General features: G+C 45.6%; 2 gene segments (V, D, J or C); one reads left to right on the top strand and one right to left on the bottom strand.

Moving 5' to 3' along the window:
• Positions 1-7,888: 7,888 nt before the first annotated feature.
• On the top strand, positions 7,889-19,478 carry LOC140472485 (Ig kappa chain V region Mem5-like). The segment is given in 4 exon segments: positions 7,889-7,957; positions 8,121-8,418; positions 9,093-9,127; positions 18,633-19,478. Coding segments are annotated over 4 exon segments (711 nt in total).
• An 18,593-nt stretch (positions 19,479-38,071) lies between these two features.
• On the bottom strand, positions 38,072-48,417 carry LOC140472487 (Ig kappa chain V region Mem5-like). The segment is given in 4 exon segments: positions 38,072-38,933; positions 47,344-47,379; positions 47,886-48,182; positions 48,369-48,417. Coding segments are annotated over 4 exon segments (711 nt in total).
• Positions 48,418-72,089: the final 23,672 nt, after the last annotated feature.

Raw genomic sequence — 72,089 nt, forward strand, 5'->3', positions numbered from 1 at the left:
CCAGAAAAAGCTATGCATAGTTCTTCGGATGAAAGGGATCAAAGGTTACGGGGAGAAAGCAGGAACATGCGACTGAGTTGGATGATCAGCCATGATCATATTGAAAATTGGAACAGGCTCGAAGGGCTGAATGGCCTACTCCCTGCTCCGAGTTTCACGGTTTGAGAGACTGTTCATCAACGTGGAAACATATTGAGTTAGAGAAAAGCATTTGCCTTTGGTCAGGAATTAATTTGGAAAAAGGAGACAGAGTGGCGGGATAACATATATGTCCTCCAATGAGCAAGAGGTGAATAGTGGTATCCCCAGGGATCTGTGCTGGGACCTCAGCATTTCACGATATTTCTCAATGACTTGGATGAAGAAACAGAGAGTCATCTGTCCAATATTGCTGACCACACTGAGTGAGGCAGCTAGGAGGAGGTTACAGAGATGGGGAGGGTGGATGGACAAGGAGGGACTTCAGAACAAGGACGAGAATTTGAAAATCGAGGTGTTGTTGGACCGTGAGCCAATGTTGCTCAGTGAGGATGGTGGGGTATGGGGATGGGACTTGGTGCGAGTTCGGATATAGGTAGCAGAGTTTGGGGTGAGCTGACGTTTACAGAGGGCAGTGGCGATGATGTGGCCCAGGATAACATTAGAATGATCATGTTTGGAGTCCCAAAGCAACGGCTGAGATTTTCAGTGAATGATCTCTTTGATTTGGAGGGTTTGACGGGCTCAGATCAGCCTCAATGATGATGCCAGGATTGGAAGGAATCTGATACAAAATAAAAGCTGAAAAAGCTGTGGTTGTTGTAAATGGGGAACAAAAACTGAAAATGCTGGAACGGTTCAGCAGGTCTGGCACCATCTGTGGAGAGAAAGCAGTTAACCTTTTGGGACAAGTGAACCTTCTTCAGAACTGTTCTGAGGAAAGGTCACGCCACCCGAAAGGGTAACTCTGATTTCTTTCCCCAGATGCAGCCAGGCCGGTTGAGGTATTCGGTTTTTGCAAAGAGTTTGGTTGAGCAGCAGACAGTGCTCAGGGAGAGGGATGGAGTTTGTACCGGGAGCTGAAGAGGATGGCTTTGATCTTCCCAATGTGTTTCCCAGTGAGCCTGGCTCCTCAGTCCTGACTGCTCTTAGCTGCTGTGATTGTCACTGATTGGACACGTACTATTAGAGATTCTGTCCACAGCAGAAAGCCCCAGTGTAAAAAATAACTGCAAAGACTGTCAGATGGCAAGGTTGAAACTTCACCAACAGAGGAAGTGAAAGAAGGAGCTCGGAGCAGCTGGATGTTTGTTACTGAGACGGGAGAAAACTGTGGACCATCAACACTCCCTGGAATCTGACAGCACATAAGAACATTAAAACCAGGAGCGGGAGCAGGCTCTCTGGCCTCTCGGGCTGCTCTGCCATTCAGTAAGATCATGGCTGATCTTTTCATGGCCGCAGCTCCCCCTTACCCACCTTTTCACCAAATCCTTGATTCATTTACTGTTCAAAAAATAACAGCCTTAGCTTTAAAAATATTTACTGAGGAAACCTCTACCATTTCACTGGGCGAGGAATTCTATTGATTCACAACCCTCTGGGTGAAGAAGTTCCTTCTCAATTCAGTCCTAAATCTGCTCCCCCTAGCACCGGGGGAGGCCATTCAGCCCATCGTGTCTGTGAGTGATCCAATTGTTCCCACTGCCCCCATCTCTCCCCATAACCCAGCAAATCTTTCCTTTTTAACTCGATCTCTAGTTGCCTCTTGTAGACCTGGGTCCACAGCAGAGACTGTCCCTAACCTGGGCTCCAAATTGGCATCTCATTCATTCACTGGGAGACAAACTGCCTGGGCTGGGAAATGGAGCTCAGGGCCCTGAACATTCTGTCCCCCCTCCTGAGGGACATTTGATGATGAGGGATAGTTCCAAGGAGCCCTACAATATACATTTCCCCATTCTGTGTGTAAAATGCTGGAGCCTGCAAGCAGGATATTCAACTGCAGAAGCTATCATCTGTTTGATCAATTCTGACCACCCCAACTCTCCATAACCTTTTTAATCATTATTGATGGACCATCTCGTCCTTGGTGTGAGACAGGGAAGGGAATCGTCTGTTGCAGACATTTTGGAATTTACAGAGCAAAGGTTGAGGAAGATCCAAAGGGACATTACAAATGTATTAAGGACAAAAGGGTAACTAGGGAGAGATTAGGGCCACTCAAAGATCATCTCGGTGGCCTTTGTTTGGAGCTGCAGGTGATGGGGGAGATACTGAGCACATTTTTTGTGGAAAAGGAAATGGGTGATATAGAATGGAGGGAAATAGATGGTGACGCCTTGAAAAATGTCCACACATCAATGGAGGAAGTGCTGGATGTCTTGAAACGCATAAAAATGGATAAATCCTCAGGATCTGATCAGGTGTCCCATAGCACTCTGTGGGATGCTAGGGAAGTGATTGCTGAGCCTCTTGCTGAGATATTTGTATCATCAAAAGTCACAGGTGAGGTGCTGGAAGTCTGGAAGTTGGGTAATGTCGTGCCACTCCTTAAGAAAGGTGGTAAGGACAAGCCAGGGAACTATAGACCAGTGAACCTGACGTCTTGGTGGGCAAGTTGTTGGAGGGAATTCTGAGGGACTGGATGTACCTGTATTTGGAAAGGCAAGGACTGATTAGGGATAGTCGACATGGCTTTCTGTCTGGGAAATCAAGTCTCACAAACTTGATTGAGTTTTTTGAAGAAATAACAAAGAGGTTTGATGATGGCAGATTGGTAGGCATGATCTATCTGTGCTTCAGTAAGGCGTTTAACAAGATTCCCCATGGGAGACAGGTTAGCAAGGTTAGATCTCACCGAATACAGGGAGAACTGGCCATTTGGATACAGAAATGGCTCAAAGGTAGAAGACGGAGGGTGGTGGTGGAGGGTTGTTTTGCAGATTGGAGGCCTGTGACCAGTGGAGTGCCACAAAGATCATTGCTGCTTTTCATCATTTATGGAAAAGATTTGGATGTGTTCTTAAGAGGTAGAGTTTGTACGTTTGCAGATGACACCAAAATTGGAGGTGTAGTGGACAGTGAAGAAGGTTACCTCAGATTACAATGGGATCTTGATCAGATGAGCCAATGGGCTGAGGAGTGGCAGATGGAGATTGATTTACATGAATGCTGCATTTTAAGAAAGCAAATCTTAGCAGGACTTATACACCTAATGGTAAGGACCAATGGTGTTTTGCTGAACAAAGAGACCTTGGAATGCAGGTTTATAGCTCCTTGAGAGTAGAATCGCAGGTAGATAGGATAGTGAAGAAGGCGTTTGGTATACTTTCCTTTATTGGTCAGAGTATTGAGTGCAGGAGTTGGGAGATCATTGCTGAACAGGACATTGCTTAGACCAATTTTGGAATATTCTCTGCAGTTCTGGTCTCCTTCCTTTCAGAAGGATGTTGTGAAACTTGAAAAGTTTCAGAAAAGATTTATAACGGTGTTGCCTGGGTTGGAGGATTTAAGCTATAGGGAGAGTTTGAATAGGCTAGGAGTGTTTTTCTTGGAAAAGTGTAGGCTGAGGAATGACCTTTTGTGCGTTTACAAAATCATGAGGGACATGGTTAGGGTAGATAGACAAAAACTGTTCCCTGGGGTAGGGGAGTCCAGAACTAGAGAGCATACGTTTAGGGTGAGAGGGGAAAGATATAAAAGAGGATTGAGGGGCAACTTTTTCAGGCACCGGGTGATATGTGTATGGAATGGGCTGCCAGAGGAAGTGGTGGAGGCTGGTACAATTACAACATTTAAAAGATATCTGGTTGGGCATATGAATAGGAAGGGTTTGGAGGGATATGGGCCAGGTGCTGGCAGGTGGGACGAGATTAGGTTGGGATAACTGGTCGGCATGGATGGGTTGGACCAAAGGGTTTGTTTCCGAGTTGTATATCGCTCTGATTCTATGAGTCTATGCTGGGAGAGTTGGGATGTGGGATGAGCAGAAATAAAGGTTTCTGTAGCCAAGGGGCTGATGTCGTGCATAGATGATCAATCTTGTGGAGATTGAAATAAAAGACCTCGTGATGGAGAGGATGTGGGGTTTGAAGTTCCAATATGGAGGGTCCAGTGGGAAAGAGGCCTGTGCTCACTGCTGTCCATTAGACATTCCAATGGGATAGAGGCCCATGGTTACTGATCTCCGTTGGATGGCCCAGTGGGAATGAGGTCTAGGTTTATTGGCGTCTGTTGGAGAGTCCAGATGGAAGGAGGCCCATATTTACTGATCTCTTTTGGAGGTTCCAATTGAGTCCCATGGAATTGGAATGTTGGTATTTATTGCAGCAGTTGGAATCTTGGTACTTATAATAAATGGACTGGATTACAGAAATAAAGAAATATTGTTACAATTCTGTGAGGTATTGGTGAGACCACATCTGAAGCATTGTCCAGTTTTGGTCTCCTTACTTGATGAAGGATATGATGGCACTGGATACAGTTCAGAGGATGTTCACCAGACTGATTCCTGGGATGAAAGGGCTATCTTATGAGGAATGATAGAATAGCTTGAGCTTTTACTCACTGGAATTCAGTCACATGAGGGGGGATCTAAGAGAGGTATATAAGATGCTAAAGGGGATTGATAAGTCAGACATGGAACAGTTGTTCCCTCCTGTGGGACAGTCGCGAAAAATAGGTCATAGAAAGAGAGTGGGTGAGGCAAGTTCAAACTGCGATGAGGATAAACTACAATGGCACGGTGGTGCAGTGTTAGCACTACTGGCTCACAGTTCATGGAGCTGGGTTTGATCCCACCCTTGGGCAGCTGTAGAGTTTGTCGAATCGCCCCCTATCTGTGCGGGTTTTATCTGGGTGCTGCTCTCACAGTCGAAGGCTGTATATACTGGGAGGATTGTCTATGCTAAATTTCCCATTGTGTTCAGGGGTGTGTAGGTTAGGTTCGTTAGTCATGGGAAATGTAGGGTCACAGGGAAAGGGTAAGGGGATGGGACTGGGTGAAATGCTCTTTGAAGGGCCGCTATGGACTTATTGGGCCAAATGACCTGTTTCCATACTGAATGGATTCTGTTCTATTGTAACTCCTTCTCTCAGAGAGTTGAGAATCTGTGGAAGTCACTGCCCCCAGACCGCAGTGGAGGCAGAATCAATCAACAGATTCAATGAAGAAACAGATATCTTTCTGATGAAAAGCAGGACAGGGGGCAATAGGGAGCAGTCTGGAAAGTGGAGATGAGGATAAGATCAGTCAAGATCAGGGCTCGAAGGACTGAATTATCTTCTCCTGCTCCTCATTCCAAAGTTGGAGGGAAGGAAGCTGACCGTGTGATCGGTAGATGGAGGTACTGGTAATGGTGATGGGTCAGAGAGGAGGGTAGAGAGGATAGGTGGGAAGGAAGATTGACAGATGGGACAGGTCATGAAGGGACAGATGGGACAGTGCCAAGTTGAAAGGTTGAAACTGGGATAAGATGGGGAGGGGGAAACGAGAAACCTGGTGAAATTCACATTGATGCCGTGGGGTTGGAAGGTCCTGAGGCGGAAGATGAAGCGTTCTTCCTCCAGGTGTCGGCTGGCTCGGAAGCGGTGATGTAGGAGGCCCATGACCGACATGTCCTTGGCAGAGTGGGAGGCAGAGCTGAAGTGTTTGGCCGGGTGTGGTGAGGTTGGTTGGTGCGCGTGTCCCAGAAATGTTCTCTGAAGCACTCTGCTAGTAGAAGTCCTGTCTCCTCAATGTAGAAGAGACTGCATTGGGAGCAACGGGTACAGTAAATGACATGTGTGGAAGTGAAGGCGAAACTTTGATGGATGTGGAAGGCTCCTTTGGAGTTTTGGACAGAGGTAAGGAGGGGTTGTGGGCTCACGTTCCTGTGATGGCAGGGGAAGTGCCGTCTGGGGACGGTGGATTGGTGGGGGGGTGTGGACCTGACGAGGGAGTCACGGAGGGAATGGCCTTAATGGAAAGCGGATAGGGATGGGAAGGGAAATATATACCTGTTGCTGGAGTCTATTTGTAGGTGGAGAATGATGCAATGTATACAAAGGTCATCGGGGTGGAAGGTGAGGACCAGGGGGGGTTCTGCCCTTGACATTAAAACTGGAGCTTGACCATGGAAGGGGAAGGAGATGAGAAGGGATTGTAACATGTTGTGAATGGACAGGATGGGTGAGTGGGTCAGAGCCTGTCCTGTCCCTCCAGCTCACACTGATGGCTGAAAGTCTCCACTCTCTGCTGGGCCTTCATGGAATGAGGTTGGTGTCCAAACCAGTCCTCAGTGAGAATAGGCCAACAGCAATGAACTGCCCTTCATTAGGCAAGAATATGTCTGTCTTCCTGAGAGATCCCAAAGCCTGGTCAATGTGGGAAAATGGACCTTCCTCCAGAAGAAGACATGCTTCTGGGGGCAAAGGTTAACATCTATTGGTGGGACAGAGCAGAGGGAGATTTACCCTGTATTTAACTGTTACCACCTGGGATGTTGTGGGAATGAAAGAGAGAGGGAAATAGAGTAAGACAGAGAGAGAAGGAGAGGAACAGTTGGAGAGAGAGAGAGAGAGAGAGAGAGAGAGAAAGAAGGACAAGGTGTGAATGAGAGAGAGAGGTAGAGTGAGTCTGAGGAAATGTAAGATATGCAAAGGTAGAGAAGGAGAGAGAGTTAGAGGGAGGTAGAGTTGGTGGGGTTGAACAATAGAGAGAGTGAGAAAGAGAGAGAGAGAATGAGATAGAGTGTGAAACAGTGTGACTGAGGGAGAGGAAAGAGCGAGAAAGATGCAGAGTAGGTGTGAGACTAGGAGTAAAGGGAATCTAGTAAAACAGAGAGAGTGGTAGACAGGTTCTGGTCACCACATTATGAGAAGGATATGACTGTACTGGAGGAGGTGCAGAGATTTCCCAGCTTGCTGCCTAGCCAGGAGAGTCTGAGCTATGTGGAAGGATTGGAAAGGCTGGGGTTGTTTACCTTGGAGAAGTGAAGGTTGAGAGGGGACCTAATAAAGGGCTATAAGATTATGAGGGGCATAGATAGAGTGGACAGGAAGGTATTTTTTCCATGAGTGGAGGAATCACTACCCAGGGGCAGAGATTGAAGATAACACAGGCATACAAAGATAGAAACAGGGAGCAGGAGTAATGTTCTGGTTAGGGTGCGGGTTCGGGTTAGTGTTCGGGTTAGGGTTAGGGTTTGGGTTTGGTCCTGTAAGGCTGCTCTGTGATTCACTATGATCCTGGCTGATCCTCTCCCTCAATGCCAAGGTGTGATTAGCGTTGATGACTTGTACAAGTCGATAAATGCTGTTCATGTCATTGAGCTTCTGATTGAGAGATAGATAGAAAACAAACAGAGAGAGAGAGAGAGAGAGAGAGAAAGAGAGAGAGAGAGAGAGAGAGAGAGAAAGGGAGGAAGTGCACGTTGTGAGATTGAGTGAGAGAGGGCCAGGCATTTAACTACTGCCCCAGGACTAGATGTTCCAATGTCCTGGAATAACGCCTGCTGTAGAGATAAGTTAGAGAGTGACTGGAGGGAGAGAGACGAAGATGGAGTGAGGCAATGAGAGATTGAGGGGACGAGTGAGGAAACAAGTTGTGATGGAGAGGAATGGATGATAAGAGAGAGAGAGAGAAAAACCAACACAGAAGAAAAGGGAGATCAAAAGAAAAAGAGGTAGTAATTCAATAAACAACAGGATTATATTCAAGCGAAAGGTGAAAAAGAGATAGAAGGGAACAGGGTGGGAGGAACCAGGGAAGGATAAGACAGAGAGACAAAAACAGGAAGTGTGAGGAACTGACATGTCTCTCTGCCTGATGCCATTTACATACTGAGGAACACCCAGTCAGACTCACACAGGCTTCAGCTTTATAAAGCAGAGCCCAGTGAAGGGAGAGTTTATCAGGAACTAGACACAGGGACAGGAGCACGCACCATGATCTCACACATCCAGTTGATATGGCCCCTGGCATTCTGGGTCGCAGGTACAAATCTCTCTCCTTCCACCTTGGATCTTTCGCTGCTCTCCAATTCCACTGACTTGTGATTGAAGGAAAATTGCTGAAACCAGAGAAATGCTCAGTGTTTCCAACAATCTCTCTTTCTGTGACAGTTCTGACTTCACTGTGTTTCTCTCTGACCCCTCAGGTATCAGTGGGGACATCACCATGACCCAGTCTCCCCCGGTGCTGTCAGTGGGACTGGGCCAGACTGCAACCATCACCTGTAAATCCAGTCAGCGTGCCAGTGCTGATGTTGAATGGTTCCAGCAGCGGGAAGGACAGAAACCCTCTCTCCTGATCTACAGTGCAACAAGTAGATTCACAGGATTCTCCAGCAGATTCACCGGGACACAAGTATCCAGCACACACTTCACCCTGACAATCAGCAACGTTCAGAATGAGGATGTCGCTGATTATTACTGTCAGCAAAGTAGGAGCTGGCCTTGGCACAGTGATACACAGCTATACAAAAACCTCAATACACATCGTCCCACTTCCTGTACTGATACATCCCACTGCTAGATATAATATATTATAATGGACACACAGTCCCACCTCCTGTACTGACACCTCCCACAATTGTATATATTTAATATATAATAGAGAACACACACACACACCACCTATATTGACAAGTCCACAGTTATAGATAAATGGAACTGAGGAAATTACCCCATGCAGGGTTGTCACTGTCCACTACACACTCCAGACCCTGTGGTGTCCACCGCTCACTGAAGGTCTCAAGTTTCCCTCTTACACTCCATGGTCACATGTGAAAAGCAACTGCAAGATTTGTCATCAAAATAAAAAGTTGAAAAACCTCCTGAATTCAGCTGGACTCAACCCACAGAGAGAGAGAGAGAGAGAGAGAGAGAGAGAGAGAGAGAGAGAGAGAGAGAGAGAGAGAGAGAGAGAGAGTGTATGAGTCTGTGCGAGAGAGAGGGGGAGAAAGAGATAGAGAAATAAAACAGAATGAGAAAAAACAGCAAACATGAATGACAAAGCGAAGATGAGAGAAAGTGAGAGACAGAGAGAGATAGGGAGAGGGTGAGAGTGACAGGGGGAAGCAGAGAGCAGAGGTTTTTGTACAGCCTCTGCACAGGGAGCTCTCACTGTGGTACATGTTCGGTAAAGGAACCAAGCTCAGACTGAGTAAGTAAAACCTTTCTATACAAAACTTGATATTAAACAAATACTGAATTTTGAAGGTGTTAGTGGGGAGCTGCAGTGAATGAAATGGTTGATTGAGGAGCACTGTGTCTAAAAGGGTGTCCAGCTGTATTTCTTTCGTTCCATTGCCCTCTTTAAGCAGCAAGATATAAGTCAGTCAGTTTTACTCACCGTGTGGAGGAGCTCTGTCCATTTGCAGCCTGTCGTCCCATTCCTGCAGCACGGAGTGAAATCAGTGAGTAGCCTCCTGTCAGTCTCAGTGTGACAGACACGGGCAGAGTTTGATGTGAGCTCTGGCTCCCTGTCCCAGTCTCTGATCTCACTGACCTCAGCAGCAGCAGCAGCAGCAGCACAGTGAGACACCGAGCTCCCACCTCCCCCAGCTATAACTCTGCTCAATCACACAATCACAGAATTGTTACAGTGCACAAGGAGGGCCATTATGCCATTCCTGACTGTACTGGCTCTCCGAATGAGCAATTCACTGAGTGTCATTCTCCTGCCTTCTCCCTGTCACCCTGCACATTGTTCCTTTTCAAATAACAGTCTCATTCCCTTTGGAATGTTTCAATTGAAGCTGCCTCCACCACACTCTCAGGCAGTGCATTCCATACTTTAACCACTCACTGGCTGAAAATGTTTTTCCTTGTCTCACTTCTGCTTCTTCTACCAATTACTTTCGATCTGTGGCTCTCGCTCTCGATCCTTTAATGAGTGGGAACATTTTCTCCTTATTTAATCTCTCCAAACCTCTCCTGATGTTGAATTTCTCAAACAAATCTCCTCCCAGCCTTCTCTTCTCCAAGAAAGATAGTCTGAACTTCTCCAATATATTTTCTTAACTGACGTTCCTCATCCCTGAACCTTTCATGGGAATTTTCTTTCACGACATCTGCAACATATTCACATCCTTTGTGAAATATAAACCTTTTCTATTCCCTGTAGTCCAATTTGCCTGCATTTGGCTCACTTCCTATCCTTTTTTCTCTTCCCATGTACCTGTTCAAATGTCTTTTAAATGTTTTAATCATTCTCGCCTCTCCGACTTCCTCTGGCAGTTCATTCAATACCACTCTCTGCCTGAAATACGGATACCTCAGGTCCTTTTGAATCTTTCCTCTTTCACTTTAAACCTCTACCCGCTAGGTTTGGACTAACCTATCCTGGGGAAAAGACCTTATGTAGACACCTTATCTATGCCCATTATGATTTTATAAATCTCTAAAATGTCACCCTGCAGCCTCTGAGCTTCCAAGGAAAGTAGCCCCGCCTAACCAGCCTGTCCTTATAACTCAAACACTCCAATCTCGGTGACATCTTTGTCATCCTTTTTACACTGTTTCCATTTGAATGCTAACCTTCCAATAGCAGGGTGATTGGAAACGTGGCCTGACCAATATCTTGGGGAGCTGTAACATAATGTCCCAACTCCCATACCCGGTGAAGGCAAGTGCACCAAATGCTTTCTTCACCACCCTGTCTACACGTGACACCAGGTTCAATCCTCGATGTGCCTCCACCCCTTGGTCTCCCTGTTTGACAACACTCCCCATGGCCCCATAATTAACTGTGTAAGCACTGGCCTGGTTTTTGTACCAAAATGCAACACCTCGCGATTATCTCAATACATAATGTAAATGTCCTCTCAAATAGCCTTATTCACTGACCATGAAACCGCCAATTTTGGTGTCATCTTCAAACTCACAAACTATACTTCCTATGTTCTCGTTCAATTTGTTTCTATGAATGACGAACAAAGATGAACCTGGAAGCAATCCTTTCGTTTGTCACAGACTTCCAGTCCGAACAACAATGCTCTACCACCACGCTCTGTCTCCAACCATTAAGCCAATTTTGTATCAATTAACCTGCTCTCCCTGGATCCCATTTGATCTAACTTACGAAACAGATGTCCATGCAGGAAATTGTCAAAGGCCTTGCTAAAGTCCATGTAGACAATGTCTACCCCTCTGCCCTCAGCTATCTTATTGGTCATGTCCTCAGAAAAATATGTAAGACACATTTTCCCACTGACAAAGCTATGTGGACTATCCCTAATCAATCCTTGTCTTTCCAAATGCATTTAGATCCTGTCTGTCAAAATCCCCTCCAACAACTTATCACTATCAGACTCACCGGTCTATAGTTCCCAGGGTATTCCTTGCAGACCTTATTAAATAACAGCTCAACATTACACACACTCCAGTCTTCCAGCCCAACACCCGTGGTTGTTGATGATACAAACATCTCCACAAGGGGCGTCACTGTCTCTTCCCAAGCTTCCCACAAAGTACTGGGATGGAGCTGATCAGGTCCTGGGTATTTATCTATCTTTATGAGTTTAAAGAGCAGATTACTGAACCTCTTCTTCTGTAGTATGGACTCTTCTCAAGGCATCAACATTTATTTCCCAAATTGCCTTCACTTCCATGTCCTTTTCAACTGTAAATGCTGCGGCAAAATATTAGATTGGTAACTCATTCACATTCTGCTTTAATATAAAATATGAAAAATTCTAAGAGTGAAACTTTGGAGGTGATCCATGGGATACGATCCATGATCATGACTTTATGCTGGATTGTCCATTGTCTTTTTCCACTGTCCCCCTAAACCTTATGATACAATGTTCATTCTTCCCTAAATGTCCTCTCACTGACACTTGATCCACTTGGATCTCCTCATTCCCAAGATCCAGTTACTGTCTCAGTTGATATTCTGACAATTGAAATACCCTAATGTTTGCACCTCTCTGTAAATTCCTTGCAGGTTTGTTCCCGTACATCCTTCCCACTCGTCAGTGACCGACAGACGGCACATAACAACTTGATTGCACCTTTTTGTTCCTTATCCCGAACCAAAGCGATTCTGTCCTTGACACCTTTGAGACATTTTCATTCTCCAGCTCTGTACCGATCTCCTTAATCAATCCCACACCTCTCACCCTTTCCCCCCTTTCCTATCTTTCCTGAACACCTTGTATCCAATAATATTTAACAACCAGTCCTGACCTCATTTCAACCTCATCTGTTAAAACAACAACATCAGTTTTCCACTTGGTAATCTGCGTCTGTAACTCGCCAATCTTATTCCCACACTCCGTGCAGTCCTATACATGCACAGTCAGCCAGATTTAGAATTTATTGCTGGCTTTCTCTCACTCTGACCCTGTCTAAGAAGTTACTATTCCTTACTCTAATGCTAATAATTTTTTCCAGGATTCTGTGATCCTTGATGTTCCTCCCTGATATTACTTCCTGGTTCCCACGGCCGTTCAATATTAATTTAAATCATCTCCAACAGCACCAGCAAATCACCCCAACAGGAGCTCAATTCCTGCTCTGTTCAGGAGCAACCCATCCAGCCTACAGAGGTCGCATCTCCCACCAAGTCATTCCCAAAGACCCAAGAATCTAAAGCCCTCCCTCCTGGACCACCTTTCCAGCCCCACATACACCTGTCTTATCCTCGTGTTCCTATCCTCACTTGCATTGGTCAATGGAGTAATCCAAAAATTCCTATTTTTGAGTTCCTGTTACGAATTGCCTCCCAAGATCCCTACATTCTGACAGCAGAAGCACATCCCTTTTCTCGCTCTGTCACTGGGACTGATGTGGACCATGACCGCTGCCTATTCCAACTCTCCCCTCAGGGTGCTCTGCAGCCACTCAGTGACATCCTTGACCCTGGCACCAGGGAGACAACACACCATCCTGGATTCCCATCTGCAGCTGCAGAAACACCTATCGATTGTCCTCACTCTTGAATCTCCTCTCACTATCACTCTTCCAGTCTTCCTTGCGCCCTCTTGTATAGCTGCCCCCCACCTTGGTGCCAGGGACTTGGCTCTGGCTGCATTCCCCAGATGAACCATCATTTTCATCAGGATTCTAAACTGAATTTTTGTTGGAGAGCACACAGGGTATTCCTGTACTAGCTGCCTGGTCCTTTTGGACTGTCTGCTTCTCCCCCATTCCCTCTCTCCCTGCATACTCTGAAGCTGCAGAGTGACCACATCTAGAAACGTGCTCTCCACGGAGCTGTCACCCTCAAGGACACTCCGCACTGACACCAGCTGCTGCTCAAGCTCCGAAACCCGGAGTTCCAACTGCTGTCACTGACCACACTTCCTGTACTTCATGGTATTCCAGGAGCTAGGAAGCATTCTGAAGTTCTCACAAGGAACAGGATGCACACTCTCTCCACTCTTTGATTATCTCTTGGCAAAGTTGTGATGAGAAACAGCTCCCGCAGGGCTCACAATCCAGGCCTTTCGGTATTCTGGGGTTTTGCAGAGTCTCTTCAAAAGACATCAGAATTAGGCGATTCGCCCCATCAAGTCTACTGCGCTTTTTGTTCATGTGTTTCTCAAGACTATTCTCCTGCCTTCTTCCCATTATGTTTGATCACCTTCCCAATCAGGAACCTATAAATTTCTGTCCTAAATACACTCAATGACGTCACCTCCACAGCAATGAGTTCCACAGATTAACCATCCTCTGGCAGAAGTAATTCCTCCTCATCTCAGTCCTAATGAGTTATCCTTTAACTCTGTGGCTGTGCCCATTGGTCCAAGTTTCTCTTCCTAGTGGAAACATCTTCTCCACGCCCACTCTATCCAGGCCTCTCAGTGTTCTTTAAGTGTCAATGTGATCCTCCCATGTCCTTCTGAACTCCATCAAGTAAACATCCAGAGTCCTCAAACTCTCCTCATCAGACCAGGCTGTCACCCCCTGGGTCATTCTTATAAACCTCCTCTGGATCTCCCCCAGTGCAAGCACATCCCTCCTTAGATACAGGTCCCAAAACTGTTCACAATATTCCAAATGCAGTCTTACCAGAGACTCATAAAGCCTCAGCTGTACACACCTGCTCTTGTATTCTAACTCAGTTGAAATGAATGCTCACATTGCATTTGTGTTCCTAATTGCCAACTGAACATTCATGCTAACTTTAAGAGAAACCTGAAAGTGGACTCCTAAGCCACTTTGCATTTCAAAATTACAAATTTCCTCGTTTAGAAAACAGTTTGAGCCTCTATTCTTCCAACCAAGTTGCATAACCTCACACATTCCCATATTGTATTTCATCTGCCACTCCGTTGCCCACTCTCTGAGCCTTTCCAAGTCCTTCTACAGCCTCCCTACTTCCTCAACTCTCCCTGTCCCTCACCTCACCTTTGTGTCATCAGCAAATTTAGGAATAATGCCCCCAATTCCTTTTCCCAGATCGTTAATATATAATTAATTGTTATATGAATCGCTGAAGTCCCAACACTGCCCCCTGCTGAACTGCACAGTGCACCAGCTGCCATCCTGCAAAAGATCCATTTGTTCCCACTCTCTATCCATGTCAGTACGGGGCCCCAAACCCTATGGGCTCTTATGTTAATTAGCAGCCTCCTGTGTGGCAACCTGTCAAAGGCCTTCTGGAAATGCAAATAGATCATGTCCATTGCCTCTCCTTTGTCTAACTTGCTCAGTAACTCCTCTTATTACTTAGAATTCCAGCTTCTCCCTCTCGAACTGCTGGGTGAATTCTATTATATTGTGGTCACTGTCCCCTCAGGGTTCACTCACCTTCAGCTCCCCAATCAGAGCTACCTCATTACACATTCACAAGTCCAGAATTACCTGTTTCCTCGTAGCTCTACTACAAGCTGATCCAAAACAAGCCTCTTGCAGACATTTCATGAATTCCTTTCCTTGAGATCCTTTCCCAACCTGACTTTCCCAGTCCACCTGCATATTGCAGTCCCCATGATTAATTTAATAATCCCTTTCTTACATGCCTTTTCTATCTCCTGATTTATTTTCTGATCCACATCCTGACTACTACGAGGAGGCTGGGTCATAACTCCCATCAGGGTGTTTGTTCCTTTGTGGTTTCTTAAGTTGACTCACTGCATTCTCTGCATTCCCACTCGATATTTCCTCTTGCTGCCGATGTAATTTCAGTTCTTCCTGACAGGGTAAACCATCTCCTCCCATGCCCCACCCTCATTCCCCTCACACATCTACCTATCATTAGAAACATAGAAACATAGAAAATAGCTGCAGGAACAGGCCATTCAGCCCTTTAAGCCTGCACCACCGTTCAATATGATCATGGCTGATTATGTAATCTCTGTTTCCCATTCCCACTCTCCCCCTATTCCCATAAATCCCTTCATCCGCAAGGACCACGTCCCTCTTGAAATATATCTAACAAACTGACCCCACCAGATTTCTGTGGTAGAGAATTCCACAGTTTCACAACATCTGAGTAACTTCACCCTTAATCTTAGACAGTGACCCCTGGTTCTGGACTTTCCTAATGTTGGAAACATTCTTCCAGCATCAACCCTGTCAAATACCATTCGGATCTAATATGTTTCTGTGAGATTCCTCTCATTCTTCTAAATCCCAGTGAGTACAAGCCCATTCGATCCAGTCTTTCCTCATATGTCAGTCTTGCCATCCCGGGAATCAGTCTGGTGAACCTTCGCTGGGCTCCCTCAATAGCAAAAATGTCCTTCCTCAGACTCTGAGACTAAAACTGCACACAATACTCAAGGTGAGGCCTCACCAAGGCCCTGTTTAATTCTGCAAGACATTCTTACTCCAACACACAAATCCTCTCACTGTGAAGGCCATCATGCCATTAGCTTTCCTCACTGCCTGCTGCACCTGCATGCCCCCTCTCAATGACACCCAGCTCTCAGTGCACCTCACCTTTTCCTAAAATTCCACCATTTATTCATAATCTGTTTACCACCAAAGTGGATCATCCCACATTTATCCACAATACGTTGCATTTGCCAAGTATATGTCCACTCAGTCAGCCTGTCCAAGTCACCCTGCAGCCTCTTAGCATCCTCCTCACAACATACATTGTCACCTAGCTTCATGTCATCTGCAAGTTTGTTGGGATTGCATTCAATTCCTTTGTCCATATCGTTTATGTATATTGTGAACAGCTGGTGTCCCAGCACTGAACACTGCGGTAACCCACTCATCACTGCCTGCCACTCTGAGAAGGACCCATTTATTCCAACTCTCTGCTTTTTATCTGGCAACGAGTTCTCTCTCCATGTCAATACATTATCTCCAATATCATGAGGTTTAATGTAACTCACTAATCTCTTGTATGGGACCTTGTCAAAAGCCTTTTTAAAGTTCAGACACACAACATCCACTGAATTCTGAGGGAGGGTCACTCAATCCGAAACGCGAACGTTGATTGCTCTCCACAGATACTGCAAGACCGGCTGAACTTTTTCATCAATTTTTGTTTTTGTTATCCACGAATTTAGCCTTGTCCACTCTCAACTGATCATATCCTCAAAACCTCCCAGAAGATGTATCAGGTCTTATTTCCCTTTAGTAAATCCATGCTGACTTGGACCAATCCTGTCACTGCTTTCCAAATGCTTGGTTATTGTATCTTTAATAACTGACTCCAGCATTTTCCTCATGTACAATTCCTCATTTTCATTTTCCCTCCTTTTATTAAAAAGTGGGGTCATATTGGATACTGTCCAATCCATTGGAACTCTGTCAGAATCGACAGAATGCCAGAATATGATCACCAATGTGTCCATTATTTCTACACCCACTTTCTTGAGGACTCTGAGTTGCAGAGCATCAGGCCCTGGGGACAGATTAAGTTTTGATACCATCAGCTTCTCCAAGAACATTTCCTGACGAACAAGGATTACCTTCAGTTCCTCCTTCACACTTGACCCTCTATCCCCTTGTATTTCTTTTCAATTGGATGTGCATCCCTGGATATTTAGTTCCCAGCCCTGATCCACTTGCAGCCACGTCCCTGCACTACAGGCTCATTTACCTTGTTTCATATACTTGATGCATCGAAGTACAACACCCTCAGTCATGAATTGACTGTCTCCTTCTCACAGTTATCTCCGTTAGAATTCATAGAAACCCTACAGTGTGGAAGTAGGCTATTCAGCCCAGACTGACCGTCTAAAAAGTATCACACCCATCCTACAATTCCCATGGATAATCCTCCTAACCGATACTACTTTGTGACAATGGGAGGAAACCAGTGGACACGGGGAGAATGTGTAAATCCCACACAGACAGCCAGTTGGAATTGGGTCTGTGTGTCCGGAGCTGTGAGACAGCAGTGCTAACCACTGATCCACCATTCCACCCTGCTAGGCATCAAGTTCACTTCCTGATCCTTTCCATACTCTCTATCCTATTACTTGGTCTGGATGCTTTAATAAAGCCTCCTGAGCCCCTACCTTCTTTAATTTGTTTAAATTCCTCGGAAGCTTCATTGACCTTGGTTTGTGTGGTACCACTTTGCCGACATTATTTTGAATCGGTCATGCATTAAGAGACAAAGCCTTTATGTTTGGTCAGTAATTGAGCTTCCCTGCACTTTTAGGTTTCCTCAGTACAATATGACATTCATAATATTCTGTCCATTCCATTTATTTCCTGGTAACAATCAATCCCATCACTACCCAGGAATCCTCCCTTCTCCTTTAACTTTGATTTTCTCATTTTCCATCCAACTGTTCCAGTTACTTTCTCTTTGAATCGTATGCAGGCTGATATTTATCCCTGATCAAACATCTCTCAAAATGTTCCTTGGCTCATTGTTACTTGCTGTGTACCATTTGGCTTGCACATTTCCTTCATTACAACAGGGACCACATTTCAAACAGGTCCCACACTGTCTGCAAATGTCTTTGGGACAGTATGAATCTTTCTTTTCTTTGAATGAACTGGGAGTCTTTCAGATGTGAAAGATGCCGTTCCGATCTTGCAAAGTTCTCCTCCTGAACTACAGTTACTGCTTTGTCCCTCTCTTTTGTGAAAACAGACCGGACGTTTTCTTGAGGAACCATTGCTCCATCTTCCACCATCGCACTCAAGTTCCCTTCCTGCTCTCGACTGGCCCTCATACATTCCTTATTTCTCTTGTTCTTTTTGTGACAATAAAACATCACTGGGATTTCCCGGACTTCATTTGGACACATTTCATTCTGTCAGCTCTTTGCTTTCCTCAGGTCCTGGTAAATTTCACCCCTGCATTTTGTCTTTCAGCCCACTTTTACCCAATCCCTGCCCAGTTTAGTAAAATGGTTTGTTCCCAAATGAAAACTTTTACACTTGTTCCGTGGTTCTCCATTTCCATCCCTCCTCTCAATCTCACTGAGTTCTGATCACTGTCACTGAAATGCTCCCCCATTGATAGCCCTTCCAGCTGCTCACATCCATTCCATAAATGATGGTCCAAAACTGTCCCTTCTTTTTCACCATCACCTTCTCAGGGGCAATTAGGGATGGGCAATAAATGCTCACCCTGCCAGTGACACTCACATCCCAAGAAGCAATTTTAAAAGTCCCTGTCCTTTTATGGAGTTTGTTAGGTATTGGATGAAAATTTTCAAATGGATTGTTTTGCCAGTGAATGTTCAGAGTTGAAATCCCTTTGAATGGCAGGGATTAAAATGGTTTCTCTTGTCTTTCAGTCCGTGAGAATACTCAGCCCAAGCTGACCCTGCTGCCCCCCTCCCCAGAGCAAGTCAATGCCAAGGGCACTGCCACCCTGGTGTGCCTTGCCAATCATTTCTATCCCGATGAGCTGGAGGTGCACTGGGAGAAGGATGGTGTAGTCATTTCGGACGGGGTTCAGACCAGCAACTACCTGCGAGCTTCGGACAGCACCTACAGTGTCAGCAGCCTGCTGACCCTCTCTGGGTCTGACTGGGAGTCCAACGCTCGCTTCTCCTGTGCCCTCACCCACGTGACCCTCCCCTCTCCCCTCAGCAAGAGCATCAGGAGATCAGAATGTGTGTAGAGTGTGTGAGACAGTCCACAGAGGAGACACAACTTTAAATAGAACAGGGCTGAGCTGGCAGGACAAAAGTCATTGTCAGCATTGAATTTCAACTCTCTTCCTGCTTGGGATTGGATCAGAGACACGTCTGAGGTTCAAGGGTTAAGGCAGGTCATTTGGATCATCAAAAACAAGCTTTACTCTGTATCAAACCCCATGCTAACCCTATTCTAGGAGTGTTCGATTGAACAGTAAAGACTCGTGATGCCAAGTAAAACCTCACGAAGATGTTGAAGACGGTCAGCTGTACAAAACAATGTGAACCTCAGATGTCTCTGCTTCAGTAAACCAGATCTCCTTCCTGCTCAGCCTTCAGTTCCAATTTATGGTTCTGTCACTGTTTAAAGGGACCGGATTCTTATGTCATTGAGAAAATCTCCACAAGTGTTTTCCTCAAGATCCATTGTGGCTGTGAATTTGTGCAGCTTCCTCTGTCTTGGCTGTTAATTGCAGTCTGTTTTCTGTTAATGTCAGTCTGGAAAAGGGAATAAACATGAAGAAGATTCAGTCTCTCTCTCATGTGTGCTTTGGGAATGGCCAGAGTTGAAACCTCAGGGAAAGGTGTGTGAAGTGTTAACCTCCACCTTCAAGGTCTGGAACAAGAAGGGGGAATCGAGCGGGTAATGAGGTCCCTGGAGCAGGAGGGCAATTCTACAACTGTGTCCAGAAGGGGTACTTTCAGATGGAATGCAGGGTCACAAGGAATTCTTTCCCAATAAATGGAGAAAAGAAGGAAGGCAGGAAAGGACACTGGGGAACACAATAATCTGATGGAAATTCCCTCACCCATCCCTTAGGCACAGCAAGATCCCAATCAAAGAAATTCAACTCAACTGTTTGTGAGCCAGTGCCATTGGGAACCCTCTATTTACGAATATGACCAGCAGGCTCTTGTTACTCAGAATAACAATTCTACAGGGTTTGAGAAATAAATATTCCATAAATTAGACCTGGTTTTTCTTTCCTCTTCAAATGGGACAGAATTTCCCCGTGTGTCCATAGGGTCAGATTGAGAATGTTCAGTCCGGGGGCATCTGGGAGTCATGGCTGGGGACGACCATCAAAGATAAACCTTCTGCTGTCATATTCTGTATCCCCTGGGCCATCTCAATGAGGATCATCCAGGGCTCAGGGTGGATTCTAGAGCAGTTCATTGTCCTGACTGTTGTGCTCCTCAGTCCACATGTGGCTCCAGCAATCTCAGTCCATGGCTCTAGTATCAGTGGGAACCATCGGGTTGAAATCTTATCCAAACGGACCCTTACTCAGCGGGGAGGCTGCTGGTGGCTCAGAAACCCCTTGTATTCAGTACCAGAATCCACCATGGCTCTTTCATTCAAACACAACATTTACACACTGACACCACATTCAGAGGACAATCCTGAGATGGGGCAAGTTTGATTCTTGATTCCAATGTGAGGAAATGGGGGCTGGGTGTGGAATGTCCAGTCTGAAACTGGTACTTTATAATGAAGAATAGAAAGTGTTGTTAGAATACAGACAGGTGTTGATGGGAGTGAGGAATATCTCCGTGATCTGCCTCCAGAATCCACAGATGGTACACATCCTTCTGTCAGACCCTGAAATCAGCTCCTCGACATCCTTTATTTCACTGTCTTTCCCAGAAAAGGTGAAGTATTCTCTGCCTTTCTGGGACATGACATTTTAAAAAGGGCTGTGGGAAGGCAACAGTTGACTCTCAATGACAAAGTCAATGGTTGGGTGTGGAGCTGGCACTGTGAAATGTTAGGGCACAGAGGATGACACCAGAAGCAATTCAATGTTGTTGCTCTCTCCTTTGCAATTACTAAACTGGTAACAATTACTTTTTGCTCATAATTTGCCCCCTTGTATTCGATCCACGTGCCGTTCAAACAGATAACAGATTACATTACAGTGTAGAAACAGGCCCTTCGGCCCAACAAGTCCACACCGACCCGCCGAAGCGCAACCCACCCATACCCCTACATTTACCCCTTACCTAACACGACGGCCAATTTAGCATGGCCAATTCACCTGACCTGCACCTCTTTGGACTGTGGGAGGAAACCGGAGCACCCGGAGGAAACCCACGCAGACACGGGGAGAACGTGCAAACTCCACACAGTCAGTCGCCTGAGGCGGGAATTGAACCCGGGTCTCTGGCGCTGTGAGGCAGCAGTGCTAACCAATCATTGCATTGAAATGATTCAGGGTAAATATATCTGCAGTGAATGTATAAAACTACAGAAACTCCCACTCAGGGAGTTTGGAATGAAGCGGAATTGAAAAAGCAGTGACACATCAGGGAGTGCTGGAGACACCTGGAGACTTAGTTCCAGAAGGAAATTATAGGCCTCAGGACTGCACAGTTCAATTCCACATGTACTAAGGGGCAGGAGGGTATGACCCGTGAGGGAGGCAGATAGGGAGTTGGAGAATACTGTGGGTCAGGAAAACCCCTCACTCTTCTAAACTCCAGTGAGAACAAGGCCAGCCTTTCCAATCCTTCCTCATCACACAGCCCCCTCATTCCAGCGATCAATTGGGTAAAACTCCTCTGAAACACCTCCAATGCATTTATATTCTTCCTTCAATAAGGAGACCAAAACTACGCACATTATTTGAGATGTGGTCACACCAATGTCCAGGAATAACTGAAACATCACAGTCTCACTTTCTGGTCCCATATGACACATACTCTTACTTTTACCAGCCTTTTTACTGTCCATCTTTAATTGTCCTGGACAAGATGGTGCTGTAGGTAGACCCAAAATGTCCTTACTAAGGGAATTCCAGAATTCTGACCCCGTGATGATATTTCCAATTCAAACTGGTGAATAACTTAGAGAGAACTTGCTGGGGTGATGTTCCCATTGTATCTGCTGCCCTTATCCATCGTGATTCAAGTAATCATGGGTTTAGAAGGTGTTGTCTCAGGACTTTTGATGAATTTATTGCAGTGCATCTTGTAACGAGTACACACAGATGTTACTGAGTGTTGACGTGGAGGGAATGGATGTGTGTGGAAGTGGTGCCAATCAAACGGGCTAAAATTTGATAAACAAAATAATATAAAACAACGTAAAATGGAATAAAATAAAATGCTGCTGCTTTTTTGATAAAACATCACTGAACCCCAAAAAGTTAATCCTCCTCTTCCCACAGAGGCTGCACCTGTTCCCTTTCTCCAGCATCGCACTTCTGTTAGAGATTTGCAGTATTTTGTTTCTGTATCTGTTTTAATGCCATTGGTTATAGGAGAAGTATTGGTCAGAACACTGGCGGGCATTTTGTCTGAGATGATCGGAAAGCCCGAACATTCACATTGTTCTGAAAGGGTAGTGGTTTAACCAATCATCCAGCAGATGGCATCTTTGCCTTTGCCAGCCAAGGATAGTGCTCCAGTCTCTGGAGTGGGGCTTGAAACCTGCAGGTTCAGGTGACGGCGTTACCACTGAGGCTGTCTCTTCTTTCCTGGGATGTGGGTGTCACTGGCAAGACTGGCAAACATTTGTTCCCCATCCCTAACTGTCCGGAAACTGAGTGGCTTGCTCGGCCTTTCAAATGGCAGGTAAGGGTCAGCCACATTGCTGGAGTCCTGGCAGAGTCAGACAGCTACAACAGGTCTACAAGGCCTAAGCCAGTCAAACATCCACCTCACTATTCTAATTCCATGTTCCAGCACTTGGCCTGTAACCCTATATGCCTTGGCATCACAGCTGCACATCGAAATACTTCAATGTTATGAGAGAGCTTCTGCCTCAACCACCCTTACAGGGAGTGAATCCCAACAGCCACCACCCTCTGGGTTAAAATGTGTTTCCTTACGTTCCCTCTTAATATTCGGCTATTTATCTTTAATCTGTACCCCTCCGGTCATTAATCATGACGTAACCCCATGTCACCAAGTCTCCCTTTATTGACACATGAACAGTCCGTGACTGTAATGCCTCAGAGAGAGTCAGGCACCGGAGGCTCTGGGTCTCTGACACTCAGCCTGTTTATGTCAGCGAGTATTCTCCCGGTTATATTCTAGTAACGATTTGAGTTTTCCATGTGAAACCCAGTTGGGAATTTTAATGGCACTGAATCTTCCACACAATCCCACCTCCCTTGATGCTCACCCTTGTCTGGTTAATTCTTCCCATTTCCTTCTCCTCTCTGAGTTCATTCCATTTCAGTAAAGTCTGTGATAATTCCATGGAGAATCTGCAGTAGAAACCGCCATAGAGAATCTCCCAGCCCTTCAATAGAAGGAAGGCCAATGTTAGCAGCAAACCTGGACTGTGCCCTTGTGTACCTTGCCTGAAGGATCCCATGTGATCTGTCAGCCTCCATCCCAGCCTGATAACCATCTCGGACATTGGAAGGAAATGCCCAAGGAGCAGGTTAATATGATGCAAAAAGCCTTTCAGCTGAAGCTTCAGTGTTTGCACTTAGTGTGCATTATCACTTGCTCATTGCTCCCCTTTAACATGATAATGAGGAAAGAACTCTTGTTGGTGCAGTTTTCTTTTAATCATCTCAGAATATTCAAAGATGTGAGCACAGAGCAGTCACGTTCACGGACAAGATGGTGAGGTCCCACAGACAGTAAACGAATGATGAAACACATCTGTTTTGTTGGCACAAGTTGAATAGTGAGCAGGACACCCGAGGGAATCTTTCAGAATGGGATCTTGTCGAGCTCCCTGAGGTGGGGGTGGGGGTGGTCAGGGTGTGGTAGGGATGGAGCCTCAAATGATGGAGCCAGAGACTGTGCAACTTTCAGCAGTGCACCACAGTCTCAGCCTGGATTCTGTGCTCTCATTTCTGAGGTGGCGTTCAATCCAATGACCATTTTGACAATGAGGCAGGAGCATTGCCCATGGAGCCACAGTCAGTAACAATGTAAACTGTGTTGCTCTGAAAGCCTGAGTCTGCACCTCAGCTCAGAAGGATATCAGCTCATTCATCAAATCTGTTTCGGACCCTCTGCAGGCTGACCAGGCTGCCGGTGCCTTCCAACACTCCCATGTTTCCTCTTGTGCCACAGGTCATTCTCCTGAGGGATAATTGTGCTCGGAGTCGAAAAGTGTGGCTCTGGAAAAGCACAGCAGGTCAGACAGTTGTGCTCAGGCTGAGGACATGACCTTGCCCCTCTGTCAGATCCTCTTCCAGAAACCCATGGCTCACCACCGCCCTCTCCAGGACAATTAGGGAAGAGCAACAAATAAGGATTGAGATGGGGACATGGAGCTTCAAATACTGATCTTTGCACTTTGGTGGCACGCTTGGATGTCTGTTTGTTAGATCTTTGCATATAATTAGTTTTTTGCTGATCCCACTGCTAATCCGAAGGACACTCCACCTTTCAGTCTGACAAACCAGGTTCAACCATTTCAAGGCTCTGTTTCTGGTCGAGGCTCCAGTCTTTGAAAGAGATGAATTCAAGCCTCACCAGTTTGTTCATTTGAATTGGAGGCCATTTATTTTGATTTCTCCTGCGATGGAGCGGGCGTTGACGTGTCGGTTATTTGTTGCTTTTCCCGAATTGTCCTGGAGATGGCGATGGTGAACCATGTAATATCTGGGAAGCAACTGACAGGTCAATCCCACTAAAATGACTGCGGTTTTTTTCGTGGCTAATGGAAGGAGGCGTTACCCATAATCCTCAGCAGTACGGCAAGTACTCTATAGTTACTGGAAGGCAGTTGTTTCACTGTGCCCGCACAATACAAAGTCAGAAAGCACACAACACCAGGCTCGAGCTCAAGAGGTTATTTTGAAATCACAAGTTTTCGAAGCGCTGCTCCTTCATTAGGTGTACCCCAGTATCCCCCACATTACTGAACAGTACAAATAAACTGGGGCTCTTCGAGGATCCAACCAGCTCAATCTTAGAGAGTATAGCTCTCGAATCGGGATACCACAATGAAAATGCACTGCATGGTATGATATATCAAAAAGAAATACATTGATGTGACTTTAGATTGTCTTCAGATTGTGCTTTTTTTTTCATTCTGTGATAAAAGTAGACATTGATGGCCGGAGTTCATGACCCCATACTGTGTGAAGGTTGGTGTGAAGTGAGGCCAGTGTGTTGGAGCTTGGGCTCCTGCCTCAGGATCAAGTTGCAGTAACGAGCTGGCAACAAGTTGTCTTGTCTACAATGTTGCCAGCATTGGGCACAGAACTAGGTTAGTCACAGGAGACAAAGGGTAGCGATGGAAGAACGGTTTTCAGAATGGAGGGCTGTGACTAGTGATGTTCCACAGGGATGAGTGGTGTTCATGATCTCCATAAATGATTTGGAGCAAAGAGTTGCTGATCCAATGAGTAAGTTTATGGTTGATACAAAGATTGGTAGAGTTGCAGATAATGAGAAGGATTGTCGGAGGATACAGCAGGATATTATATCAGGTGGATGCATGGACAGAAAAATGGCAGATGTAGTTTAATCCAGCCAAATGTGAGGTGATGCATTTTGAAAGGTGATGGACAGGTGGGAATTTTACAGTGAATGGCAGAATCCTCTGGAGTATTGATATGCAGAGGGATCTGGGTGTGTATGTTCACAGATCACTGAAGGTGGCAGCACAGGGAGGTAAGGCAGTAAAAAAAGGCTTATGGCCTGCTTGCCTTCATTGGAAGGGGCATTGGGTGTAAGGATAGACAAGTTATGCTGCAGCTTTATCGAACATGAGTTAGGCCATACTTGGAATATTGCATAGAGTTCTGGTCACCACACTACCAGACGGATGTGAATGTTTTGAAGATGGTGCATAAAATGTTTATCAGGATATTGTCTGGTATGGCGGATAGTAGTCCTGAAGAAAGTTTGGATAGACTGGGTTTGTTTTCACTGGAATGTGGAAAAATGAGGCGTGTCCTGATAGAAGTTTAGAAAGTAGTGAATGGGATACGTAGAGTGGAGAATACGAGGCTTTTTATCCCCAGGGTGGAGGGGTGAATTATTGGGGAACAGAGGTTCAAGTGCGGGGGAATTTAAAAGAGATGTGCGAGGCAAGTATTTCATACAAAGGGAGTTGAGTACCTGGAACACACTGCCAGAGGAGGGGGTGGAAGCAAACACAATAGAACCATTCAAGAAATACCTTCACTATTGCATGAATAGGAAGGGAATAGAGGGATATGAATCCTGTAGGTGAAGACAGTTTCAGTGAGGAAGGGCAAAATGTGTCAGCACAGGCTGGAGGGCCGAAGGGCCTGTTCCTGTGCTGTATTGTTCCTTGTTCTTTAATCCCTGCTGTTGAATTGGATTCTCGGGAGCCAGCTCCGTATGAAGAGCCTGTTCTCATTCTTTTGATGGAGTTCATGGGGCAGCTGCTGCTTTCTTGCTACGTCACAGATCAAACCAACAACGCAGAAAGCTTCTTGATATTTTAAACGCACTGTCTGCAGGAAAATGTTTGGCCGAAGTTTTAATATTGTTTAATAAGATAATGACATCAATATACCAGTGTTGTTTACAGCTGGGAACATTTAACATCATTGTCCTTGTTTTAAATTGACCCTAACTCGTGATAATACATTTTACAATGTTTCTCCCCCCTGACATGGTCTGAAGAGGTTTGCAAACGTGTTTTGATGAGGATACTGCATCTTCAACACCGTGTGACGGAGTGGGTGGCTGTTTGAATTCTCCCTTGTCATAATACAGTTTTAAATGTGTCAGTGTTACTTTCCCCACTCTCTGGGGGTGTCGCTGTGACTGTCTCTGTTAGAGCCACAGCATCAGATTTCCACTTGGCAATCTGTGTCTGTAACTCCCCAATACTGTATTATTGACCCATTTCAGTCTGTTTCCCATCAGTCAGCGTCCTTGATTGGCAAAGGCTGCATTTAACGAATCTCAACGATTATGGAGACCTGGTGAGGTTGGGAAAAATCAGAAGGATCAGTTGCACCATTTGCATTATGTACAGGGTCCGGGACGCAACAAGCGGTAACTGCGATGCCAGGGGGCCCGTTGTGCTCGGGTCTGGGACTGAGGAGCCTGTAATCTCTGGTCACTGTCCCTGATTTGTGGGTCCTCTCTGATGGAGACCATTGTGAAATTCATTGTCAAGATCGCCACCTCCTGGCCTGGAGAAGCAAGAACATGCAGTGCCCGTAGGAATAACCTGAATGTGATCAGAGGACAAGGTCAAAAATCATACGACACCAGATTATAGTCCAACAGGTTTATTAGAAAACATACACTTTCAGAACCTCGCCCTTTCTTCAGATGCTCAGAGGAGCAAGCAAGGTGAATTTAATCAACAGAGAAAACAAACTCTGCTGTTCATTTCCTTCTCGGTTGACTCCGTTCTCCTCAATGACATGAACAAGGGACAAGGCAAGAATAAAGAATATAAGGACTCCACCAGTGACCTCGTGAAATTCATAAGACACCTCACCCAGCACTTTGATGAAAAGTAAGAGTATGTGAACAATATTTAATTCTAATATTTTCCTGCTTTTTCCGTTTTTAGCATCGATTCAAAGCAGAAAGAGCCTTTCTTTCTCCTTCCCCCCTTGAAACTCTTACTGAGATGATCAAACCCAGCCACGGTTCATGTGACCGGCTGAGGGATTGTCTAATGATTGAGTGAGGGGACTGGGTCAGGATTCCCTAGAATTCAGAATTCTTGGATGAGATTTCGCTGAAACATTTCAAATTCTCCAGGACCCTGACAGGGTAGAGTTTGGAAGGATGAACCCCTACCTGGGGATTCTAAAGCAGAGTCCCAGTCTGGGAATAAGGGGTTAGACATTTAGATCAGAGATGAGGAATGGGTGGCACAGTGGCTGGCACCATTTCCTTACAGTGCCAGGGACCTGGGTTTGATTCCACCTTCAGGCAACTTTCTATGTGAATTTGAATGTTCTCCCTGTGTCTGAATGGGTTTCCTCTGGGTGCCTCAGTTTCCTCTCTTAGTCCAGAGATGTGCAGGTTAGGTGGATTGGCCATGGAAGTGTAAGGTTAGACAGGGGGCTGGTTTTGGGTGAGATGCTGCTTGTCCTTGATGGGCTTAATGACCTTCTTCCACACAGTAGGGATTTTATGATTCTATGTTGCTGTGGATCTGGAGTCATATGTCAGTCAGTATGGGCAAGGACAACAATCTGATGGACATTAGTGGGCCCGACAGGGTTCTCCCCCAACAATGGTTGTCATTGGACTCTTAACTCCAGAGTCTTTTTGAATTTAACTTCCACTCCATGTATTGCCAGGATTTAGATTAGATTCCCCAAAGTATGGAAACAGGCCCTTTGGCTCAACAAGTCCACACCGACACTCCAAAGAGTAACCCACCCAGACTCATTCCCCATATTCACCCCTGACCATGGGCAATTTAGCATGATCATTTCAGCCAGTACATCTTTGGATTATGGGAGGAGACCAGAGCATCCGGAGGAAACCCATGCAGACACAGGGAGAATGTGCAAACTCCATAAAAGGCAGTCACCTAGGATTCTGGTGCTGTGAGGCAGCAGTGCTAACCACTGTACCACCGTGCTGCCCTACGGTGATCCTAGATCCCCCAGAACATTACTTGGTTCTTGTGATTAAGAATCTCGTGATGATACCATTAACTTATTGCCTCCCCACATGTGTATTATCTCTATCTTGCATTTATTCAAATGCCTAAGTATCGATGAGTATCCCAAAGATTCAAAACCCTCTGAGTGAAGAAATTCATCGCATCCCTACAATGTGGAAACAGGACATTCAGCCCAAACCGCCTCTCCAAAGATCATCTCACCCAGACCCACTCCCCTATAACCTTGCATTTCCCATGGCCATTCCACCTAACCTGCACGTTTGTGGACTGTGGAAGGAAACCAGATCACCTGTAGGGAACCCAGGCAGACACAGGGAGAACGTGCAAACTCCACACAGTCAGTTGCCCGAGGGTGAAATTAAACCTTGCCCCAGTGCTGTGCCACCCCACTTGATTCTGGGCAATAAATGCTGACATAGCAAGTGATGCCCAATCCAGTAAATGAATTAAGAAAAGATCAGTCAAGTTTTGGGATAGGACTGTGATGGGTTACTTCCCACTTGCCTGGATGGGTGCAGCTCCAAAAACAATCAAGAAGCTTGATATCATCCAGTACAAAGCAGCCTGCTTGATTGGCACCACATCGATAAACATACACTCCCTCCACCACTGATGCTCAGTAACAGCCGTGTGCACCATCTACAAGATGCACTGCAGGAATTCATACCAAGTCTCTTGAGACAGCGCCTTCCAAATCCACAATCATTTCCATGTAGAAGGACACAGGATACTATCAAAAACAAGTTCCCCTCCAATCCACATAGAATCTTGATTTGAAAATATATGACTGCTCCTCCAGTGTCGCTGGATGAAAATCCTGAAATTCTCTCCCTAAGGGCATTGTGGGTTTATCTACAGCACATGGACTGCAGTGGTTCAAGAAGGCAGCTCACCATCACCATGCAAAAGGCAGAATTGTGGCTCAGTCGTTAGTGCTGCTACCTCACAGCACTAGGGACCTGGGTTCAATTTCACCGTGGAACAATTGTCTGTGTGGAGGATGCACATTTTCCCCATGTCTGTGTGGGTTTCCTCCACACAGTCCATAGATGTGTTGGTTCGGTGGATTCGCAATGCCAAATTGGAAATAGTGTCGAGGGATGTGTTGGCTGGGTGGGATGACCATAGGAAATGCTGCAGTACAGGAATGGGGTCAGTCCAGATGGGATGTTGTTCGGTGGGTTGGTGTGGATGTGATGGGCTGAATGGCATGCTTCTACACTGTATGATGATTCCATGAGTCACAAGGGCAACACAGAATGTGTTGCTAATACTGGCCTAGACAGCAACAACCATGGTTTTAGAGTGAGTTTTAAACAAAAAAGACCATCTGCACTGCTTACTATTCCATCAGTCTTTGTGTCAATTTGGAACTATGATTCTCATTAATACATACAGTAAGTAGTTAAGGCCTCACCACAGAATCCTTGTGGAACACCACTCGTCTCTTTCTTTCTCTGTCGTATATCACAAACCCAGCCTCATAACCAAGTCAAACATTCATTTTCAATCCCATTTTCAATCCAGACTGTATTGTGGGAAATTATCGAGTACTCGTGAAAGTTGATGAGACTTTTTGCCCAATCGACTATTTTGGTCAATGCATTTGGTTTGTTCGTCAGAATCTACCCGTCATAAATCTATGTGGGCTATTTCCAATTCTCCACATGTTCATTCTTTCTGCTGCTAATGATAGATTCAAATGAAACCCTCAAAAGAGATGTTAGATTGACCAGTATATAATTTCCTCGGTTCCCTCTCTCTTCTTTCTTGAACCCGTGGAGTTACAGCAAGACACTTTCCAAATTAAAGGAATGGTTGCTGCTTTGGAAGCTGATGGGAAAAGCTTCTGAAATTTCTCCCCCCTCCCCCTTCCTTTAAACCCCTGAGGTCCTGGAGATCTGTCAGCCTTTAGAGCTGCTCATTTTCCAATGCTGCTTTCTGGCATGTATCAAGTTTTGTGAATTCCAGTCTTCCATTCATTCCTAACCTCCCTGGAATGGAAGCTGCATTATCCCGTTCCTTGACTATGAAGACTGGCACGACTAATTATTGTACATATCGGCCATTCCCTTAGGCTCATTCATGGAATTCCCAGTTTGTTTTTAAAGGGCTCACATTGCACAGGCGCCCCCTTGAGTTTCTAATTTTCATGTAAAACATTTGTGTTATTCTTGTGACCCCTTGCAGGTATCTTTCTCAATACGTTTTCTGTAACTCTTGCTTCCTTTTTGTCTTCTTTTACAGTTCTTCATATCTTCCTTCAGTTGCCTGAATTTTCACTGATATTCCCACATTTGAGTGCTCTCACCTTTAGTTTTCTGTTTTCTCTCACTTATTTTGTCAGTGACAATTTGTAAACAAGTGGGAACCTGTTCCATACTGAGCGGAATTCATTTTTAACCATCTCCCCATCTCATTGAGAGTCTGATCTGACAATTTTGGCTGACACCAATCTCTGTTGCATTCTGTTTTCTGGGAGGTGGGTGTCACTGGCATAGATCAGTATTTGTTACCCAAGACTAATTGCCCTTGAACTGCTGGCCTTGCTGTGGCCTCTCAGAAAGCACCCAAGGGTTAACCAGATTGCTGTGGGGCTGGAGTCACATGAAGTCCAGACTGGGTAAGGCTGAGGCTGGACAGCAATCAGGGATCAATATCGTAGACACCATTAATGAGGCTTGCTTTGTGATTTGAATTTAAATTCCAGCACTTGTCACTGGGGGAGATAGTACAGTTCCATATATTGTGGCAGGACACTTGTTTTGTATCTCACTGAAAGACAACAGCTCCCTCAGTTTTGCAGTGTCAGCCTTGACTGTGTGTTCAACATAGGAATTAGGAGCAGGAGGAGGCAATTCAGCCCTTCGAGCCCGCTCTGCCATTTAACAGGACCAAGGCTGATCTTATCCTGCTCTCAACTCCACTCTCCTGCCTGCTCCCCATCGCTCTTTATCTCACTTTTCATCAGAAACACATCTTTCTTGAACCTGTGGATTGATTCTGCCTCCACTGCACTCTGGGGCATTGACTTTCACAGATTCACAACCCTCTGGGAGATGTCGTTTCTCCTCAGCTCAGTTTTGAACCGACCTCCTCTCACTCGATATCGATGATCTCTTGTTCCAGACTGTCCTACAAGGGGGAGCATCTATTCAACATCCACCTTCTCACTCCCCTTTCACATTTTCCATCCGTCAATCAGATCCCTCCTCATTCTTTTGTACTCCAGTGAGGACAAGCCCAAGCTCTTTAACTGCTCCTCATGGGACAGCCCTTTCATTCCTGGGATCAGTCAGGGGAACATCCCCTGAACAGCCTCCAGTGCTGAAGGACTCTATGATCAAAATAGAATCCCCGAAACTTCTGAGACAGAGGTGACAGTGCTCCCACTGAGCAGCTTCCAGTTTGTACAGGGCACTGCTCTCAGCTGGATGGTTGGGAGTTTGAGTTGATTTTAAGCTGTATTTTGGAGAGGAGTAAGCAGCCTTTTTGATCAAAGCCTCCAGAAATGTGAAGGTGACAATTATGAGTAATTCAGAGCAATGATCTACTCAGTTATTTTGACTCCTGGGGCCTGCTGAGTACTAAAACTCAGCATTTAGGAATTGCTGAGAAATATCTTCATTGACTTGGACATTAATTGTATTTTTCAGGTTCCACATTTTAATGAAGAGTCCAGAAGATTATAGCTTTAGGTTATTTCCCGATCTCATTGTTGCTGTCTACAAGGCTGTGAAGGACACAGAGTGGAAGAAGTACTTTCCTAAAGAATAGAGACTGCTCCTGTTTTCAAAGGGTTGCCATCTCTTGAGTGGATATGAGACAGAACCACATGCTTCAGGGCAAGAATGGAAAGAAGGAACTTGCATTTGTAACACAGAATCCCTATAGTGTGGCGGTGGGCCATTCAGCCTATTGACTCCATACCGCCCCTCCGAAGGTCATTCTATCTCGACCCCAATCCTATCTCTGTTTGTTCCAATGGCTACTCCACTGAGCCTGCACATCGCTGTACACTCTGGGCAATTTAGCATGGCCAACTTATCGAGCCTGCAGATCTTTAGACCGTGGGAGGAAGCCAATGCACCTGGGGAAAGCCCACGCAGACACAGGGAGAATGTGCATACTCCACACAGACCCACCTGAGGCTGTTCGCTGGCACGGTGAGGCAGCAGTGCGATACACTGAGCCATCGTGTTGCCTATTATTGCTTAGTGTAATGTCTGTTTCATGACTTGCAATTTATTTTATTGCTTTAAATAAACCAACTCATAAAGTTAATGGATTGATTATGGGACCATTATATTTAACCTCACAGTGAAAGGCTGGAGAAAACACTGTGCAGATGAGGCCTATTGCACAAGCAGCTTAATCTGCAGGTCGAAAATACGAGTGGCAGTCTTTGCTTGTGTGAAGGTGTGTGAGGCAACACATGGGCAAGGAACAAAACAAGGCCACTCGGCACTTTGAACCTGCTCCCCCATTCAATAAGATCGTGGTTGATCTGATTTTAACCTCAACTCTACATTGTCCAATAATGTTCCATCCCTTCAGTCATCAAGAATCTATCTCCCTCTTCCTAGGGTAAATATAGGGTTGGGAAATGGGTCTGGGTTAGTTACTCTTCGGAGGGTTTGTGTGGCCTTGTTGGGCTGAAGGGCCTGTTTCCACACTGGATGGATTCTAAATTCTGCATCCACTGCCTTTTAATGAGGGGAATTCCAAAGACTGACAATCTCCGAGAGAAAAACATGTTTCTGAATCTCTGTTTTGAATGGATTCTCCCTTAATTTTAAACAGTGATTCCTGGTTCTGGATTCTCCCACAAGAGGAAACATCCTTTCCACATCCACCTGGTCAAGGACCCTCAGGATCTTGCTTGTTTCAATGAAGTCTTGCATTCAGTTTCCCCTCACACTACACCATAATGTTCTATGAGCTTTCCTGATGACTTGCTGTACCTACATACTAACCTTCTGAGATTAATGCACTGAGACCCAGATATGGGTCTGGGGACACAGGCTCAAATCCCACCGTGGCAGATGGGGGAATTTAAATTCAATTAAAAAGTCTGCAATTAAGAGTCTAACAATGACCATTAATCCATGTGGATTGTCAGGAAAACCCATCTGGTTTATAAACGTCCTTTAGGGAAGGGAACTGCTATCCTTACCTGGTCTGGCCGACATGGAAATCCAATCCCACAGCAATGTGGATGACTGTTAACTGCCCTCTGGGGCAATTAGGGGTGGGTAGTAAATGCTGTCCTAGGCAGTGACACCCTCATCCTGTCAATGAATGAAAAAGAAAAAATTGACCATAAATAAACAACAAGGATAACAGTCATTTGTAATGAATGAGCAGCCTTTGTTCCAGGCCCTCATTATCTCCTGATTTATTCTCTTTCCCACCATAAAGCTACTGTTAGGAAGCATGGAGACTATTCCGATCAGCTCTTGGATCTCTCCCCTATTTGTGCTGCTTTCCAGAACCCAAGTGTCTTCCTGCTCCAGCCTCCACTCCTCACCCTCACACTGTTCTCCCTCTCTCCACTCCTGACCTCTCACACTGTTCTGCAGCCTCCGCTCCTCACCCAGACCTATTTAAGACCAGAGGTTATAAGATTAAGGTGGAAGTATTTTTTGACCCTGTGTGTGGTAGATATATGGAATATGCTGCCTGAGAGGGTGGTGCAAGCTGAAAATTACACAACCTTTAAAAACATTTGAATGAGCACTTATAATACCAGGGCATGGTAGGCTCCAGACGACTGCAGGTAAATGGGATTAGTGTAGTTGAGTGCTTGTTGGTCAGCATTGACATGGTGTGCCGAAGGGCCTATCTCTATGCTGTGTGACTCTCGAACCTGGGTCCCTGGCTCTGTGAGGCAGCAATGCTGTGTCACCCATATTGACGGAGGCACACAAAAAATTCAGCACAAAAGTTGATAAGAATTCAGCTCTTCCTGTTTTTGAAAACCCCACCATCACATCACTCAGTTAGCAAATTAAAACAAACGATGGGTTATTAGCACAGCTCCCTGCCGGGGTGGTGAAGGGGAGGTGTGGTCACTGGTTAGATAACAAAGACATAGGAAGAGAGGGAGTGGACCCAATTAAAATGGAAGGGGAGTGGTGTGGGTGGAATCTGTGAATGGATACTTACCCATCTGACAGAGTGCCCTCCACCTGGCAATCTATTTTACATGATGTGGAAACATAGAGGATAGAAGCAGGAGAAGGTCATTTGGCCCCACCAGCCTGCTATGCCATTCGATATTATTGAAGCTGGTCATGGAGCACATTACTGTAATCCATCCCTACCCCATATCCCTTGATTCTTTAACCACAAGACCTTTCTTGATAACATAATGTTTTGGCCTCAACCACTTTCTGTGACAGAGAATTCCACAGGCTCACCATTCTCTGGGTGAAAACATTTTTCCTCATCTCTGTCCTATAGAATTTACCCCTTAACCTTAAACCATGTGCCCTGGTTCTGGACTTCCCTACCATTGGGAACAGCCTTTCTCCATCTAACTTGTCTCGTCCTGTTCCAATTTTATAGCTTTGTCCAAGATTCCCTTCCTTCATTCTTCTAAACTCCAGTGAACACAATCCTCACCAACTCAACCTCTCCTTTCCATCACAGAAATCAAATACCATTCAGGAATTAATATTAATCAGCCCAATGTGGAACACAGACTTTGTAGGTCAGGGTTAGAAGACAATCATTGCCGGTTCTAAAATTCAGGCTTCAGGTGCAGTAATCTCAATGGAATCATTGGATACAATCGTACAACAGCAGAAAGATGGGAGGTGTAGATGGAGGGTGCAGACAGCGGTGTAGACAGTGGGTGTAGGTGGTGGGTGCAAACAGAGGGACGAGACAGTGGCTATGGATGCTGGGTTCAAACAGTGGGTACAGATGGTGGTGCAGACGGTGGTGTAAATGGTAGTGTAGACACAAGCAAGACCTTGCGTGGTGACCACATGGTGGCTGTGTGGAATCACACAGAGAGCAGCCAGTGAGCCTGACACAGTCAGGGACACCCCCTGGTGCTGAAGGTCATGCTCCTGCTGACAAAGGTTACATTTTAACTGAAACTGCACTCCCTCCCTACACGATCCCCTCTTGTCCCCACATGCCTCACTGCAACACAATGAGATGCCAGCCAGCACCCTGTGCCCTCGTTCAGTCTCCATTGACATTGTCTCCATTAGCCTTGACCCTCCTCCCAAGCACTTACTTGGGCCTTCACTGAAGCTTGAGCCATTTCCTCTGACCCTTGAGCATGTGTATGCCATCTTAGAACTGCCTCACCTAGTCACCGTTAACCTGCACTGCCCTCTCAACATGGAGCACAGATTGATACAGAGCAGAAATGGTCCTTTGTCCCATTGAGTCTGTACCAACATAACTACCACTAAAGGCACTCTCATCCCAATTTCCTGCACTTATCCCAGATCCTTGAATGTTATGATATTTAAAGGTTGTAAGTTTTCCACCCTGCACGACCTTCCCTGACAGAGGATTGCATGTTTATAGTTTATATCACGTCAGGCTCACGGAGCTTAACAAAAGCTCAACCCTTTAGGCATTTTTTAAAATTTGTGGCATGGTGGCTCAGTGGTTAGCATGGCTAACTCACAGCACCAGTGACCCAGGTTCGATTCCAGCCCCAGGTCTTTGTGGAATTTGCCCGCTCCCCCTGTGTCTGTGTGGATTTCCTCCATGTGCTCCAAGTTTCCTCCCACAATCCAAATATGTGCAGGTTAGGTGAATTGGCCATGTTACAATTGTCACAGTGTTCAGGAATGTATCGGTCAGGGGAAATGTCGAGTGATAGGGCAGGTGAATGAGTCTTAGGGAGTTTCTCTTCAGTGGGTCGGTGTGGACTTGTTGGACCAAATTGGTGATGTCTATAATGAAATCTTTCAAACCACTCATTTTGTCTAGTGTCGTTTAGTTCTTGAACTCCTTGTTTGATAAATGTTTCATTTTTTCTGATAATATGAGTTCCCTGATGAGCTGTTAACCGTGTCCAATCAGGGAGTCCTGGCTGACAGATAAAAAGGGGAGTGTCAGAAGGACTGATACTCTAGTATCTGACTCTGAATAACAACCTGCCAACCAACCCCCTCCTTCTGTCACCCTCAATCTCCCCAAGCTTACTCTTGTGGCCCCGTCGATCCAGCCTGACCTGCTGTGCTTTCCCAGCAACACACTCTCAACTCTGATCTCCAGCATCTTCATTCCTCACTTTCCCCTTCCCCCCACTCGCTCATTACAAACAGAAATGACTGGTGGTGAGTTTAACCCTGAGGGTCATCACAGCTGAGGCAGAGGGAGAGAAGGTCACACCTTCATGATGGTAGCACCCTTAATTAATCCACCGCAATCACTCTCAGGGCTGCAAGAATTCAACCTCCCTCACTCAGACAGCTCCCTCCCTGGAAGGTAATATTGCTGCACCTGGTTTAGGGATAATTGAGCTTGAAATACGACTATGGCTAGCCAGCACTGGCTGAGCAGACAACCACAACTGCAATGACCCCGGCTCCTTGTAATTGGGGAGCACATTAGGGAGCGAAGTGTGCACTGCCTCTGAAATCCCTCCCTCACTGAGAACACACTCTCAGTATTCACCTTTCTTAGCTGCCATTCCAATTTCAGGACAAAGTCTGTGTCCTATGATCCTACCCCACTCGCCACCTGATGAAGGAGCAGCACTCCGAAAGCTTGTACTTCCAAAGAAACCTGTTGGACTCTAATCTGGTGTTGTGTGATTTTTAACTTTGTCCACCTCAATGAGCTGCCATCTCAGGCTAAATTGTTTTTCATCTGAGATTTGAGAGGATAAAGGCCTAATCTTCAATCCCCATCACAAAGCCTATTCTCTATCCATCACTCAGAGACACCTGCAGGCAACACAGAGTAACACACTGACACTTAGTGAGATACCTACAGGCAGTGCAGAATAACACACACACACACACACACACACACACTCAGACACACACACACACACACACACACAACGGAGTCAGGCAGCACTGATTAACATGCACACAACCCGAGCTGCCTGTAGGTGTCTCTTTGAATAACACACCCACACTCAGAGTGACACCTACAGGCAGCATTATGTAGTACACTCACTCAGAGAGACACACAGCCTGCAGTGTCAGTGGTTGGCCTCAGATCATTTCAGGTGCAACACAGCATGCAGCAGAGAGTGCACAGTGCGATCCCAGCACCTGAGTTTAGACCAGAGAGTGAACATGGAATGCCTCAGATTGTAATTATTGAATCCCAACAGCTTTCAGTTTCTATTCTGTTTGGAATCTTGTAACCTCCACAGATTCCAGACCAACTAGATTATTTGAAACTGATTGCTGATTGGCTGTCAGTATCATCTACCATGGATTGACAGGCCACGTCGCCAGTTGTGACAATGTCATGCTGACATGCAGCTAATCAGCTGAATGGAGTGGTCTATTTCCAAAGCACGCAGAAACAGAGACCGAATCTTCATCATCTTTATTCCCTTTTCCAGACTGACATTGACAGAAAACAGACTGCAATTAACAGCCCAGACAGAGGAAGCTGCACAAATTCACAGCTACAATGGCTTTTGAGGAAAACACTTGTGGAGATTTTCTCAATAACATGAGAATCCTGCCCTTCAAATAGTGACAGAAACCTTAAATTGGAACTGACTGCTGAGCAGGAAGGAGATCTGATTTATTGAAGCAGAAATTTCGAAGGTTCACATTGTTTTGTACAGCTGACAGCCTTAAGCAACTTCAAGAGATTTTACTTGGCATCACAAATCAACCCTCTCCCAATCAAAAGTCCCAGAGCAGGGGAAAATGGGGTTTGACACAGTGTAAACTCTATCTACACTGTCCCAATGAACTACCTTTACTCCTGAACCTCAGAAGTGTCTCTGAGCCAGTCCTGAGAAGGAAGAGAGTTGAAATTCAGTGCTGACAATGACCTTTGTCCAGCCAGCTGAGCCCTGTTCTGTTTAAAGTTGTGTCTCCTCTGTGGACTGTCTCAAACACTCTACACACATTCTGATCTCCTGATGCTCTTGCTGAGGGGAGAGGAGAGTGTCACGTGGGTAAGGGCACAGGAGAAGCGAGCGTTGGACTCCCAGTCAGACCCAGAGAGGGTCAGCAGGCTGCTGACACTGGAGGTGCTGTCCGAAGCTCGCAGGTAGTTGCTGGTCTGAACCCCGTCCGAAATGACTGCACCGTCCTTCTTCCACTGCACCTCCAGCTCATCGGGATAGAAGTGATTGGCAAGGCAGACCAGGGTGGCAGTGCCCTTGGCCTCGACCTGCTCCGGGGAGGGGGGCAGCAGGGTCAGCTTTGGCTGAGCGTTGTCACGGCCTGAAAGACAAGAGAAACAATTTTAATCCCTGCCATTCAAAGGGATTTCAATTCTCAGAATATTCACTGATAAAATGTTTGAATATTTGTCTCCAATACCTAATAAACCATACAAAAGAATTTACATTTTTTAAATTGATTCTTGGGATATGAGTTAACTGGCAGGAGCAGAATTTTTTGTTCACCCTAATTGCCCCTGAGAAGGTGATGGTGAAAGAGAAGGGACAGTTTTGGACCATCGTTTGGGAAATGAATATGGGCAGCTGGGAGAACTAAAAGATGGCGATCATTTCAGTGACAGTGATCAGAACTAAGTGAGATTGAAATTAGGGATGGAATTGGAGAACCATGGAGCAAGTGTAAAAGTTTTCATTTTACTGAATGTTTTGGTAATTTAGTAAAAGTGGACTGTAACCAGTGACATGATGGGAAATCAGTGTCAGGGCAGTGGGAGCCCTCAAGTGACAAGACAGAGATCATTCAGAATCGGTTCCCACAATGAGTAAGGGTGGGAAACCCAAATCTAAACTCTTAGCCTGGGATGTCAAAAGGCAACCAGTGTAGGGAAGACCAAACAGGGAAGGTGATGTTAGTTATCTCGAGTTCAAACCTGCAAAAAGCTGATAGGAGGATAGAAAATGCAGGATTAAAATTGAACAGGACCTGAGGAAGGCAAAGAGCTGTAATGATGAAATATGTCCAAGTGAATCAGGGAAATCCTACCGAACAAGAGGATTAGGGTCATGTACTGACATGGATTGAGAACTGGTTGGGAGACAGGGCAAGAAGAACAAGTCTTTTTCTGAATGACAGGTAGTTACCAGTTGGGGTACCACAGGGGCCAGTCCTTGGTACCCAGTTATTCATAATATAATAGAGTCAAAGAGTCTGAGAGACCCAAAAGGCCCATCAGCCCATTGTGTCCACATTGGTCAAAAAACAACAACCCAATAATTCTCATCCATTTTTCCAGCATGAGGGAATTGGATGCAATATGTGTTCAAGAAGGAATGAGATATATTTCAACAATCAAAGAATGTGTGGAGAAAGCAAGAACGGAGACTATATGGGATGATTGGCCATGATCATATTGAATGGTGGAGCAGGCTTGAGGGGCTGAATGGCCTCCTATGTTGATGTTTCTATATGTTTCTCAGATATCGAAGGAATGTCTCTTGTCAATTTGAACCTGGAAGTCACATGTGAGTGGAGGTGGAAGATGTGGCCATGGTGATTAATGAATGCGGGTCAGTAAGGTGGTTAAGAAGACACATGGGAGAAACAGTTTTTCTTTTTCCCTTGATGGAATGAGGGCATTGCTGGATCGGCAGCATTTATTGCCCATCCATAATCGCCCAGAGGGCAGTTTAGAGTCAACCACATTGCTGTGGGTCTGGGGTCACATGGTAACTAAAGGTCATTAGTAAATCAGATGGCTTTTTCCTGACAATCAACGATGGTCATCATTGGACTCTTAATTCCAGATTTTTTTATTGAATTCACATTCCACCATCAGCTGTGGCAGGATTCTAACCCTGGTTCACAGAACATTATCTAGATCTCTGGATTAAGAGTTCAGTAATTATATCATGAGACCATTGCCTCCCTTATCTCATTATTGGTTGACAGTGAAAGCAAGGAGTTTGTTTATTCTGGAACTGTATAAAACCCCAGTTAGAGCACAGTGAGAGAACAGTGTACGGTTCCGGTCACCACATTACAGGAAGGATGTGATCCCACTTGTGATGGGGACAGAGGAGGATTTTGTCAAAAATGGGGAGTTTTAGCTTTGAGGAATGATTGGTTTGGCTGGGATTGTATTCTTTGGAACAAGGAGGCTGATGGGAGATTTGATCGAGGTGTGTAAAATGATGAGGGGCCTGGATAGAGTGGGTAGGAAGGACTGATTTCCATCAGCACAAAGGATGATAACCATGGGGAGAGATTGAAATTAATTGGACACAGAGTTCGAGGGGAATTGTGGAGTTATTGTTTTCAGCCAGAGGCTCGTGTGATCTGGGACCCACTGTCTGAAAGGGTTGGAGAGGCAGAAACCCTCATCATATCGAAAAAAAACACTTGGATATTCATTTGAAACAGTGAAGCCGCAGGCTTATGGAGCAAGAGCTGGAAAGTGGGATGGAGCTCGATATCTCTTTAACAAACCTCCAATTAAGCTAGTCCCATTTTCCAGCATTTTGCGCATATCCCTCTAAACCCTCCCTATTCATGTACCCATCCTCTTAAATGTTGTAATCATACCCTCCTCCACCTCTTCCTCCAGCAGCTCATTCTATACACACGCCACCCACCACGTGAAAAAGTTGCCCCTTCAGCCCATTTCAAATCTTTCCCCCGTCGCCTTCAACCTATGTCTCTAGAACTGGACTCCCCAACTCTGAAAATAGTACCTTCTCTACGCACCCTTTCAATGCCCCTCATGATTCTATAAACCACAAAATGGTCACCGCTCAGCCTCCAACAATCCAGGGAAATTAGATCCTATTCAACCTCTCCCAGTACCTGAAAACCTCCAACCTTGGCAAAATTCTTGTAAATCTTTTCTGAAGCATTTTAAGTTTCACATCATTTTTACTACAGCAGGGCAACCAGAACTACACACAGTTTTCCAAAAGTGGCTGAACCAATGTCCTATACAGCCGCAACAGCTCCCAGCCAGTCAGACAAAGGAGAGTCTGAAGATGTAATCTATTTGGATTTCCAGAAGGCCTTTGACATAAGGTACGAGCCCATAGAGTTAGGGGCAAGGTACTGGCATGGACTGAGGACTGGTAGGTTGATGTAAAGCAGAGGGTGAGGAAAAATGGCAGCTGGTGACTAACAGAGTTCTGCAGGTGTTAATGTTGGAACCATAACTATTCATGTCATGCGTTAACAATCTGAATGAAGGAAGTGAAGACATTGTTGCAAAGTTTGCAGACGATATGAGATAGGTGGAGGGACAGGTAGTGTTGAGGAAGTGGGAAGGCTATAAAAGGGCCTGGATAGGCTCAGAGAGTGGGCAAAGAAGTGGCAGATTGAATACAGTGTGTTACAGTGTGAGGGTATGCACTTTGGTAGGAAGAAGAGATGCAAAGGCTGTTTTCTAAATGAGGAAAGCCTTTGGAAATCTAAAGCAGACACCTCATTCAGGTTTCTCTGAAGGTGAACAGGCTGGTCCAGTTTATGCTTGGGAAGGTAAATGAAATTATAGCATTCATTTCAGTAGGGCGGGAATACAAGGGCAGAGATGTACTGCTGAGGCTGTGTAAGGTTCTGGTCAGACTGAATTTGGAATATTGTGAACAGATTTGGGACCCATATTCTAAGAAACAATGTGCTGGCATTGGAGGGATTTACAAGAATGATCCTGGGGATGAAGAGCTTGTCACATGAGGCGTGGTTGAGGACTCTGGGTCTGTACTCAATGGAGTTTAGAAGGATGAGGATGGACCTTATTGAATTTTATGGAATACTGATCAGCAAAAAAAGAGTGTATGCGGAGATGTTTCCGAAAACAGGAGAGACTAGGTAACCAAGGCACAGCCTCAGAATGAAGGGTCGACCCTTTCGAGCTGAGATGAGGAGGAATTTCTTCAGCCAGAGGGTGGTGAATATGTGCAACTTATTGCTACAGAGGGCAGTGAAGGACAAGTCACTGAGTGTATTTAAGACAGAGATAGACAGGTTTGTGATTATTAAGGGGATTGAACGTTCCTGTGGAATAGGAAGGAGAATGGGGGTGAGAAGCATATCTGCCAAGATCAAATGGCAGAGCAGATTCAATGGGCTGAATGGCTGATTTCTGCTCCTATTGCTTAAAGTCTTCTGGAGAGTTTCCCCAAAACCCTGGAACACTGAACCCACTGGACTGTGAGCCCTGCTGGACCTGTTTATCATCAGAACTTTGCCAAGAGATGACCAAAGAGTGGAGAGAATTTGCACCTATGTGGGAATTTTAGGATACTTCCCAGCTCCTGGAATACCATGAGTGTAGGAAGTGTGGTCAGTGACAGCAGTTGGAGCTCCGGGTTTCGGAGCTTGAGCAGCAGCTGGTGTCAGTGCGGAGAGTCCGTGAGGCTGAGAGTTCCATGGAGAGCATGTTTCTAGATGTGGTCACTCTGCAGCTTCAGAGTATGCAGGGAGAGAGGGAATGGGGGAGTAACAGACAGGCCAAAAGGACCAGACAGCTAGTACAGGAATCCCCGAGTGCATCCCACACGCCAACCAGGATTCAGTTCAGAATCCTGATGAGAATGATGGTTCATCTGGGGAGTGCAGCCAGAGCCAAGTCTATGGCACCATGGGGAGGGCTCAGCTGTATAGGGGGGCACAAGGAAGACTGGAAGAGCGATACTGAGAGGAGATTCGAGAGTGAGTGCAATCGGTAAGTGTCTCTGCAGCTGCAGATGGGAATCCAGGATGGTGTGTTGTCTCCCTGGTGCCAGGGTCAAGGATGTCACTGAGCGGCTGCAGAGCACCCTGAGGGGAGACGGGGAACTGGCAGCAGGCGGGGTCCACCCGGTCCAAGTGACAGAGGGAGAAAAGGGATGTGGTCCTGCAGTCAGAATTTAGTGACTTCGGGAGGGAGTTCAGAGCAGGAGCTGAAAAGTAGGCATGTGCACATTACTCCCAGTGTCCCAAATAAGTGAGAATAAAAACAGGAAGATAGGACAGAAGAATAAGAGGCTGGAAAGAGAGTCTAGCAGGGAGGGCTTTAGATTCTTAGGGCATTGGGACTGGCTGTGGGTGAGATGTTACCTGTAAAGACTGAATGGGATGCTCCTGAATAGAGCTGGGACTGAGTTCCTGATGGGGTGATTTGTTGCGACTGTTGGAGAGAGTTTAAACTGACTTGGTAGGGCTGTGGGAGCCAGGGGGGATTATCAGAGAGAAACACCAAGGTTCACAGAATCCTCAGTGCAGTCCAAAGATCACCATCAAGTGGAAAGTAGAAGAACAAATCTGCAAGAAATTTGCAGGGTCTGTCAAATCACGACAGAGAGTTGTTATAAATGGGGTGGCTGGGGATGGGGTGGTGGTGGGGGGTGGGGAGGGGAAGAGCTTTAATTATCCTCATAGACTGGGATAGTATCATTGTGAAGGGCAGAGAGGGGCCAGCGTTGTGAGAGGGTGCTCAGGTGAACTTTCTCTAGCCGTGTGTTTCCAGTCCAATGAGAAAGGAGGCTCGGTTACACCTGGATCTTGGGAATGAGGAGGCACAAGTAAATCAAGTGTCAGTGAGAGGACATTAAGGGAAGAGTGATCATTGTATCATAAGTTTGAGGGTGACCATGGAAAAGGAATCCAGTTTCGAAATGATTCACTTGGGAACACACAGACTTCCGTTGGGTAAGAACACATCAGAGTGAATGAAGTGGGGTTAAAGGTTGCAGCAAAGTCCTGAAGTGAATAATAAAGATCGTAGTTCAGGGACAGTCGATGTATATCCGAGGAATGGCACTCAATTCCTGGCTGTTTTGAGACAGAAGTGGTCGAAATATTGTAATAAGAAAAGGGCAAAAGTGTAACTAGGGAGTGAATAGGTCCCCTTAAAGATGGCTAATTCACTTAGCCTGCACATTCCTGTACACTTTGGGCAATTTAGCATGACCAATCCATCTAACTGAGACATCTTTGGACTGCGGGAGGAAACTGGAGTACATAAAGGGATAGTTAATGTGGTTTTGTGGATTGGAAATCATTTCTCACTAACTTGATTGAGTTTTTTTGAAGAGGAAACAAAGAAGATTGATGAAGGCAGAGCAATTGACATTGTCCACCTGGATTTGAACAAAGCATTTGACAAGGTTGGCCATGGTAGACTGAGTAGGAAGGTTCGATCACATGAGTTCCAGGGTGAGCTCGTCATTTGGATAAAAAAATGACTTGAGGTAGGAGACAAAGGGTGGTGGTAGAGGGCTGCTTTTTGGACTGGAAGTCTGTGACCAGCAATGTGCCATAAATATCAGTGCTGGATCTACTATTTTCATGATTTAAATAAATGATCTTGATGAGAATATTGTCGGTAAGTTTAGTAAGTTTTCAGATTACACCAAAATTGGTGGTGAAGTGGATAATGAAGAAGATTATCTCACAGTACAGCAGGACCTTGATCAGTTCGGCCAATGGCTGAGGAGTGACAGATGGTGTTCAATTTAGATAAGTGCAAGATGTTGCATTTTGGAAAGGCAGGACTTACACAGTTAATGGTAGGGCCTGGGGATTAATGGTAGGGCGTGGGGATTAATGGTAGGGCCTGGGGATTAATGGTAGGGCCCTGGGGATTAATGGTAGGGCCTGGGGATTAATGGTAGGACCCTGGGGATTAATGGTAGGGCCTGGGGATTAATGGTAGGGCCCTGGGGATTAATGGTAGGGCCTGGGGATTAATGGTAGGGCCCTGGGGATTAATGGTAGGGCCCTGGGGAATTAATGGTAGGACCCTGGGGATTAATGGTAGGACCCTGGGGATTAATGGTAGGGCCCTGGGGATTAATGGTAGGGCCTGGGGATTAATGGTAGAACCCTGGGGATTAATGGTAGGGCCCTGGGGATTAATGGTAGGGCCTGGGGATTAATGGTAGGGCCCTGGGGATTAATGGTAGGACCCTGGGGATTAATGGTAGGACCCTGGTGATTAATGGTAGGACTCTGGGGATTAATGGTAGGGCCCTGGGGATTAATGGTAGGGCCCTGGGGATTAATGGTAAGGCCTGGGGATTAATGGTAGGGCCCTGGGGATTAATGGTAGGGCCTGGGGATTAATGGTAGGACTCTGGGGATTCATAGTAGGGCCCTGGGGATTAATGGTAGGGCCCTGGGGATTCATGGTAGGGCCCTGGGGATTAATAGTAGCACCCTGGGGAGTGTTGTCGAACAGAGTCCTAGCAGTTCGGATGCACAGGAAGGATGTTCTTAAACAGGAAAAGGTGCAGAAAATATTTACAAGGAGTTTGCCAGGAGTGGAGGGTTTGAGCTAGAGGGAGAGACTGAATAGTCTGGGGCTCAGAGGTGACCTTACAGAGATTTAAAAAACCATGAGGGGCACAGATTTGGTAAACAGCTAAGGTCTTTTCCCTAAGATGGGCGAGTCCAAATCTGGAGGCATAGGTTTAACAGGAGAGCGGAAGATTCAAAAGGGATCCGAGGAGTACAGACGGCGGTGCATATATAGAACAAGCTGCCAGAGGAAGTGAATGTGGCGCATACAATTATAGCATTTAAAAGACATTTGGATGTACACATGAATAGAAAGCATTTTGAGGGATATGGGCCAAATACTGGCAAAGGGGACTCAATCAGTTTAGGATATCTGGTCGGCGCAGAGGAATTGGACCGAAGGGTGTATTTCAGTGCCATACAACTCAATGACTATGAGAGGCTGGACCCTGAAGTGCAGGAAACTGAGGGGTGACCAGATAGAGGTTTGTGAAATCCTGATGGGGTGAGATAATGTAAATAATTCAGGAGGATGTCAATGTTTTGTAGAGAGGGTAGAAAACACTCCCAAAGATTGTTCCCGGAATGAGAAACCACAGTTATGTGATAGACTGGAGAAGAGATGTCTGAGAGGGGATTTGTTCGAGGAATTCAAAATCAGGACGGGTTTGATCAGAGCAAACGGGAAAAAAAATGTTCCAACTTTTGAAAGGATTGAGAGCTAGAGGCCACAGATTGGAAGTGATTGGTAAAAGAAGCAAAAGTCAAATAAGAAAAAAACATGTTCAGCCAGTGAGTGGTTAGAGTATGGAATGCACTGCCTGAGAGTGTGGTGGAGGCAGCTTCAATTGAAACATTCTGAAGGGAATGAGACTGTTATTTGAAAAAGAACAATGTGCAGGGTGATAGGGAGAAGGCAGGAGAATGACACTCAGTGAATTGCTCATTCAGAGAGCCAGTATAGACAGGATGGACAGAATGGCCTCCGTGTGCGCAGTAACAATTCTGTGATTGTGTGATTGAGCAGAGTTAAAGCTAGGGGAGGTGGGAGCTCGGTGTCTCACTGTGCTGCTGCTGCTGCTGCTGCTGCTGCTGAGGTCAGTGAGATCAGAGACTGGGACAGGGAGCCAGAGCTCACATCAAACTCTGCCCGTGTCCATCACACTGAGACTGACAGGAGGCTACTCAATGAATTCACTCCATGCTGCAGGAATGGGACTACAGGCTGCAAATGGACAGAGCTCCTCCACACGGTGAGTAAAACTGACTGACTTATATCTTGCTGTTTAAAGGGGGCAATGTGACTAAAGAAATACAGCTGGACACCCTGTTCGACACAGTGCTCCTCAATCAACCATTTCATTCACCGCAGCTCCCCACTAACACCTTCAACAATTCAGCAACTATATTTTAGAAAGTGTATTTCAGTATTGACAGGGTTAATAATGGAGTATTGAGGTTTACTTACTCAGTCTGAGCTTGGTTCCTGGACCGAACGTAAGCCACAGTGCGAGTTCCCAGTGCAGAGGCTGTACAAAAACCTCTGCTCTCTGCTTCCCTCTTATCACTGTCAACCTCTGTCTGTCACTGGCTGTCTCTCACTAACTCTCACCGTCTCCCTCCCCCTCTCTGTCTCTCCATCATTCATGTGTCTTTCTCTCTCTGTCTCTCTGGGTTGTTTCCAGCTGGGCTCGGGAGGTTTGTGAAATTTATTTTTCGATGTGACATCTTGCAGCTGCACTTCACATGTGGCCATGGAGTGTAAGAGGGAAACTTGAGGCTTTCAGTTCGCGTTGAGACACCACGGGGACTGGAGTGTGTCGTGGACAGTAACAATCTTAGCATGGGGTAATTTGTTCAGTTTCATTTAGATCTAACTGTGGGTTATGTCAGTTCAGGCGGTGGGACTGTGTGTCCATTATTATGCATTTTATATAACCATGGATGTGTCAGTACAGGAGGTAGTGCTTTATGTGTTGAGGTTTATGTACAGCTCTGTGTCACTGTGTCGAGGGTTGCTGCTCCGCTGCTGACAATAATAGTCAGCGACATCCTCATTCTGAACGTTGCTGATTGTCAGGGTGAAACTGGTCCCTGATCCACTGCCGGTGAATCGATCGGAGACTCCTGTGAATCGAGTTGTTGCACCATAGATCAGGAGAGAGGGTTTCTGACCTTCTCGCTGCTGGTACCAAGCAAGGTAGCTGCTAATGCTTTGACTGGCCTTACAGGTGAGTGTTGCGGACTGGCCCAGTCCCACTGACAGCACTGGGGGAGACTGGGTCATGATGATGTCCCCATTGATACCTGAGGGGTCAGAGAGAAACACAGTGAAGTCAGAACTGTCACAGAAAGAGCCTGTCAAATGAGAGATTGTTGGAGACACTGAGCATTCCTCTGGTTTCAGCATTTTCCCTTCAATCACAAGTCAGTGGAATTGGAGTGAAATGGAGAGCAGCTAAAGATTCAAGGTGGAAGGAGAGAGATTTGTACCTGCGACACAGAATGCCAGGGGCCAGATCAGCTGGATGTGTGAAATCATGGTGTGTGTGCTCCTGTCCCTGTGCCTGGTTCCTGATAAACTCTCCCTTCACAGGGCTCTGCTTTATAAAGCTGCAGCCTGTGAGAATCTGACTGGGTGTTCCTCAGTATGTAAATTGCATCAGGCAGAGAGAGCCACATCAGCCCCTCACACTTCCTCTTCTCTCTCTCTGTCTGAGAGAATCATTGATGTGAACAGCACTGAATGAGGCCATTTGGCCAATTGTGTCTGTGCTGGTAAACAGCGATCTGATGACACTAATCCCATCCTCCAGCTCTTGGCCCATTCCCCTGGAGGCTGCAGCAACACAAGGGAATATCTAAATACTGCTCCAATGTCATGAGAGTTTGTGACTCAACCAGCCTTTCAGGCAGTGAGTTCCAGACTCCCACCACCCTCTGGGTGAAAACATTTCTCCTCAACTCTCCTCTCACTCTCTAACTCTCCAACTCACCTGGCCATGCACTCACTCGTGTTCAGAAGGATGAGAGGAGATCTGATTGGAACATATAAAATTGTAACAGGATGGGGCAGGGAGGAGGTTTCCCCTGGTTGGGGAGTCTGGAACCAGGGGTCACAATCTCAAGGGGATTGCGGGTAGACCATTTCGGACTGAGATGAGGAAATATTTCTTCACTCAGAGGGTGGTCAACCTGTGGAAGTCTCTACCACTGAAGACTGTGGAGGAAAGGAACTGAATATATTCAAGAAAAAGCGAGAGATAATTGTTTTGCATTTTGACAGCTTGAATAAAATGGGGAGAAGGCAGGAAAATGGCTTTGAGAGAGAGGATCAGCCATAGATCATAGAATGCCTACAGTGTGGAAACAGGCTATTTGGTCCGACAAGCCCACAGCGACCCTCGATGAAATGATGACATTCAAAAATTGATACAGCCATGATCATACTGAATGACAGAGCAGACTCAAAGGGCCGAATGGCCTACTGTTGCTACAAATTTCTATGTGTCCATGTCCGTATTACCTTCAATCTCTGTCCCAGGTTATTAAGTCCTTTACTCATATAAAAAGTGCCATCCTTCCCACCTGAATAATCTTATCCCTCTCTATCAGGTCCCTTTTAAGCCTTCACTGCTCCAAGGAAAACAACCCTAACCTTTCCAATCTTTTCTCAAAGCTCACAATCTGGCAGCATCCTGGGGAATCTCTGCCCCCTTTCAAGTACAATCACATTCTTCCCAGAAAGTGGTGACCAGGACTTGTCCCTCTCTCTCTCTGACCCACATCTGCCACTTCTTTCTCACTGCCTGTTTCTGTCTCTCCCACTGTTGATCTGTTTCATGTTCTCTCCTTCTCTCTCTCTCACTCACTTTGTCTCATCGTTGGAGAGACAAACTCTCCAACTCAGTGATGCTTTCTCTCTCCGTCTCATCATCTGTTTCTCCATCTCTCACTGTCTCTGTTACTCGCTCCCTCTCTCACTCCAATTAAAAGCCTCCAATTGTTATTTGTCCCTCTCTATTCCTCCCTCCTTCTCTCTCCTTCCCTCTCTACCTCCCAACTTAGTCTCTCTCCCTCTCTCTCTCTGTCATTCTAAATCTATCCATTCTCATGTCTCTCTCTCTCTCTCTCTCTTTCTCTCTCACTCAACCCTACCCTCCCTCTCAACTCTCTTCATGCTTAGTCTCACACCCATCCTGTCTCTTTCTGTCTCCCTCTCCTTGTCTCTTTGTCTGTCTCCATCCCTCTCAGTCACACTGTCTTGCATCTTATTTCTCTCTCTATCCCTCAAACTCACCATTTCTACCTCCCTCTACCTCTCTCTTGGTCCACTCACATACCTTACACCGTATCAGATGCTCGTCCCTCTATCTCTCTCTCTCTCACTTTCTTTCCCTCTCTCTCACACACACATACAAACTCTTTCTCCTTCCATCTCTCTCTCTGTCTCGCTTCTCTCTCTTTCTGACAGTATCCTAGGTGGTGACAGTTGAATGCAGGATAAATCTCCCCCTGCTCTGCCCCACTAATGGATGTTAACCTTTGACCCCTGTCTTCTCCTGGAGGAAGGCCCTATTTCCACGTCAACCAGGGTTTGGCCTCTCTCAAGAAGATGGACAGATTCTTATCAAATGAAGGACAGTTCTGTGCTGTTCTGTGCTGTTGGCCCATTCTCACTGAGGACTTGTTTGGACACAAACCTCATTCCATGAAGGCGCAGCAGAGAGAGGAGTTCCTCAGGCCATCAGTGTGAGCTGGAGGGACAGGACAGGTTCTGTCCCATTGACCTATCCTGTCCATTCACAAAATGTTCCAATCCTTTCCCCTGTCCTTCCCTATGCATGGTCAGTCTTTTCTGAAATGGAGTGGTCCCTCCCCTGTCTCACACCAAGGAGGAGATGGGACAGATTTTTAATGAGTAATGGGTTAAAGGAAAATGGAGAGTGAGCAGGAAAATGGAGTTGAGTCTGAGATGGGATCAACCATGATTGTATTAAATGGTGGAGCAGACTCGAGGGGCTGAATTCTGGATTAGTGGTGTTGGAAGAGCACAGCAGTTCAGGAAGCATCCAAATACCTTCGGAATCGACGTTTTGGGCAAAAGCCCTTCATCAGGAATAAAGGCAGTGAGCCTGAAGCATGGAGAGTGGGGGTGGGGAGAAAGTAGCATAGAGTACAATGGGTGAGTGGGGGAGGGGATGAAGGTGATAGGTCAGGGAGGAGAGGGTGGAGTGGATCGGTGGAAAAGGAGATAGGCAGGTAGGACAAGTCCGGAAAAGTCATGGGAGCCTTGCACATCCATCAAAGTTTTACTTGCACATCCACTAATATAATTTATTGTATCCGTTGCTCCCGATGCGGTCTCCTCTACATTGGAGAGACTGGGCGCCTCCGAGCAGAGCGCTTTAGGGAACAGCTCCGGGACACCTACACCAATCAACCACACCGCCCCGTGGCCCAACATTTCAACTCCCCCTCCCACTCTGCCGAGGACATGGAGGTCCTGGGCCTCCTTCACCGCCGCTCCCTCACCACCAGACGCCTGGAGGAAGAACGCCTCATCTTCCGCCTCGGAACACTTCAACCCCAGGGTATCAATGTGGACTTCAACAGTTTCCTCATTTCCCCTTCCCCCACCTCACCCGAGTTCTAAACTTCCAGCTCAGCACTGTCCCCATGACTTGTCCTGCATGCCTATCTTCTTTTCCACCTATCCACTCCACCCACTCCTCCTTGACCTATCACCTTCATCCCCTCCCCCACTCACCCATTGTACTCTATGCTACTTTCTCCCCACCCCCACCCTCCTCTAGCTTATCTCTCCAGGCTTCAGGCTCAATGCCTTTATTCCGGATGAAGGGCTTTTGCCCGAAACATCGATATCGAAAGTCCTTGGATGCTGCCTGAACTGTTGTACTCTTCCAGCACCACTAATCCAGAATCTGGTTTCCAGCATCTGCAGTCATTGTTTTTACCTCGAGGGGCTGAAGTGCCTGCTCCTGCTCTTAGTTCTTATGTTCCCCCGCCCCCTTCCCCATCCCTCTTACTGTAACTTTATGAACATTCTTGGAATGCTTTGCGCATTGAAGGCGCGATGTGAATTCAAGATTTGTGTGGATTTAATGTGGGGACAGAATTGCGCAGAATTGCTGTGATAGCTCCTGTGGTCGAATATCCTGCTGACAGGCTTCAGCCTTCCATATACAGAATGGGGAAGTGGGGGAGGTCGGAATGTACTGCGGGGGTACATGGCACTGTCCCCTAGCAATGTGGTTGACTCTCTATTGCCCTCTGAATTGGACGAGCAAGGCTCTCAGTTGTATCACTTCTGACAACGTTTCAACAAAGAAATGAGACCGGACAGACCACCGGCATCGATCTCGACACGGAAAAGACAATGACAGCTACAGTCCTGTCTACCCTGCTCCGTCCTCCTTACTGTCATCTGGGAGCTAGTGCCAAATTCAGGAGAGCTGTCTTACAGACTAATCACGCAACAGCCTGACACAGTCATACTCACAGAACCATACATTACGGACAATGCAGGACCCTGCATGTGGCCTGTCCCAACAGAAAGGCAGACCCAGCAGAGCTGATGACACAGTGGTCTACAGCCAGGAGGGAGTTACCTTGGGAAGCCTAAAAGTTGGCTCTGGACTCCATGAAGACTCATGACACCAGCTTAAACATGTGCGAGGAAACCTTTCTGGTGATTACAAGATATCTTGCTCCCTTGGCTGATGAATCAGTCTCTCCTGGATGTTGAACAACATTTGGAGAAAGGACTGAGGGTGATGACAGCAAAGAGTGTACTCTGGGTGTGGGGTTTCAATGTCCACCACTGAGATCGGCTCGGCAGCAGCATTACTGATCGAGCTGGTTGTTTCCCAATGGACGTAGCTGAGGGACTGGCTCTGCAGTTGGAACCAAAAAGATGGAAAAAGGTACTTGACCCTTTCCTACCAATCTTGTAGCTGTAGATGCATCTCTCCTTGACAGTATTGGTAAGAGTGACCATAATACAGTCCTTGTGGAAACAAAGTCTGATCTTCACATTGAGAATACCCTCCATTGTACTATCACTGTGCTCAATAGGACAGATATTGCAACTCAAGGCAAACTCGTAAATGGGGATGATTGCCAAAGATTGCACAATGCTCAGCACTATTCTCAACTCCTCAGATACTGAAGCAGTTCACGTGCAAATGCAACAGTATCTGGACAATATCCAGGTTTTGTCTGAGAAGTGACATTTCCCATTGGTGCCATGCAAATGCCAGCCAATCACCATCACCAAGAAGAGACAATCTAAACATCGCCCCTTGACAATCAATGCTATTACCATCACTGAATCCCCACTATCAACATTCTTGAGGTGCCATTGACCAGAAACACAACTGGATTGACAAAAGAAACACAGTGGTTACAAGAGCAAGTTAGAGGCTAGGAATACTGTATCGAGTAACTCAACTCCTGATCCCCCCAAAACCTGTCAACCAGGTCAGGAGTGTGATCGAATACTCCCCACTTGCTTGGACAGTTGCGGCCCGAACAACTTTCATAGATTGATAGCGTCACAGAGTCATACAGCACAGAAACAAACCCTTAAGCCAAACTTCTACATGCTGACCAAGGTTTTCTGAAGTGAACTCATCTTTTTTGCCTGCATTTCACAGATATCCCTTGAAACATTTCCTATCTATGTCTATTGTATCCTATGTCTTTCTTATCCACTCCAAAAGATTGATACCATCCAGAGCAAAGCAAACAACTTGATTGTCATCGCATTCTCAAAGCATCCAACTCACCATCACTGACGGTCCATAGCAGCAGTGTGTATTATCAATAAGTTGCACTGCAGAAATTCATCACAGATCGTCAGATAGCACCTTCCAAACCCATGGACAAAACTAGAAATTGCAGGAAAAGATCTGCAGGTCTGGCAGCATCTTGCAGAAAAATCAGAGTTAACATTTCGGGTTGAGCATGAAATATTAACTCTGATATCTCTTCACAGATGCTGCCAGACCTGCAGAGCTTTTCCAGCACTTTCTATTTTTGTCTCGGATTTACAGCATCTGCAGTTACTTTGGTTTCCTTCCAAACCCATGTTCACTTCCATTTAGAACAAGAGCAACAGATACATGGGAACACTGTGAGCTGCAAGTTCCCCTCGAAAAAGCTTAGCATCCTGACTTGGAAATATGTCGCTGATCCCTCAGCCTTGCTGGGCTAAAATGCTGGCATGCCCTCCCCAAAAGCATTGTGGGTCAACTTACAGCTTGTGGACAATAACAATTCAAGATGGCAGCTTCCCACCACCTACTCCAGGGCAACTGGGGACAGGTTAAAAAATGTTGGCCCAGCCTTTGAAGCCCACTTCCCACAAGTGAATATGCAAAACCAAATGAAGTATCCCTCAGGAGGGGAGAGGGAATGTTCAGGACCCTGAGCTCCATTTCCCAGCACAGACAGTTTGTCGCCCAATGAATGAATAAGATGCCAATTTGAAACCCAGGTTCAGGGCATTCTCACTCTGTGGACATGAGGTCTATAAGAGGGAATTGGAGATTGAGCTGTAAAGGAATGATTTGCTGGGTTATGGGGAGACAGAAGGGAGAAGTAGGACTAACTGGGTCATTCAAAGTCATGATGGGCTGAATGGCCTCCTCCTGTCCTGTCAGATTCCAGGGAGTGCAGACAGTTCACAGTTTTCTCCCGTCTCAGAAACAAACGTCCAGCTGCTCTGAGCTCCTTCTTTCACTTCCTCTATTGGTGAAGTTTCAACCTTGCGATCTGACAGTCTTTGCAGTTATTTTTCACACTGGGGCTTTCTGCTGTGGTCAGAATCTCTAATAATAAGTGTCCAATCATGACAATCAAAGCAGCTAAGAGCAGTCAGGACTGAGGAGCCAGGCTCACTGGGAAATACATTGGGAAGATCAAAGCCATTCTCTTCAGCTCCCGGTTACAAACTCCATCCCTCTCCCTGAGCATTGTCTGCTGTTCAACCAGACTCTTTACAAATTTGGCCTCTTCTTTGGGGCTGATTTGAGGCCCAAATCCTCTACATCACAATTATCAGCAACTGAAACTCTCAACCATGTCCTTGTGACTCCAAATGTGACCATTCCAATGTTTTCCAGGAGATCTCCGGCTGTTTCCTACTGTCCATTCTCTCCCCTGGCTACCTGCCTTCCTCACACTCTCCCAAGTTTTATTTTTCTCCCATTTCTGGGCCTGATGGGAATAAGGTTTCTGGATCAGTCTCCCATCAGGTGATTTCTCCGCCTCCTGATGCTGCTTGGCTTGTTGTCCTCTTCCAGCCTCCTGTTTGTCTACTTTGGATTCCAGCATCTACAGGGTTTTGGTTTTAACAAAGTCTATAATCATTAGCCATTTTAGCTGCTCGTCTGACTGTCGTTTCCCTTTGGTCTTCTACATGAATTCTGATTCTAAAAGGGATGGAAGTTTTAAGTTCTTCTCAAAGGATAACTTCTTTGAGAGCATTGTAACTATTCTCAGCTGTTAATGCTCTTTTCCACCTGTCAACATTATTTTGTTGGACTCTCTTAAACTCAGTAGAGGTTTGTCCAGGCTGTTTCTGTAAGTTCTGAAGCATCTGTCTGTATGATTCCGGGACCAACTCATGTGTGCTTAGAATAGCCATTTTCACCTTCTCGTAATCCTGAGAACATTCTTCTGACAGTGATGCAGAAACCTCTTGTGCTTCCCAATTTCATTTTTTCATGGACAAGGTCCAACCTCACTTGTGTTGTTATCCTCTGAAACAACATGAAAAATGCATCCACATCCAGCTCTTCATAGTTATAGAGTCATACAGCAAACAAACGGGCCCTTCTGTTTGTCGACATGTCGATGCCAATCAGTAATCACCAAACTCCATTTACCTGCACTTGGTCCATAGCCTTCCATGCCCTGGCATTTTATGTGCTCTTCTGGATTTTTGTTAAATGTTATGAGAGTAGCTGCCTACACCACCTTCTCAAGCAGTACATTCCATATTTCTACCACCCTCTGTGAAAAAATGCCCTCAAATCCCCTCGAAACCAATTTTTCACATGATATGCTTATTCCCTCTGATAATAGACATGTCTAACATGGGGAAAAGTGTCTCACAATTTACTTTGTCTATGCCTTTCATATTTTTGTACACCTCAATCAGAATACGCCAAGAGAAAACAAACCCTGGCTATCCAGTCTCTTATCATAACTAACACTTTCCATCCCAGGGAACATCTCCAGTTCAATCACGTTCTGCCAACAGTGTCACGACCAGAACTGTGCACAATATTCCAGAAAAGGCCTAACCAGTGCTCTGTCAGGTAACAATAAAACTTTCTTGCTGCTAAATTCTACACCCTGCCTAATGATGGCAAGCATCCCATATGCCTTCTTCACCACCCTGTCTCGCTGTGCTGATACCTTCCGGGATTGATGGAGTTGTGCACCAAGGTCCCTTTGTTCCTCACTACTCCCAAGGAACATAAGAACAGAAGAACTAGGAGCAGGAGTAGGCCATCTGGCCCTTCAACCCTGCTCTGCCATTTAATAAGATCATGGCTGATCTTTTTATGAACTGAGCTCCACATAAGACCGAAAGATATAGGAGTGGAAGTAAGGCCATTTGGCCCATCGAGTCCACTCCGCCATTCAATCATGGGTGATGGGCATTTAACGACAGTTACCCACATCTCCCTGTCACTCATAATTCATTGCAAGATTAAGAATTTATCAATCTCTCCCTTGATGACATTTAATATCTCAGCCACCACTGTGCTCTGTGGTAAGGGATTCCAAAGGCCCATCACTCTCTAGCTGAAGAAATGTCTCCTCAGTTCTGTTTTAAACTGATCCCCTCTAACTCTAAGGCTGTGCCCACAGGTCCTAGTATGCCCACCTAATGTAAACAATTTCCCAGCATCCACCCTTTCTAAGCCATGCATTATCTTGTAAGTTTCTATTAGATCTCCCCTTCTAAACTGAATGAATACAATCCCAGGATCCTCAGCCGTTCATCATATATTAGGCATACCATTCTGGGGCTCATACGCGTGGATCTCCACTGGACACGGTCCAGTGTCAATATATCCTTCCTGAGGTGTGGGGCCCAAAACTGGACTAAATGGGACCTAACCAGAGCTTTATAAAGTCTCAGTAGCACATCTCATTTTACATTCCAACCCTCTTGAGATAACTTAGGAGAAAGTGAGGACTGCAGATGCTGGAGATCAACTGAAAACTGTGTTGCTGGAAATGCGCAGCAGGTCAGGCAGCATCCAAGGAGCAGGAGAATCGATGTTTTGGGCATAAGCCCTTCTTCATTCCTGAAGAAGGGCTTATGCCCGAAACATCGATTCACCTGCTCCTTGGATGATGCCTGATCTGCCGCGCTTTTCCAGCAACACATTTTTCTGCACTCGAGATAAATGACAACATGACATTTGCTTTCTTAACCACAGATTCGACCTGTAAATAACCTTTAGAGAATCTGGGACTAGCATTCCCAGATCCCTTTGTACTTTGGCTTTATGACTTTTCTCACCGTTTAAAAAATAGGCCATGCTTGTAGTCTTTTTTCTAAAGTGCAAGACCTGGCATTTGCTCTCACTGTATCTCTTAATTCCTTTATTGTTAAAAAAATCTGTCTTACTGAAGTGGCATCAATTTCTTCATTAACAAGTAATTTCATAGATTTATGACCCTCTGGGTGAAGACGTTCCTTCTCAGTTCAGTCCTAAATCTGCTCCCCTTAATTTTGAGGCTATACCCTCTTGTTTTAATTTCACCTGCCAGTGGGAACATCCTCTCTTCTTCTGTCTTATCTATTCTCTTTATAATTTTGTTTGTTTCTATAATATTCCCCTCATTCTTCTAAGTTCCAATGAATATATCCCAGTCTCCGCAGTCTCCCTTCATAAGCCAACCCCCTCCACCCCAGAATCAGCCCAGTGAACTTACTCTGCACCCCTTCGAGTGCCAGTATAGTCTTTTTCAAGTAAGGAGACCATTGCTGCACACAACACTCCAGATATGGCCTCGCCAGCACCCTGTACAGCTGCAACATAACCTTCCTGCTTTTTAAACTCAATCCCTTTAGCAATGAAGGACAAAATTGCATTTGCCTTCCTAATTGCTTGTTGTACCTGCAGGCCAACCCTCTGTGATTCATGCATAAGGACACTCAAGGCACATACCTTTCATTGTGTATATCCTTCCCTTATTAGACCTCCCAAGTTGGATCACCTCAGAGGTATCAGGATTAAATTCCATCTGTCATTGCTCTGCCCAATTACCAGCTGACCAATATCAGACTGTAGCCTGAGACCGAGTAATCCAAGATGGAAGCAGAGTAGGACACTTCAGACTGAGTTCATCTGCTCCGTCTGTTTCCTTTTCTTCTTTCTATTCCACTTCTCTTTTCCTTTTCTTTTGTGTTTTTCTTTTGTCCTTCTCCCTTATTTCTTCTCCCAGGCACGGACCTCCAGACTCAGTCGCCAGGCCTCTGACCCAGTGCAGACCGAACGATGTGGTCTCTTGGCTTGGTGTGGCATTGTCCTGGCCTGGCAGGGAGACCTTCCAGCCCGACGAGACAGACACTTGCTCCAACATGGTGGCCTCTCAGTTCGATGTGCTGGACTGTCAGCCCAGCATGATGGTCACTCGGCCTAGTGTGGCGATCTCTGAGTGGCCCAGCGTGGTTATCTCTCAGCCCACATCGTGGTCCTTTCTGTATATGGTGGTCTCTCCACCCGGGAAGGCCTCAGCGCGGACTTCTGGTCTCCAGATGATTACTTAAAGTATGATCCCATGGTAGGTAAGTCCTTAAGACAGGCTTTAATGCTTGAACTTTCAGCTTTATTTCTTCATTTTCTACTTAAAACTAAAAAGATCTGCAACGTGTAACTTTGAACTTGATTCTTTCTTTCTACCTTGTTCTTACGATTCTGGACTGAGGTCGTTCTACCTAAGATGGCACCTTGTGAGGTGATGTTACATACTTTTCACTGTACTCCAATGCTTTTTTACTCGAGTACTTGTGACAATAAACTAAAATAAAAATCAAATCAATATCAATAACACCACCAATTTATGTGGCCTCTGAAAACTTTCTAATTATACAATCACAGTCAATTTGTTAATGTACATTACAAAGAGCAAGGGTCCCAGCCCCAATCCCTGTCTTACACCTCTGGTCACAGACTTCCAACCCTCCACCATCACTTTTTGCATGATATTTGGATCCAATTTGCCAAAATGCCTTGGATCCCATGGGCTCTTACCATAACTCCAGGAAAGTCAAGAGAGGTAGGCAAGTACTGTAGGAGTCTTCTGCGGCTATCCCTATATCAAACAAGTATACTGTTTTGGAAAATGTCGGGGATGATGGAAACTCAGGGGGACTTCACATGAGCAGCCAAGCTTCTGGTATTGACACTGGCTCGAATGTAATGAGAGGTATGTCGGGTTCCAAACGATCGATTGTTTAGGGGACTCTCTCTCCCGAGGTCCAGACAGACTTTTCTATGGCCATAGTGAAAAATCAGAATGGTGTGTTGCTTCCCTGGTGCCAGGATCAGGGATGTCTTTGAGAGGGTGCAGAATGTTCTCAAGGTGGAGAGGAACCAGCAAGAGTTCTTTGTACACATTGGAACCAACGATATAGGAAGGGAAAATGTTGAGATTCTAAAGGGGGTTTGCTGAGACTTCGGTAGGAATTTAAAAAGGAGATCCTCGAGAGTAGTAATATCTGAATTACTCCCGGTGCTATGAGCTAGTGAGGGCAGAAATAAGAGAGAGCAGATGAATGCATGGCTGAGGAGCTGGTGTTCAGGAGAAGGATTCACATTTTTGGACATTTGGAAGCTGTTTTGAGGTAGAATTGACCTGTACAAGAAGGACGGACTACACCTAAATTGGAAGTGGACTAATATACTGGCAGGAAAATTTGCTCGAGCTGCTCGTTAGGATTTAAACTAGTAAGATGCATGGGTGGGACCGAGGGAGATAGTGAGGAAAGATTTCATTCTGAGATTGGTACAGTTGAGAATAAAGGCAAGTCAAACAGTCAGGGCAGGCAGGGACAAAGCAGAGAACAAGGTTGGACTGATAAATTAAACTGCATTTATTTCAGTGCAAGAGGCCTAGCAGGGAAGGAAGATGAACTTAGGGCGTGGTTAGGAACATAGGACTGGGACATCATAACAATTACAGAAACATGGCTCAGGGATGGTCAGGACTGGCCTTTTAATGTTCTAGGATACAAATGCGACAGGAAGGACAGAAAGGGAGGCACAGGAGGAGGGAGAGTGGCATTTTTGATAAGGGATATCATTACAGCTGGACTTAGGGAGGATATTCCCGGAAATACATCCAGGGAAGTTATTTGGGTGGAACTGAGAAAAAAGAAGGGGATGATCACCTTGTTGGGATTATATTATAGCCCCCCTCCAGTAGTCAGCGGGAAATTGAGAAACAAGATTGTAAGGAGATTTCAGTTATCAGTAAGAATAATGGGGTGGTTATAGAAGGGGATAATAACTTTCCAAACATAGACTGGAACTCCTATAGTGTTAAGGGTTTAGATGGAGAGGAATTTGTTAAGTGAGTACAAGACAATTTTCTGATTCAGTATGTGGATGCACCTACTAGAGAAGGTGCAAAACTCGACCTACTCTTGGGAAATAAGACAGGGCAGGTGGCTGAGGTATCAGTGGAGGAGCACTTTTGGTCAGCGACCATAATTCTATTCATTTCAAAAGAGTTATGGAAAAGGATAGACCAGATCCAGAAGTTGAATTTCTAAACTGGAGGAAGGTTAATTTTGCCAGGATCAGGCACGGTGGCACAGTGGTTAGCACTGTTGCCTCACAGTACCAGAGACCTGGGTTCAATTCCCACTCCGCAACTGTCTGTGTGGAGTTTGCACATTATCCCCGTGTCTGTGTGGGTTTCCTCCGGGTGTACCGGTTTCCTCCCACAGTCCAAAAACGTGCAGGTTAGGTGAATTGGCCGTGCTAAATTGCCCATAGTGTTAGGTGAAGGGGTAAACGTAGAGGAATGGGTCTGGGTTGGTTGCTCTTCAAGATGGTCGATGTGGACTTGTTGGGCTGGAGGGCCTGTTTCCACACTTAGTAATCTAATCTAAAACTCTGAAAAGCTGATTGGGGGCAGTTGCTCGCGGGTAAAGGGATAGCTGGAAAATGGGAAGCCTTCAGAAATGAGATAACTTGAGTCCAGAGAAAGTATATATTAGTTAGGGTGAAAGGAAAGGCTGGCAGGTGTAGGGAACATTGGATGACAAGGGTTTGGTTAAGAAAAAGAATGAAGCATATGTCAGGTTTGGACAGGATAGATCGAGTGAATCCTGAGCGGTATACAAAGGCAGTAGGAGTATACTTAAGAGGGAAATCAGGAGGGCAACAACATGAGATAGCTTTGGCATATAGGGTTAAGGAGTATCCAGAGGGGTTTTATGAATACATGAAAGGCAAGAGGGTAACTAAGGAGAGAATAGGGCCGCTCAAAGATCAGCAAGGCGACCTTTGTGTGGAGCCGCAGGAGATGGGGCAGATAACAAACAAGTATTTTGCTTCAGTTTAACGGTGGAGAAGGGTATTGAAGATATAGAATGTACGGAAATAGATGGAGATGGTGACATCTTGAAAAATGTTCATATTACAGACGAGGAGTTGCTAGATGTCTTGAAATGCGTAAAAGTAGATAAATCCCCAGGACCTAGTTAGGTGTACCCGAGGACTCTGTGGGAAGCTAGGGAAGTGATTACTGGGCCTCTGACTGTGATATTTGTATCCTCAATAGTCACAGATGATGTGCCAGAAGACTGGAGGTTCACTAATTGGTGCCACTATTTAAGAAAGGTGGTAAGGGAACTGTAGACCATTGAGCCAGACGTCTGTTGTGAAGAAGTTGTTGGAAGGAATCCTGAGGGACAGATTGTTCATATATTTGGAAAGGCAAAGACTGATTAGGGATAGTCAGCATGGTTTTGTGCATGGGAAATCATGTCTCACAAACGTGATTGAGTTTTTTGAAGAAGTAACAGAAAGAATTGATGAGGGCAGAGCGTTAGACAGGAAGTGTATGGACTTCAGTAAGGCATTTGACAAGGTTCCCCATGGGAGACAGGTTAGCTTGGTTAGATCTCATGGAATACAGGAGGACTAAACATTTGGATACAGAACTGGCTCAAAGGTAGAAGACAGAGGGTGGTGGTGGAGGGATGTTTTTCAGACTGGAGGCCTGTGACCAGTGGAGTGTCATAAGGATTGGTGCTGGGTCAACTACTTTCTGTCATTTACATAAATGATTTGGATTTAAACATAGCAGTTAGAGATAGTAAGTTTGCAAATGACACCAAAATTGGTGGTGTAGTCGACAGCGAAGAAGGTTACCTCAGATTACAACAGGAACTTGATCCGATTGGCAATTGGGCTGAGAAGTGGCAGATGGAGTTTAATTTAGATAAATGCAAGGTGCTGCATTTGGGAAAGCAAATCTTAGCAGGACTTATACACTTAATGGTAAGGCCCTCGGGAGTGTTGCTGAACAAAGAGACCTTAGAGTGCAGGTTCATAGCTCCTTGAAAGTAGAGTCGTAAGTAGATAGGATAATGAAGAAGACATTCGGTATGCTTTCCTTTATTGGTCAGAGTATTGAGTATAGGAGTTGGGACGTCACCTAGGCCACTTTTGGAGTGTTGCGTTCAATTCCCGTCTCCTTCCTATCAGAAAGATGTTGTGAAACTTGAAATGGTTCAGGAAAGATTTAAAAGGATGTTACCAGGGTTGGAGGATTTAAGCTATAGGGAGAGGTTAAATAGGCTTGGGATGTTTTCCCTGGAGTGTCGGAGGCTGAGGAGTGACCTTACAGAGGTTTATAAAATCATGAGGGGCAAGGACAGGGCAAAGAGACCAAGTCTTTTCCCTGAGGTGGTGGAGCCAAATACTAGAGGGCATAGGTTTAGGGTGAGAGGGGAAAGATATAAAAGAGACTTGAGGAGAAATGTTTTCAAGCACAGGGTGGTGCAAGTGTGGAATGGGCTGCCAGAGGAAGTGATGGAGGCTGGTACAATTGCAAAATTTTAAAAGTATCTGGATGGGTATATGAATAGGAAGGGTTTGGAGGGATCTGGGACACGAGTTGGCAGGCGGGACTAGATTGGGTCGGGATGTCTGGTCGGCACTGGACCGAAGGGCTGTTTCCATGCTGTACATTTCTATGACTCTATGACTCTGGAGGAGGCTGTTTAGCCCCTCGTGTCAGTGTTTACTAACCTCACTCACAATAACACCTCTGTTGAATGTCTATTGTTGGGAAGTAATTGAATCTGGTTTTAGAGACAGAATGTCTGACAAATATGAACTGATCAGATTAAGTCAGCATGGAATTAAAAAGGGTCAGACATCTTTAACTAACCTGGTTACATCTCTTAACGAGGTCACTAATGTGTGAGCTAAGGGAATGTGTTGTTTATATGGACGTCCACATGAACTTCAAGGACATTCCACACATGTGTCATCATGTTATAGTTGGAACAAAGAGATGACAGATAAACATATTCTGGATCTTCCTGTACAAATGAATTCTCAAATAAATCTCAGACATGTTGGTGAACTTGGAGTTTTATCAGAGGAAGGAACTGAAGGAAAGCAGTTGTTGGAGGAAAATGGTTCTGGGAAAATTAAAGTGTGTTAAATCAGCAGGGCCAAATAATCTATTTTCAGGAGTGCTTCAGGAAGTGGTTGTAAAATATTAGAAACGTTGATGGTTATGTGTTTGTCGACTGTGGAATAGGTCCTACAGAGTGGAGGGAGCTGATTTAACATGTCTATTGAAAGAGAGAGAGAGAGAGAGAGAGAGAGAGAGAGAGAGAGAGAGAGAGAGAGAGAAAATAAGAAATTTTAGACCAATTAGCCGGAAATCAGCAGTGGAGAAAATGCTCAAGTTCGTTATAAAATATTTTATAGCTTAGCACTTTGAAAACAGTGATAGAACTGGACAGAGTCAGCATGGATTGTCGAAAAGGAAATCATGCTTAACAAATTGACTGGAATTGTTTGAGGATGTAGTGAGTGGAGCTGTTAAGGGGGGCCCGTGGATATGGTTTATTTGGACATTGTAAGGGGAGTAGATCGGCGGTTCTGTGGTCAAAAACGAGACTCACGAATAGCATGTTGCCTCCCAGTTGCACGGGTCAGGGATGTCACAGATCGGCTGCAGGACATTCTGAAGGGGTGAGTGAACAGCTAGCTGTGATGGTTCATGTAGGCACCAATGATATCGGTAATAAATGGAATGAGGTCCTACAAGCAGAATTTAGGGAGTTAGGAACCATATTAAAATGTAGGATCTCAGAGGTAGTAATCTCAGGATTGCTGCCAGTGCCATGTGCTCGTCAGAGTCGAAATGAAAATTTAGGCAGGATAAATGCGTCTCTTGAGAGATGGTGCAGGAGGGAGGGCTTCAGACTTTTGGGACATTGGGACTGGTTCCTGGAGAGGTGGGACAATTACAAATCGAGCAGTCTGCACCTGGGGCAGGACTGGAACCAATGTCTTGTGGGATAGGTTTGATCACGCTCTTGGGGAAGGTTCAAAATAGTGTAGCAGAGGGATGGAAACCAACTGAGGAGGTTAGTGGACAATAAGGAGGGAGTAACTAGAGGCTGTCAGGAACTAGATATTGAAGTCAGCGTGGCTAAGATTGAGAGTAGGTCGGGAGCAGATGATGAATGCAAAAGGACAGATGGTCTGAGGTGCATTTGTTTTAATGTGAGAAGTGTAGTAGGTAAGGCAGAGGAATTTAGGGCTTGGAAAATGTACCTGGTAGTATGATGTTATTGCTATTACTAAGATTTGGTTGAGGGAAGGGCAAGATTGGCAACTAAATATCCCAGGATATAGATGCATCAGGCAGATAAAGAGAGGGAGGTAAAAGGGATGGAAGAGTTTCATTCCTGGTGAGAGAGGATATCACAGGTGTGCAGAAGGAGGGCACTATGGAGGACTCGAGCAGTGGGGCAATATGGGCAGAGCTCAGAAACAGGAAAGGTGCAGTAACAATGTTGGTGCTATCCTCCAAGCCTCCTAACAGTGAACGTGGGATAGAGGTACAAATATGTAAACAGATTATGGAAAGATATAGGAGTAACAAGATGGTGGCAATGGAGATTTTAATTTTCCCAACATTGACTGGGATTCACTTAATGTTCGAAGTTAAGATGGAGCAGAATTTGTAAGGAGCATCCAGGAGGATTTTACAGAGTGATGTGTTACTCCTCCATCGCCAGCCTATAGTAACACGACGGTTGGAGGAAGAGCGCCTCATCTTCTGCCTGGGAACCCTCCAACCACAAGGGATGAACTCAGATTTCTCCAGTTTCCTCATTTCCCCTCCCCCCACCTTGTCTCAGTCAAATCCCTTGAACTCAGCACCGCCTTCCTAACCTGCAATCTGCTTCCTGACCTCTCCGCCCCCACCCCACTCTGGCCTATCACCATCACCTTGACCTCCCTCCACCTATCGAATTCCTAACGCCCCTCCCCCAAGTCCCTCCTCTCGACCTTTTATCTTAGCCTGCTGGACACACTTTCCTCATTCCTGAAGAAAGGCTGATGCCCGAAACGTCGATTCTCCTGTTCCTTGGATGCTGCCTGACCTGCGGCACTTTTCCAGCAACACATGTTCAGCTCTGATCTCCAGCATCTGCAGTCCTCACTTTCTATCTCATAAAGGGGCCATACTGGACCTGGTGTTGGGGAATGAGACCGGCCAGGTGTTTGAAATTTCAGTCGGGGATTATTTTGGGAACAGTGACCACAATTCCGTAAGTTTTAGAATGCTCGTGGACAAAGATGAGAGTGGTCCAAAAGGAAGAGGGTTAAAGTGGAGGAAGGCCAACTAAAACAAAACTTGGTAGGAGCTGGGGAATGTGGATGCTGTTTGAAGGGAAATCCACATTTGATATGTGGGAGGCTTTTAAAGAGAGGTTGACTAGAGTGCAGGACAGACATGTCCCTATGAAAATAAGGTATTGAAATGGCAGGATTAGGGAACACTGGGTGACAGATGAAATTGAGACTAGCTAAGAGGAAAAAGAATGGATACATAAGGTCTAGGTAGTTGAAAACAGACAAAGCTTTCAAAGAATATCGGGAAAGTAGGACCAATCTGAAATGAGGATTTAAAAGGGCTAAAAGTGTTCACGAAATAGAATTAACAAACCGGGTTAAGGAAAATCCCAAAGCCTTTTATTCATAAATAAGGAGCAAGTGGATGACTAGTGAAAGGGTGGGCCCACTCAAGGACAAAGGAGGAAAGTTATGTGTGGAGTCAGAGAAAATGGATGAGATTCTTGATGAGTGCTTTACATCGGTATTCACCAAGGAGAGGGAAGGGACAGATGTTGAAGTTGGGGGATAGATGTTTGATTACTCAGGGTCAAGTCAGTTTAAAGAGGGAGGAAGTGTTGGGTATTTTAAAAGGCATCAAGGTGGACAAGTCCCCAGGTCGGGATGAGATCGTTCCGAGCTTCCTGAGGGAAACGAGAGAGGGACTAGGTGGGTCCTGAACAGATATCTTTGTAGCAACCTTGAACATGGATGATGTCCCAGAGGACTGTAGAATTGCTAATGTTTAAGAAGGGTAGCCATGATAATCCAGGTAACTATCATGCAGCGAGCCTGATGTCAGTGGTAGGGAAGCTGCTGGATGAGATACTGAGGGATAGGATCTATTTACATTTGGAAGAAAATTGACTTATCAGTTATAGGCAGCATAAATTTGTGCAGGGAATGTCATGTCTTAACAACTTGATAGAAGTTTTTGAAGAAGTGATGAAGTTGATTGATGAGGGAAGGACTGTGAATGTCATACACATGAATTTCAGGAATGCGTTTGATGAAGTTCCCCATGGTACCCTGATAAAGAAATGAAAGTCGCATGAGGTGCAGGGTGTACTCACTAGATGGATAGAGAACGGACTGGGCAACAGAAGACAGACAGTATTATTGGAAGGGAGTTTCTCAAACTGGAGAACAGGAATCTGTGCTGGTACCGCTCTTGTTTATGATAGATTTAAATGATCTGGAGGAAGGTATAGGAGGTCTGATTAGCAAGTTTGCAGATGATACTAAGATTGGTGGAGTAGCAGATAGTGAAGGGGACTGTCAGAGAATACAGCAGAACATAGATAGATTGGGGATTTGGACAGAGAATAGGACAGGTGGAGTTCAATCTGGACAAATGCGAGCTGATGGATTTTGGAAGATCCAAATCTGGAGTAAACTGTACGGTGAATGGAACACCCTGGGAATATTGATGGCAAGAGAGACCTGGGTGTTCAGGTCCATTGTACTCTGAAGGTGGCAACACAAGTCGATAGAATTGTCAAGAAGACATATGGCATACCTTCCTTCACCAGACGTGGTATTCATGACAAGTGTTGGCAGGTCTTGTTAGAATTATCTCGGACTTTGGCTTGGTCACATTTGGAATACTGCGTAGAGTTCTGGTCACCACATTACCAGAAGGATGTGGATGCTTTGGAGAGGGTGCAGAGGAGGTTTACCAGGATTGTCTGGTTTGGAGGGCACCAGCTATGAAGAGAGGTTGAGTAGATTAGGATTATTTTCATTAGAAAGTAGAACATTGAGGGGGGACCTGATTGACGTCTACAAAATCATGAGAGGTGTTGACAGGGTGAATAGCAAGAACATTTTTTCCAAGAGTGGGGGAATCAATTACTTGGTGTCATGAGTTCAAAGTGTCAATGGAAACATTTAAGGGAGATACGTGTGGAAAGTTATTCACACAGAGGGTGATTGGTCCTGGAACACGTTGCCAGTGGAGGTGGTAGAGGCAGGCACAATAGCATCATTTAAGATATATCTAGATAGATACATGGATGGGCAGGGAGCAAAGGGAGAGAGACCCTTGGAAAATTGATGACAGGTTTAGATGGAGGATATGGACCAGCGCAGGCTTGTAGGGCCGAGGGGCCAGTTCTTGTGCTGTAATTTCCTTTGCTCTTTGTTCTTTGAACTGAGGAAGCTCAAAGGAACAGAGTGATCTTGGGGTGCTTGGCACTGATCCCTGAATGTGACAACACAGGCTAACAGAGCAGTTATGAAGGCACAGGGGAGATTTGCCTTTGTTATGTCAGATATTGGTTATAAAAGCAGGAGGATATGTTGCAGTTAAGCAGAACATTGGTTAGACCAGAGCTGGAGTACTGTGTGCAGTTCAGGTCACCACACTGCAGGAAGCATGTGATTGCACTGGATGGGGTACAGAGGGGAATCACCAGGTTGTTGTGTTGAATGGAACCTGTCAGTGATGAAGAGAAATTGGATCAGCACGAGTTGTTTTCTTCAGAGCACAGAAGGTGGAGGGGGGACCTGATTGAGGTGTATAAGGTTATGAGGGGAATGGACAGGGTGAATAGAAAGCAACTGTTCTCCTTCATGGGAGGGTCACTAACAAATTGTCTCACATTCAGTGTGAAAGATAGGAGGTTTCAAGATGTTTTGAGGAAAATGTTTTTCATCCAGAGGATGGTGTGCACCTGGAATTCACAGCCTTGGGAGGTTAGTTGAGGTGGGAAACCTCACAAACTTTAAAATGTACTTGGGTGAGCAGTTGAAATGTCATAACATTCAAGCTGTGGGTCTCATGTTGGAAAGTGGGACTGGTATAGGTTTAGAGTAGTTTGGCTGGTATACAGTTAATGGGCTGAAGAGCCTCCTCTGTACTGTATCATTTTATGATTCTGTTGTGTGTAGTTTCGGGCTCCTTATCTGAGGAAGGATGTTCTGGCTGTGGAGGGAGGGAAAGAAAGATTTACCAGTCTGATTCCTGGGATGACAGCACTAATGTCTGATGAGAAACTGGATCAGTTAGGATTATATTCATTGGTGCTTGGAAGATTAAGAGGAATCACATTGAAACCTTGAAAATCCGAACAGGACAAGACCAGAACAACACAGGGAGGATGTTACTGATGACTGGGGAATCCAGAACTATGAGTTATGGTTTAAAGAACAGGGAAGGGCCATTTCAGACTGAGATGATGAGACATTTCTTTAGCTAGAGAGTGGGAAGCTGGTGGAATATTCTGTCACCGAAAGCAGTTGAGACCAAAACATTCAATATTTTCAAGAGAGGATAAGTATAGTTCTTAGGACTAAAGGGATTAAAGTTTATGGAGAAAAAATGGGAGCAGACGACGAAGTTGGATGATCAGCCATGGTCATATTGAATGCCAGGACCAACTCGAAGGGCTGAATGATCTGCTCCTGCTCCTAGTTCCTTTGTTTCTATGTTTGAGAGACTGTCCATAAACATGGAAACCTATGGAATTATAGAGTCACAGAGTTATCGAGTCCTACAGCACAGAGACAGTCCCTTTGGCCCAATCTGGACAGTGCTGACCAAAATATCCATTCATGCTAACCCATTTCCCGGCACTTGTCCCATATCCTTCTAATGTTTTTCTATCTATGTATTTGTCCAAATGTCTTTGAAATGTTGTTAATGTATCCACCTCAATCACTTCAGCTGGCAGCTCATTCCACATGCGTGCCACCCTCTGTGTAAAAATGTTGCCCCTCAGGTTCCCTTTTATTCTTTCCACTCTAACACTAAACTGATGCCCTCTCATCATCGATTCCTAAACCCTATCCATGTCTCTCATGATCTTGTACACTTCTAAAAGTTCCCCCACCAGTCTCCTGTGTTCCAAGAAAAAAGTCCTAACTTGCCTAACATTTCCCTATAACTGAGATTGTTGGGTCCAGGCAACATCCTTGTAAATTTATTCTGTACTTTCTGGTTTAGTAATATCCTTCCTATAACAAGGTGACCAAACTGAATACAATATTCCAAGTGCGACCTCACTGACATCCTGTGCAAGATTAGAGATTAGATTCCCTACAGGGTGGAAAAAGGTCTTCGGCCCAACCAGTCCACACCGACCCTCTGAAGAGTAACCCAGCTAGACTCATTTCCCTTTTACTAATGTACCTTACACTATGGCCAGTTTAACATGGCCAATTCATCTGAGCTGCACATCAAACTTACTAATCATGCCTTACAGATTCTCATCCAAAGCATTAATATTGATAACAAACAGTAATTGGGCCAACACTGAGCCCTGAAGCACTCCACTCAACACAGGCCTCCAGTCTGACAAGCTTCCTTCCAATATTACCCTCTGCTTCCTACCATCAAGCCAGTTATAGAAAAGGAGGTAGGAAACAGAGAGGAGGGACAATGTGTGCGCTCTCCAATGAACAAGATGTGAATAGCGGTGTCTCCAGGGATTTGTGCAGGGACCTCAGTATTTCACGATATTTCTCAATGACTTGGATGAATGAATAGAGAGACAATTATCCAAGATTGCTGACCACACGGAGTGAGGCAGCTTGGTGGAGGTGACAGAGATAGGGAGGGTGGAGGGCAGAGAGGGACTTGAGAACAAGGATGAGAATTTCAAAATCGAGGTGTTGCTAGACCAGGAGCCAATATAGGCATGGGGTGCAGGTGGTTGGGGGACCGGGACTTGGTGTAAGTCTGGATATGAGCAGCAGAAGTTTGGATGAGCTGAAGGATACGGAGGGCAGTGGCTGCGATGTGTATCAGCCACAACATTGGAATGGTCATGTTTGGAGTCCCATAAACATAGCTGAGATTTTCAGTGTCTGATTAGATTACTTACAGTGTGGAAACAGGTCCTTCGGCCCAACAAGTCCACATCGACCTGCCGAAGCACAACCAACCCAGACACATTCCCGTACATTCACCCAACACTACAGGCGATTTAGCATGGCCAATTCACAAAACCTTCACATTATTGGAGTGTGGGAGGAAACTGAAGTACCCGGAGGAAACCTATGCAGACACAGGGAGAATGTGCAAACTCCACACAGTCAGTTGCCTGAGGTGGGAATTTCACCCAGATCTCTGGCGGTGTATGGCAGCAGTGCTCACCACTGTACCACCGTGATCTTTGTGATATGAAGGATATCGGGCTCAGAATATTCTCAAAGAGAAGACCCAGTTTGTAAAGAGTCTGTTTGAGCAGCAGACAGTGCTCAGGGAGAGGGATGGAGTTTGGACCAAGATCTGAAGAGGATGGCTTTGATCTTCCCAATATGTTTCACATTGAGCCTGGCTCCTCAGTCTTGACTGCTCTTACCTGCTGTGATTGTCACTGATTAGACAGTTATTATTAGAGATTCTGACCACAGCAGAAAGCCCCAGTGTAAAAAATAATTGCAAAGACTCTCAGATCGCAAGGTTGAAACTTCACCAATAGAGGAAGTGAAAGAAGGAGCTCGGAGCAGCTGGATGTTTGTTACTGAGATGGTTTGTTACTGTGAAAAATCTGCACTCCTTGGAATCTGACAGCACAGGTGGCTGGTTCTGGGATTTGTTTTGCAGAAACAGCACAGTGATGGAAACAGTGTCAGGCACTCTCTCACAAACACACACGCCTGCACTCAGAGATCAGAAACAGAATCCAGCAGCAGCTCTGTCTCCAAGCTGTGAAACCTGCACAGAATTGTTCCCTAATTCAGTTTTTAACTGGCAGAATAGATCAAGCAGGGGTGGCAACACAGTGGTGTGTACAGTGGGAAGGGAGTTGCCCTGGGAGTCCTCACCATTAACTATGGAACCTAAGAAGTCTCATGACAGCAGGTCAAACACGGGGAAGGAATCCTCCTGCTGATTACCACATAGAACCGACCTCCCCTCCAACCTCAACTGTGCAGTCAGTCCTCCATGTTGAACAACACTTGGAGGGAGCATTGAGGGTGGGAAGGATGCAGGATATACCCTGAGTAAGGGACTTCAAAGTCCACCATCAAGAGCTGCTCAGAAGCATCACTATTGAGCAAGCTGGTCAAGTTCCACCTGATTCAGCTGCTCGACTGGACCTGGGGCAGATGGTGAGGGAACCAACAAGAGGGAAAAACATACTCACTATCATCCTCACCAATCTGCCTGCTGCTGGTGTATCTGTCCATGACAGTGTCAGTAAGAGTGACCACCGCACAGTCCGTGTGGAGACAAAAACCCATCTTCACATTGAGATTACCTTACATTTTGTTGGGGAAGGGATACGCGATGTCAGGAAGAACTTTGTTTTTAGCAGCAATTGGCAGT

This window comes from Chiloscyllium punctatum, unplaced genomic scaffold (genome assembly GCF_047496795.1).
Source record: "Chiloscyllium punctatum isolate Juve2018m unplaced genomic scaffold, sChiPun1.3 scaffold_347, whole genome shotgun sequence".
In the NCBI taxonomy this organism is placed as follows: Eukaryota; Metazoa; Chordata; class Chondrichthyes; order Orectolobiformes; family Hemiscylliidae; genus Chiloscyllium; species Chiloscyllium punctatum.